The sequence below is a fragment of the Periplaneta americana genome, chromosome 6, assembly GCF_040183065.1.
Source record: "Periplaneta americana isolate PAMFEO1 chromosome 6, P.americana_PAMFEO1_priV1, whole genome shotgun sequence".
In the NCBI taxonomy this organism is placed as follows: domain Eukaryota; kingdom Metazoa; phylum Arthropoda; class Insecta; order Blattodea; family Blattidae; genus Periplaneta; species Periplaneta americana.
Window position 1 is genome coordinate 7,619,859 of NC_091122.1, and position 60,948 is coordinate 7,680,806.

Below are 60,948 nucleotides of genomic sequence, written 5' to 3' on the forward strand. Positions count from 1 at the left end.
TCAAAAAATAATCTCGAATTTATCCCAAAAAAAGTGTCGCAGGCATTTGCCTAACCACATACAGACATAAACAAATATTTTAGGGGGAACCAGATTCTGAGTTTTGATCAATTCTGGCGATTTTCTTCATTTTTTAAATACGGTGCCAAAAATTTACGGTTTCTTCAGGAATAGTGAAGTGGAGATTTCATCTCGATATCTTTAGGCTAGTTCTAAGTTAGGAATTCAGTTTGTCCGACACAGGAGGTTACTATATTCAGAATGCATATTACTTATTTACAAATGACTTTTAACGAACTCGGAGGTTCACTGCCGCTCTCACATAAGCACGCCATAGGTCCCTATCCTGTGAAAGATTAATCCAGCCCCTACCATCATATCCCACCTCCTTCACATCCACTTTAATATTATCCTCCCATCTACGTCTCGGCATCCCAAAAAGTAGTTTTCCCTCGTCTCCCAACTAACACTCTGGATTCACCCATACATGCTACATGCCCTGCCCATCTCAAACGTCTGGATTTAATGTTCCTAATTATGTCAGGTGAAGAATACAATGCGTGCAGTTCTGTGTTGTGTAACTTTCTCCATTCTCCTGTAACTTCATCCCTCTTAGCCCCAAATATTTTTCTAAGCAACTTATTCTTGAACACTCTTAACCATCCAGAATGCATATTATTATTTAGTGAACTGTCCGAACACAGGTCTGAACCTCACTAGTGATACCAACAAGGCACCACTCATGGGGAAACTAAGTCAGGAAATAATGGGGTAGGATGTCCAGTTTCTCTCTCTCTCTCTCTCTCCATTGCATACTTCGCCGTCTAGCTAGCCTACATATTACACTAACCAGACTTCAGATGAAAGCATGTTGCTTATAAACTTACAAATGGCTTTTAAGGAACCTGAGGTTCATCGCCGCCCTCACATAAGCCCGTCATCGATCCCTATCCTGAGCAAGATTAATACAGTCCCTACCATCATATCCCACCTCAATCAAATCTATTTTTCTATATTATTATTATTATTGGCCTCCCCAAAGGTCTTTTTCCTTCAGGTCTCCCAACTAACCCTCTATACGCATTTCTGGATTCACCCATACGTGCTACATGCCCTACCCACCTCAAATATCTAGATTTAATGTTCCTAAATATGTCAGGTGAAGAATAAATGAGTGCAATTCTGCCTTATGTAACTTTCCTCATTCTCCTGTAACTTCATCCCTCTTAGCCCCAAATATTTTCCTAAGGACCTTGTTCTCGAATGCCCTTAACCTATGTTCCTTTCTCAAAGTGAGAGCAGTTCAAGTTTCACAGCCATACAGAACAACCGGTAATATAACTGTTTTATAAATTCTAACTTTCAGATTTTTTTTAAAGCAGACTGGGTGACAAAAAGTTCTCAACCGAATAATAACAGGCATTTTCATATTTATTCTATATTTAATTTCCTCCCAAGTATCGTTTATATTAGTTATTGTTGCTCCAAGATATTTGAATTTTTCATCCTTTTCGAAGAATAAATATCTGGTCACGAGACATAATTATATACTTGTAAGAATGTGTCCATCATTAAAATTAACAAATATTAGCTTAAGCAAGTCATTAATTTGTTGTATATTATGAATTATATGAACAGTTATACCATGTACTAGTAATGGCGCGTATTTTAAATTATATGTTTAATTTCGAATATTTTATAAATTCCACAACTGGTGTTCCACAACGCCGATATGACTCAGTGCACAGCACGTCTACTTCCCAACAAAGCAATCCGTGGTTCGAGTCCACGCGACTACGCATGTGTCCCTTATCTTCTACTTGCCCTGTGATGTCTCTGCGGTTGTCCTACGTCGTGCTGATGACACGATCAGGGATGCCAAGTGCTCTGATGTAGTGCAAAGAAAGCATTCAACAATATTCAGGTTGTGCAATGCGCGGCATACTTTAATTCCTCATGTTTAGCTATGAAATTACCTCAGTGTTGCGTAAAATTACGCAATAGCCCGTCAAAATATAATCTTGACAAGAAAGGCAATATCTTATCGCGGATCTTACAGCAAAGTCATTCCTTTTCTCTACTATCTTTTGCTAGAGAAAAATCAGTCGATTTCCTTGATATTCATATCAACAGTGTGACCAACTAAGAAAAATATATACTGATGGTTTACACTAATTTGAAAAACGATATTTTAATACCATTAAGATACTCATGACTCTTCTGAATAAAAACCTTCAAACATTGAGCAATCTTTTTCAAACTTTCACTGATTCATTGGTGGACCAATACTAAGTGTTCTGTGGGGGAAAATTAAAAAAAATAACTATTTGGGGAGTAACACAAAATAGTACATTATGCAAAGAGCCTATAATGATAGTAATTAAGAAGCGAGTAAGGATGTTTATGAAACGAGCGCAAGCGAGTTTCATAATTTTCATACGAGCTTCTTAATTACCATTATAGGCAAGTTTCATACGACTTTTTATGCTCGACCATATTTCTAACTTGAAATTACAGTATTCAGATGTATACATTTTATTTGTATCTGACAAGATCGGAAGTGATCTTGTTCTAGGTCGTGAATTGTGAGATGTGCGCAGACGCGAAAGTATTGATTTTTTCCGAGGAACAATAATGTCATTGACCTTGTGTAATCCCGTTAAACTTCGTATAACCTTGATTATTGAATTCGACATTGAAAAACGAGATCACAAATTGAATTTATTTGAATATTATTTACAATTAACGCTAATTATTATAGTAACAGAACATAACTTTCTGCGACAGTATTGGATTTCCAGCCTCCGTGACTTTTCGCTAACTCTCTTTCGATTGCATATCCGAGAATAATCGATACTTGCGGTTTTATAACGGTACACCTGTAAGTTGAGTTGTCATTGGCTGAAAACACCTGAACTTTAATGAGTAGGTGTACTTTAATGACATGCATTAAGGGTTGCTACCAGGTGTATAATTACTACATTTCGGCATGGTCGAGCATAAATTATTTTATAAAATAAACTTACAGTTTTTTACTCTAACTTCTTAATGAATTATTTTATACTGATTTTCTTTGATCCAGAATATTCCTAAATATATGCTGAATATTTGAATGTCAGAAAGTTATGTAAAATTAAAGGTTTCTGTTAAGACTCTTCAGACAATTGCATCAACCATTTTAAAATCTTCATTGAACATCATCAATCACTATCTCTATTCATTCATATTTATAATATTCAATATATATTATTTATTTTCAATACATTTTTATCGTTTTGATAGCAACCAAATCTTGTCGCAGAATATTCTTTTTTAAAATTTCATTATGTATTTTTTAACATTAATTTTCATTTTCTTTTTTGTTCATTTGAATTGATTAGGATGCCGATATTTAAAATCCAAGATCTGGACGGCTATCATTTCGATGATATTCTCTCACATTTTGAAATTTGAATTTCATTTTTCTTTTAGCGAGGGTGAATTTTTTTAATACTTATTTATTTCACAATATTTTTTGTTATGCAGTTTTCTAAATTTTCTTGATCCAGAACACAGAGTACCTATGTCATGTCCTTTAATTTGATATATGACACAGTCATTTAAGATGTTGTTTGATGGGTATTATAATTTTTGGAAAATAAATAAATACATAAAAATCAATAAATGAGAAACGAGAAATAAACTTTGAATAGATAAAGAACAATGACTGCTTCCGGTTAGAAAAAAGCTAATAAATAATGGACAATTGAAGCACGATATCATAAAACTATATACATTTGTAAAGTAGAAATAACAAGGAATCAGAAAATACCAACACTGAAAAACCCAAAATTTTGACCAAAACAATCATGAATACCTTAAGGTGAGTGATTTATGGCGAATTTTTTTTATATTTGAGCCGTTGAGAGCAGAAGTGGTGTAAGTCAAGAATGGTTAATGAAGGTTAAAGTAAACATTCTGTAAAATACAGCGCAAAGTAGCAATTAATATTTAATTTATTTAAACTATTAGTAGTCAGTGGATAGCAAGAAAGACATACTAATTGCTACTTTGCGCTGTATTTTACAGAATTTTTACTTTAAACCTCATTTTCCAATTTTGACTTACACCACTTTTGCTCTGAACGGCTCATTCAAAACCGTGTTGTGTAGAAAATATTCTAAGAAGTTCTGTATATAATTATACACAGACAATTGCTTGCCTTATGTCCACATCACTCAGCAGAAGTGAACGATCATCCAAGCTGTAAGAGAGTATCGTATTTATAGCACTAGCCAATTATTGATAATTCTGGATTATTGTTTTCAATTGCTTTTCTCTGTTTCAAAGGCTCCGAAAGTCAAAACGTGTTACACAAAATAATGCAAGAGTCGCTATCTCAGAATTCTGATATAACGCATTATCGCTACTGTCACATTCCTTCTTCATCGCACTATCACGCATACCGCATCTGATCTCTGGGAAGTGTACACTTGACAAGGAACTATATATACCGAAACAAAACTACTTTACCTTCAGAACACAAGGCGAGATTCTGCTGAAATATAGGTAAGTACTGTGTAAGTTACTCATTTAATATCTCACACTGCTTATACAGAGTGGTTCAGGAACTCTGCAACAAACTGAGGAATGATAGCCCATTTTTTGTCAGACAACCAATGTTTGTCCGAGGCACCATTTGGGAGCTATACCATCTCACCACTTAGATGACAAACTACAAAATCAATTTGTTTCAAGTACAATTCTTTCGTGAAGTTCCCATTTATCCACCCACGTAATTTTTTTATATTACCTATACAGTGAAACTTACCTTAACAGACACTTCCCAATAGCGGACGTTTTAAAATTCCCCTGCAAAATAACATTGGCCCTTATGATAAAATTCTTCCAAATAGCGGACACTCTCAATAACGGACGCGGACACTGAAATGTATCTCCCAACAACAATTAAAACTTCCAAATAACGGACAGAGTGAAAGAAAAAAAGAAAAAGACGGTTGTAAATTAAACGGAATTCTTTGCAACAATCATTATCGTGCATTTGAACGTTCTTGTACTTTATTGAAGGTAAGCAGCACAGTTGTTATAGTCGCGACGCTGTTATTTCCGGCGTGACTCCGCCTCTTTGCTTATGTCTTAGGAAGTGAACGCTCTATAAAGTCTAGGTAGGAAGTATCGTTCGCCATTTTTGTTCTTTCGTTCCCGAGCTACCATACGAGGAATCTATTTTCCACACCGTTAAACATTATCATGTCGTAGCTCCTATGATAATAAATCAAACGCACTGTAATTCAGCAAATAATTGAGCGGCAAATAACGTCCTCGTGTGCTTTCTGCGAACCCAACGAAAGAGCCAAAATGGCGGGCGATTATATTAAGTATTTATCGAGCCTTAAGAAATGAATAACGTCTTCATAAGCGAATCACAAGACGCACACGTTTAAATGTAGCCGACCTGCAACGCGATTGGCTGCCAGAAATTAGAGTGATGGGACTATAGTTGTGATACTGTACGTGAGCAGTCCCACTTTCTTAGTTTGTCAAGTTGAGTGTTCGGAAGTATAATCACATTAAAAATGTCACAAAAACGTAAACATATGTCACTAAAAGAGAGAAACTGTATATTGTAAAGCATAGTGAGAAGGAGAAATTAAGTGTTCGTGAGCTGGCCATAAAGTTTAATGTGGGAAAAACTCAGGTTAGTGAAATTTTGAAAAACAAGGATGTTATACTAAATTCATACAATGAGAATGCAATTCTAGATTTCTTTGTGTAAGTTGAAGTGGTACAGTGTAATTTCATTTACAAAACATTTACTGGTACGATTTCTCTCTGGATGAATACTGTAAACAATCTCACTGTCTACTGTACTGTACTGTAAAATATAGTGTTGAATATGTATGAGAAATTTTAATGTACTGTATACATAGTAACGAATTTCTAAATAGCGGACACTTCTCAATAACGGACATTTAATTTTTCCCCGGCGGTGTCCGCTATTGAGAAGTTTCACTGTATATAGTTTTACCCAGCACTAGAGTAAATTGTCGCGGTGTTTTCCTTGATTATGAAATAACCCTGTAGATTTTTAGAGCGAACAACTAATGTTGTATGTAACAAAAAAACTGTAATATCATATTGGTGGAAAAGTCAGTTTTTTTTTTTTAAATTATTTCCTAAATGTTTAACACCCTCTTATTCCGTAACTCTTGCAAATAGGATCGACTTTTTTGTCCATATCGGTAAAAAATCTAATAAAGAATAATTTCTCTCTCTGGCGTATTTCAATAGCGTGGACTGTTTTCGTGTAAATTTAATTTAGAAACCACTAATTTCAAGTCACTGAACGATGCGAGCAGATTTCAACTTCATAGCCAGAGAGTAGCTCACATAACGAGACATACCGAGTTCGTTGACCTCTTACATCTGTATTACGAGAACAGTGTGTTAGCGGCGATGTTAGTAGTAGTATTTATTTATTTAACCTGGTAGAGATAAGGCCGTCAGGCCTTCTCTGCCCCTCTACCAGGAGATTCCAACTATAATATGAAGAATAAAATTACAATTAGTATTAAATTTACAATTACGATTACAAATAAAATTACAAAATTACGATGTTGCCAGACTGCTGAAATTTCAAACTTAATTTTCTAATTAGGCCCTAACCGTGAATTTTATCACAAAACATATTATAAGTTTTATCTTCATTTAAGTGTACCCTATCGTTCCTTTCAATCTGCAAGACTATTTTCCCACGTCAAGGTTCCGTTATAAATCGAACCTGGAGTTTTATATTGCAATCGATAATAGTATTAATCAAATACTAGTTTCTTGTATGTAATATTCTGTGACAGTTATCTGTTCTTTTCGTGCGGGCTGCTTGATGTATTTATGCCTCTATTGATTTATTCAGTTTTTCCCTCGGGGAGATTTTTCCGGGGAGGATTATCTTACTTTTAGGACGATTTAGTCAGCGGCATGGTGGACGTTTACGTGGAGAATAAGAGTCTGTGCCTCCCCTAACGGAGTCTCCATTTCAATCTAAGAATTAATATTATATTTTCTGATTATTTATAATAATTTTGGCGCAAATGTAATACACATATTTTTTATATTTTTTGTCTTATTGTTACTAACATTTTATTCATTGCTCTTCGGCCAAATGTAAGTTTAACAGTTAAAATTTAAAGTGAAGGCCATTTTATTATGTTAAACGCTTAAAAGAGTTAAATTTGTATAAGTATTGGTTTACTTACTTACTTACTTACTTACTTACTTACTTACTTACTTACTTACTTACTTACTTACTGGCTTTTAAGGAACCCGGAGGTTCATTGCCGCCCTCACATAAGCCCGTCATCGGTCCCTATCCTGAGCAAGATTAATCCAGTCTCTATTATCATATCCCACCTCCCCCAAATCCATTTTAATATTATCTTCCCATCTACGTCTCGGCCTCCCCAAAGGTACTCATTTTAAATAGATTTCTTTGTTCGTTAAATACATTTATACACGTTTATGCCCTGCCTGAGTTCGTGCATGCACCATCAATGTCCAAAGAGGTATAAAGGAGCCCTTCAATAATACTTTGGTTTGTGTATTAGGTGAGCTGAAGAAACTTTTGACAGACTACAATGCAGCGTTGGGCAGGACGAGTTGCCGTGGTGACGGGAGCCAGTGCTGGGATAGGAGCAGCTACAGCTGAAGAACTCGTCAAGAATGGAGTGAAAGTTGTCGGACTAGCGCGAAGAGTGGACAAAATTGAGGTAAAAAATTGGGTAGTTTATGTACGAAAATTTTACAAACAAACACTATTGAAATCTCATTCATTATAAAGAATTAAGCAGGTGAATATACAAACATTAGTCAAACTTGTTACACGCACTATATTTACGAAATAATTCACCGAAACAGATTGATTTCTCTAACTAATCATACCACACAGTATCTAAAAATCAAATTTTCTTCGGCTCTACTATATCAGGTACTAGCGAATAACCTGAAGTCTCAACCTGGAAAGCTGTACCCATTGAAATGTGACATCACCAAGGAGACAGAAGTCCAGGAGGCGTTCAAATGGATCAAGTCTAATCTGGGGGGAGTGGACATCCTCATCAACAATGCAGGAGTGGCGAAAAACAGCAAACTCTCAAGTGTGTATGAGTTGAACATGCCTGACACAATGAGATGACATTAAATTTTAATAGAAAAGAATAACGTTCAATCAAGGGATCAATCCCATTGAATTTCTCAAATGCAAAACATCTCTAGGTCAGGTATTCCATATCTAATGCATGGGTGAAGTTTCAATGCACAATACAGATAATTTGACCAACAACATTTCGATATTCCAGCTGGACCAGTCGACAGCTGGAGAACTATCCTAGACCTGAACATTTTGGCCCTCAGTGTCTGCACCAAGGAAGCACTTCAGAGCATGAAGGAGCGGGGGGTGGATGATGGACACATCATACACATCAACAGGTGGGTTGTAAGAGATCATCGGTTGTGTGGCAATTCATCCGGGTAAACTGGTAACTTGTTTTGTCCCTGTACAAGCGTTACACGTACTTATCAGTTCGTACAACAAAGTTTTCATCTGCCAACTTTTTCATAACTGAAATTCGTCTCACCTAACCAGCACCAGTTATGTTTGCGATAGTTCTTTGTTGAAATATCGTCTTGCAGACCTGAATTTTATATTACATAACTCGGTGGCCTAATGGATGCTATTGAATCTGAGACTCATGAGTTCTAACCAAGGCGAGGAAAATTAATTCTGTGGCCGGCAGGAAAATGGTCTTAAGTAAAAATTTTATTCTTTTCAGGAGAGCAGTAGAAAGATTGAAATTGGTGTCAATTATAGAGTTTTTTTAATTAAGAGTTTTTTTCCTGGATATTATTTGTTTATATTTCTTCTAAAACAGGTAATGTTGCTCATTTAACAATTTTCTTGATTATTTCCAAAAATAGCCGCACTTACGCCCTTTTAAGACTAGACGCCAAACTGAGTAGAAGGGACTATTGAACATAAGACTTTTACATGTCAAAATAAATAATAAATGTAAATTATTAGGAATGCAAAATGGGTTTTAAACAATTATAGGACTGTTTACCCTGGTGCTTAAAGTTTTAAAAGGAAAGGGCATCAGTATGTGATAAGATAGCTGAAATACAAGTTATACCTTTTTAATAGGGAAGCATGGAAAGTAAACATCTGATGTTTGTAAGGAATAAAGTATTAAATATTCTTAAGTCCTTTATTCTGTGTGTGCTCGATTCAAAAAGTACTTAGGACATTTGGTAACGCTCTACAAATCCAGTCAGGAGTCTTATTTGACTTTAGCCGTTTTACCAGATTGTAGAGAATTGTTTCCGCTTTCAGAATATATAAAAATCTCATTTTCACAAAATATTGACTAAAGACCTTTTTCCTTCCTGCCACAGAATTATGAAGGATCATTCAAGTATATGCATGGCTTCCTCTGCAAAATAAGTAATTCTGAAATACCCTTGCCATTGATTTACGGCAAGTGAAAGAAAGCTTTCTATAAGACACTTTTCCAGGAATAAAACTGTTACCAGGTATCCTACCAATTTCGCTCTTGTTGAATTTCGTCTCTGCAGTTGTATATATGAAGTGTAAGAGTTAGAATCAAAAAATACTTTACTACGGCATAAATATTCTAACTTCAATTGAAATGGATGTTACCCATTATCTCCCATACACAAAAATTAGCTTTTCATAACCTCAGAGCACTTCCACAAATTTTCTATTCTATAATTTTGGTTACAGTCCAGCTATAGAGTAGGTATTCTGGAAGGATTTCGGCTTCCCTTGTAAGTAGAATTCGATCAGAACGGTATAGATTCCCGATTAATTCTGTGAGATTTGAGCTTGACCAAGCGGTTTCGATAGAATTATTTGTAGCTCGAGTAGCCTATTCATTCTCAAAAGTTATTTGTATCAATTTAGAGTTACAGACCAAAGTTTTCCGAAATTGTACCAAGCTTAAGGTTCGGAAATCTTTACACTTGCGTAAGATTCAGCAAGACTAGTGCGTAAACTGCACTCACAATTAAGTTTTGTGTGTTCAGCACTGCTGGCCATGGGATTCCTAACAGCGAGTTTGCAAACCTGATGTACTGCGCGTCCAAATACGCTGTCACGGCTCTGACAGAGGGACTCCGACGAGAACTGGTGCAGCAGAAGACGAAGATAAAAGTCACGGTGAGTTTATCATATTTATTACTCAATAATTACTGTAATTGCCCACATCTAACACCTTCCACACAAGCCAAATATTTAGGAATTATTATAGATCAGCATTTACTTTGGAATAAACAAATTGATTTTATGTGTACAAGTATAACAAACACAAATCATAAATTCACAATACTTCGAAATTTTATCACTAAGGAGGCAATGAGAATATTATTTCTAGCTTTTAGTACAATCATTAATACTATATGATATAATAAATTGGGATGGAGTAGTATCATCTGACTTAATCCATTAATTTTATTACACAGAAGGTTAATAAAAATTTGTCTAACCAAAAAAAAAAGATTACTTACATACTTACTTACTTACTGGCTTTTAAGGGACTCGGAGGTTCATTCCCGCCCTCACATAAGCCCGCCATAGGTCCCTATCCTGAGCAACATTAATCCATTCTCTATCACCATATTCCACCTAACTCAAATACATTTTAATATTATCTTCCCATCTACGTCTCGGCCTCCCTAAAGGTCTTTTTCCTCCGGCCTCCCAACTAACACTCTATATGCATTTCTGGATTCGCCCATACGTACTACATGCCCTGTCCATCACAAACGTCTCCATTTAATGTTCCTACTTATGTCAGGTGAAGAATACAATGCGTGCAGTTCTGTGTTGTGTAACTTTCTCCATTCTCCTGTAACTTCATCCCTCTCAGCACCAAATATTTTCCTAAGCACCTTATTCTCAAACACCCTTAACCTATGTTTCTCTCTCAAATTGAGAGTCCAAGTTTCACAACCATAAAGAACAACCGGTAATATAACTGTTTTATAAATTCTAACTTTCAGATTTTTTGACAACAGACTGGATGATAAAAGTTTCTCAACCAAATAATAACAGGCATTTCCCGTATTTATTCTGTGTTTAATTTCCTCCCGAGTGCATTTATATTTGTTACTGTTGCTCCCAAATATTTGAATTTTTCCACCTCTTCAAAGGAAAAATTTCCAATTTTTATAAAAAAAAATGATTACCCAACAAATTTAATTTATACAGATTTTAAAATATCAACTATTGAAGAAATTTAAAAATATAGTTTACTAACTTACTACCACAGAAATCAAATAAAACATAAATCTAATGGACATGAATATCGTACTCGAAGACAAAAGTCTACTTTCCCATTAATTGAGCCTAAATGTCATACAAGTGCAGCTCTTAAACATGGTGCTAGTTACGGCCCAAGACTTTATAATAAAATTAAAAACCATTTTCCAAATTTGAAATACTTTAAAATTGAAGCTTTTAAAAAAAGAAATGTCCACACCTGTGGAGTAACGGTCAGCGCGTCTGGCCGCGAAACCAGGTGGCCCGGGTTCTAATCCCGGTCGGGGCAAGTTACCTGGTTGAGGTTTTTTCCGGGGTTTTCCTTCAACCCAGTACGAGCAAATGTTGGGTAACTTTCGGTGCTGGACCCCGGACTCATTTCACCGGCATTATCACCTTCATATCATTCAGACGCTAAATGACCTAGATGTTGATACAGCGTCGTAAAATAACCAATAAAATAAATAAATAAATAAATAAAAAAGAAATTTATAAAATTATTCATGATATATAATATTAACAAATGGGCGTATTTTTTACCTTTTTATTTCTGTCGACTATATTCATATGTTTATTGAATATCACTGGCTCCTGTCTGATTATCAATGTTGAGTCCTTTTCTGTGCATCTGTGTATGTTTATTCATGTAATGGAAGAGAATAGGACTATCAAAGCCTGAAACATGTGATTAATTTGCAGAGTGTGAGTCCTGGAATAGTGAAAACAGAGTTCGCAGCGGCGACTGGAAGTGGAGTGGACCCTGAAGAATTCTACGGTGGATTACCACACCTCGTGGGTAAGGACGTGGCTGACGTCATCTTGTACGTCCTTGCAACTCCTCCACATGTACAGGTATGCAATTTCTACCAATTTATACGTAGCACAATACATTATGTCTCTGAAGTCTTGTTACACATTTAATTACGTTATATACCTACCTTACAAATATTCTGAAATCAAAATATTTATGCCTCACAATAGTAATATACGTTACAAGAGCGGTATGTTGACGTTTTCATGGTCGAGGAAAAGATTTAAAAAGCGAAACGTAGTTGAGCTTTTTTAATTTCCGAGAACATGAAAACAAACATACCGCTCGTGTATCGTACATTATTTTATGCGAAGATCGTTTATTACATACCTGAAAGACGAATTTCTAATTAGTTGCAATGAAACCTCCATGTTGGTTTCTGTTTAATGACGGCAACTTCGGAAAACCAAAATATCTTTCTTCAACATTGTTGCTATAAAATGTTTTCTCCAGCAGGCCGTGATATAATTACGTCTGTCTTATTTTTCCCTCAGACTATAAATGCGAACTTAAAACAAACGGTAAGGTTATGTAATTATTTATTTTTCATTTTAATAGTTTAACAATATTATTTATATAACATATTGCAGTAATAACATCGGCATCTGGAATCTCGTTGGTTTTTTCACGGCTTCCTTAATGTTACTTGCAATGCAATAAGTTTCGTGGAGTAGTAGACTTTACTTAATTTTTGCAAATATTTAAAAACAATAATTAACATTGCAATTTAGGTGAAATTGCAGTGGTAAGTTTCCAATTTATAATTATTACTATGTTAAACGTCTCTAAAAATAATACGTGTATGTTAAAAGCCTAAAGCAGAAAAATGAATGTCGCGCTTAAGCGGTAAGAAGAGGGAAATTGTTATGTGTGTTACGTTGGGAATACTGAATGTGGTATTTCACACTTACCGCGTATTGGTTCTGTGCGGAAAATAAGCAAATACGCACGATCTCGCACAAAAAAAATTACGAATCCCACGAAAATGTGACACAAAATTAATTAAAAAAACATGTACTTTATCAAATTCTATTTAGTTACTAACTCTGAGATAGCCCCTATAAAGAAGAGGACGGAATACAGAAACCAGTTGTATCACTCTCTCACTATTAATCCACAATGGTATTTACACTACAGGCTATGTGTCGTCAATTCATAAAACAAAGGTTTCGGAAACATCAACGTAAAATATTACACATATCATCATTTACATATTCAATGATGTGGCTCAGAATTTAGCGAGTTTCACTCGAATCCCAAAGATTATGAATTTGCTAACTTAATATCTTTTATTATTTCAGATTCACGAGCTCACAGTTCGACCTACGAGCCAGGAATTCTAACGTCATCAACCAGAAGAATCTTTCTTATCTCTCATCAAAATGTATTACCAAATATAAATGATATATTGCAATCTGAACTGAAATGTATAACTTATTTGGTTGCTCCTAACTCCTGGAATCGTCCTACACTGTTGTTTTGAATCCATTTGTTCTAAGTCGTCCTACATCCTTATACTGAATTGTCCTGCATCCCTGTTCTGAGTAGTTTTAAATCCTTGTTATGAATTACTGAACAAAATCCGTCCTATAGTTTAGTAGAAATCGCTGTACACAGACACACTAGTACTAAAATTATTATATTTCATGTACATCATTCCCTGATAAATTGACTCGTAGATACTGAATATGAACAAAATCCGTCCTATAGTTTAGTAGAAATCGCTGTACACAGACACACTAGTACTGAAATTATTATATTTCATGTACATCATTCCCTGATAAATTGACTCGTAGATACTGAATATGAACAAAATCCGTCCAATAGTTTAGTAGAAATCGCTGTACATAGACAGACTAGTACTAAAATTATTATATTTCATGTACATCATTCCCTGATAAATTGACTCGTAGATACTGAATATGAACAAAATCCGTCCAATAGTTTAGTAGAAATCGCTGTACACAGACACACTAGTACTAAAATTATTATATTTCATGTACATCATTCCCTGATAAATTGACTCGTAGATACTGAATATGAACAAAATCCGTCCTATAGTTTAGTAGAAATCGCTGTACACAGACAGACTAGTACTAAAATTATTATATTTCATGTACATCATTCCCTGATAAATTGACTCGTAGATACTGAATATGAACAAAATCCGTCCTATAGTTTAGTAGAAATCGCTGTACACAGACACACTAGTACTGAAATTATTATATTTCATGTACATCATTCCCTGATAAATTGACTCGTAGATACTGAATATGAACAAAATCCGTCCAATAATTTAGTAGAAATCGCTGTACATAGACAGACTAGTACTAAAATTATTATATTTCATGTACATCATTCCCTGATAAATTGACTCGTAGATACTGAATATGAACAAAATCCGTCCAATAGTTTAGTAGAAATCGCTGTACACAGACAGACTAGTACTAAAATTATTATATTTCATGTACATCATTCCCTGATAAATTGACTCGTAGATACTGAATATGAACAAAATCCGTCCAATAATTTAGTAGAAATCGCTGTACATAGACAGACTAGTACTAAAATTATTATATTTCATGTACATGATTCCCTGATAAATTGACTCGTAGATACTGAATATGAACAAAATCCGTCCAATAGTTTAGTAGAAATCGCTGTACACAGACAGACTAGTACTAAAATTATTATATTTCACATGCATCATTCCCTAATATATTGACTCATTTTGTATTTCCAAAAGAATTGGAGAAAGCTGTATTTGCAATGAAAGACTTGCCCTTTGGTAGAACACTATAAATGAATAAATGAATATTGTATCAAACATTATCTTAGAAATGTGCACCTAAACGAGCGCAAACAACAACAAAAAATCAAGTTGCAGTCTCTGTAAATGTATTTTGACACAAATATCTGCGAAAGAAATGATTGCTTTTTATTTTCATTAAATTATTTTAAAATGTATTTATACTGTGACAAAGTTCCATTTAATTATCTTTAATATATGTAGCATTTAAATATAAATGTTTGAAATATTTTCCAATTTAAAAGAACTCGAAACTACCTCTTAACTGTCCAGTGTTCTTCAAATATTACAATACCAAATCTCGTCATCTTCTCTTGACAACAAAGATCTTTTGAGCAACACGCATTGGAAGAAGAAGAATACTAACATGGATATTTAAGTCTAGCATTAATCGTCATTCGCGTGTTTTGATATCAACTTATCAGGTAATTTTGATGCAATTCCACATATATTAAGAGTCAGCGGTGAAGAATAGTTGCGGGGGGAACAGTGTCCACTTCCACACCTCGTTGGATTAATCTGTGTTCAAGATATATGGTGCCAAACGCTACAAATAAAGTGTTATTAATGTTCGATAACACGTCAAGTTGCGATAAATCCCTTTTTTATATCAAATCTCGACACAATGCTATCAATTACTCAACACTTACATAATGCAGATAAGGATTGTATCAATGTAAATATAAATACATCATTAAACCTAGCTCTGGCTTAATACAGTGATTTTATTTGGTTCAATTTTCCTTATCTTATGTACGCTACATCGCCAATCATTTGTTAAGTTCTCACTCGGTCAGTGGCGTAGACGGCGGAAAAGGTCTCACAAAGCTCACAGGGCTGAAGCCCCGCCCTCATTTTCAAGAAACATTTAAAACCTGCATTAGGTGTAAGCCATGAATAAAAAATCCGAAACTAGAGCTGAGTTAGTTCCGGTGATTTTGTAACTTCAAATGGATGAGTTTGTAAGGGAATTTTTTATGGATATGGATTTGAAAACTAAAGTATTTTATACGGATATATTCGAAGAAAAGGAAATTGTTGGAAAATGTGGTTAATTACTTGTGAAATGAGAGGTGCGTGGTAATATAAGTGCAAACGTTCTGGTTTCTAGTGAAGAAAAGGTACATAGGGACATAGGGACGTAGGGAAACGTGTTCCTGTCATTGAAGCTTTATAGTTTATAGTGGCAGTGCAAAGTATTTGAACAGTGAAATGTTTTTGAAGTGTTAATGAAATCAGGATAGAATCAGTGAAATGTGTCGTAGTTCCAGTGCAGTGAGTTGACAGCGAAATGAGTGTAATGTTGAAAGGTACTTGTGCAGATATGAACATATCATACTCGTGGGTTTTAGTTCGAAATTAGGTTTAAGATACAAATTAGATTTATTTTAAATGTTATTTTAAGTGATCGCGCTTAATTTAATTTAGGATGTTCCCTGTTATTATTAATATTATTAATATTATTATTATTATTATTATTATTATTATTATTATTATTATGGGTTTTTATTTTGTTATTAATGACATAATTTATTTTATTGAATGGGATATTATCTGCTTTAACTCTGGATCTGTTGTCATGACTTTTTTGTTTGACTGGATAACTTTACTATTTATAGGTTTTTTTTTATTTCTTCTTTAGTTATTTTATATAGAGATGATTACATAGATGGTGATATAAATATTAATCGATTTATTTTATTAGTTCTTATTATTATTATTATTATTATTATTATTATTATAAATTATTGTTAATATTAATTATTAGTATTATTATTAATTGTATTTTAATTTATAAGTTTATTATTGTCATTATTGAGTGTAATTAGTTACCACTGTCACCGGGTATATACCCATTGCAGTGTGAATAAATAAATACATACATACATAAAACACGCGATACGATGTAATGTGAAGAATGCAAAACTTGTATTAACCCCTTACTGCATAGACAGTTTTGCACACACTGGTTTAATATTCAAATAACTTAAGTAGTTCTCTCTTTCTCAAATGATGTCATATATGATCAAATCCAGTTATTGACAGTGTGTCATATTTGTCTCAGTATGCAGTTTGAAATATTAAATGCTTGTAAGTTATATGAATATAAAACTGGTATGTGCCATATCTGTCCCAGTATGCGGAAAGAGGTTAATTCAATAACCACTGAAAAATAATGAAGCACAAAAAATAACAATACGAAAAACGTATTATTTGACTTTCTTGTGTTAAATATTACATTAGGTACCTCGTTACATGTTTTAGCCTGCTATTGGCCATCTTCAGAACTGGTTCCTGCTTGTCTTTGCGCCTTTTGTTTGTGTTTCCTGTGAGGGTGTGTTTGTGTAGTGTGATGTGGAGTCAAAGAGTGTGTGTTCTGAAATTCAGTTGTAAGTTGAGAATTTCAGAACACACACAATCTTTGACTCCACCTTACATTACACAAACACACCTTCACAGGAAAAACAAACAAAAAGCGCCAAGATCAACAACAACCAGTTCTGAAGATGGCCAATAGCAGGGTAAAACATGTTAACGAGATAATGTGACATTTAACACAAGAAAGTAAAATAATATGTTTTCCGAAGTGATATACGTAATGTTAAAAGTAGTGTAATCAAAATGTAAAATAATAATATTTACAATTTTCATAATGTAACTTCGTTTGTACGTCCGCCATTACGCTAGCCACTGACAGACCAGTAGCCTACTAACAACATCACTGAATAAGGCTTTGCACAGATTCGTATATGCAAGGCATAACAAAATCCCGAAGTGATCTATATTATACTGACAACACAGTCAGGGATGCCTGACATGTGCTGGTCCAAAGACAGTCCAAAACATCACAATGAAGACGTTCAACAATCATTTAAAATTCTCAGGCGCTCTACTGTGCACTTTTAATTCGCAATCAAATTACCGCAGCCTTGCATAACCTTATGCAAGAGCCCAGAGAGACGCTATCTTCTTAAGATATAGCATATCTTATCTGGATTCTTATTGTAAACTCATTACTGCTCTGAATTTACTGTAGTTTGTTAAAAAAAATAAAACAGCCACTTCTGTTGAGCCTTCTGCCAACAGTGTTGCCAACGGAAGCATAATTACTTGAGGCCTCCGCTAATTTGGAATCGATTTTAAGGCCACTAATGTGATTAATTTGCGGCGAACTTCCTGCATATTTAAAGCGTATGCTAAAATGTAACACACGGACCTATATGCCCTTCCCCATATATACTCCACCTTTATTATAAATTATGTATGCCCTAGTTCAGATAATATTAATAGTCTATTAAACATACGAGGTCACTCAATAAGTCGCAAATTGAAAGGACAGGGACCTCTCAAATTGCAGCTTAGATTTCACGGCGCTTCTTCCGACGGCCTTCACCTGCTTTGTCATCGAACAACAGATGACGGCGTCTTGCCATCCTAACGGTAAACACCAGCCAACTCCACCTCGCCCCGTTCAGTGATCAATTGATCAATCTCAGCCCCCCCTCGCGTATGTGGTACCTAAGAGGTTACGTCCAATTTCGGCTTCCCCTTCAAAATTTTCTAGAGCTCCTTCAGGGGAGCAGCGTAACCCGGAGTGAGACTAGTGGCCAACAGGCTTGGAGCTCACATATTTAGTTTTGTACAGCCCCCAACCCCTTGCAAGGACGCGTTTTGCGTACCTTTTAAATTCTCCTCCCAATTCTCCTTCGATTTTTCGATTCGCCGTCGAGATCACTTTGTAACACAATGTTATAAAACTGCATTTACAACATTTCTTGAGGTAATAGATGTGACCAAAAGAGACACTAAGATTGATAACCATGTGTTCCAAATATGAAATTAGTAATTACTGCGCCTTGCGACTAACTTCTGCAACATTGATCGTCATAGAAACTACGTTAAATGTAAACTATACAAACCTACACGCAGGTATTTGAGAAATTCGTGGACGAAAATCGAAAAAGAGAGGAGAATATGGAGGAAAAAATTTAAAAGGTACGCAAAATGCGTCCTTGCAAGGGGTTGGGGGCTGTAAGAAACTAAATATGTGAGCTCCAAGCCTGTTGGCCACTAGTCTCACCCCGGGTTCGCTGCTCCACTGAAGGAGCTCTAGAAAATTTTGAAGGGGAAAACCGAAAATGGACGTAACCTCTTAGGTACCACATATGCGAGAGGGATGGAAATGTGATCAAATGATCACGGGACGGGACGAGGAGATAGCTGGTTTAGATCTGCATATTGAAATGAACTGTCATTTCGCAGTGCAGAAGGAGTCGAGAAGACTCTGTCATCTGTTGTTCGATGACTAGGCAGGTGAAGACCGCCAGGAGAGACGCCGTGAATTCTGAATCTGCAAATTGAAAGGTTCCCTGTCCTTTCGCATTGCAACATGCGTGACGTTGCACATGTATTTCATAATTTATCTACTCTGAACTAGGGCTTTAAGTTGTTTGTTAGTAAAAGGGGATATCTATGAATCTGCGCTGAATGAATGAGTGGGGGGAAGTGGGAGGAGAAACTTTGAAGGTACGTGAAAACACGTCCTTTTTGCAAGGGGGGAGTTGGGGCTGTGAAAAACTGAATATGTGAGCTCCAAGCCTCTTGGCCACTTGTCTCACTTCGGGTTTCGCCGCCCCACTGAAGGAGCGCTAGAAATTTCCAGTGGGTAAGCCGAAAATGGACGTAATTGATTAGCTACAACATACGGGGGGGGGAGGAGGGGCAGAAGTACAGCGACCTGATCCGGAGGAGAGACGCGATGGAGGAGAAGTCTAGGCACGAAACGGTGATAGCCAGTTTGGCTGTTTGAAGATTCGAACGCGTAGGGATTAATCTTACAATAGCCAATTGGCTCTTTGATGATTTTTCTCAGATCAGGAGACCAGCCAATTGGCTCCTTGATGACTCCAGTGATCTGTACAAGGGGACGATTGAACCCTGCCAGGGCCCGAGTTCGATGTGAACAATCATTAATCTTGAGCCGTCACCAATGTCTGGGGAAGTGAATGCAGGTCCGTGGCCCATTTCTTTTAGGGCTCATCCCGACATTTGTCTTAACGCCTTAGGAAAACCACGGAAAAACCTTAGGCAGGATGATGTTCGTGGACTACTAGCGCAACGGTGTTAGATAATCAGGACGGACCGCGGAGAAAATACACTGAAAAATCTATATGCTGTAAAGTTCTATTCACTCACTGTAAAGTTCCATCCACTAAGAGTTCTAACCACTAGGCGGTTAATAAAATTACAACCAAAATTCGATCTTTCTCTGCTAACTGGCTCCGTGGAACTATGACCATTTGTATCCTATGGAGTTGGTCTCGTGGGGAAGGCGGTACCAAAGTATGCGTACTGTTCTCCAACCAGGAGATAAACCGTGAAAGGAATGTGCTTAATATTGCGTCATCTATTGGAGCGAAGTAGATAGATAATATTAGAGTTATAACGTCAGTTTAAAAATCATGCGCTCTCCTGCATATGTTATTTCCTGTATGGAGGGATTAAAAGACCAGGAGATTAACAGTGATCTAATTTTATAACTAGGGTAGTATAAAAATGTGTATATCAGTGTTATGCTTTGTGCTTTGAGAGATAGCCAATAGAGATAGTACGAGTACCCACGTGCGTGACCTTACGACATCTTATGACATCAACATTCATTCACAGCAACACCCCGCTTCGTTTCATTCCCTGGAGGCTTTCTCGTGGTTGGAGTACAGTACTTAATATTACACTCGATAGTAAGAATTATGGAGAAATAATGACATAACGACGGATGAAAAAAAACATCTCGAGAAAATCTAAAATACTGCCTTCATCCTTTTCGACCAGACAGGATTCGAACGCGGGTTTACAGCTTGGAAAACCATCACTGCAACTCTCGTGTTATCTTTGACCCTCTCACAAGATCAACTCAATTATTAAGATAACAAAACAAACACTGTAAACAACTCCTGTGAATTAGTGTGAGAAGAACATACTGTGCTATGCATGTTTATGTAATAAGACATCTCCGTATTACTGAAGTTACTGATGACAAGTTAGTGTATTTAGTTTCTCAAGGCTGGCAATGCTGCAAAGTGCAAACTTGGCGCGAGCGAGCACGACTGCCCGCATTATCGTCAGGGATTATATAACTCGTAATAAAGACACACTTGACACTTCTGTATTCGATTGTACTGGAAGGAGCTAGCAACGCATCTAGCAGGTGAGTGCAACACTTGAAACTCTGTATTATGAAAAATCTCTGAGTGAAAACTAAATGAAGCATCCCAAGACAGATGCCAATATCAAGACACAGCTCTTAGACTAAACGAAAACACTTGCCGGAGGGAGAAACAAGATCTTCACTTAACGAAGAAGCCATTCACAGGATATTTCCGTGACGATAATGTAGTAAGTGCTAACTTTTTACTTGACAATAAAGCTAAGTTTCTACTTAACTAAAAAACTGTTCACAAGATATTTCCGTGGCTATAATGTGCTAAGATTTTACGTAACAATACAGTATTCACAAGCTATTTCCGTGGCAATGATGTACTAAGTTTATTCACAAGATATTTCAGTGGCGATGTGGTAAGTTTTTTATTTCACAATGAAGCTATTCACAAGATATTTCTGCGGCTATAATATGCTAAGATTTTACTTAACAATACAGTATTCACAAGATATTTTCGTGGCTATAATGTACTAAGTTTATTCGCAAGATATTTCAGTGGCGATGTGGTAAGTTTTTTATTTCACAATGAAGCTATTCACAAGATATTTCTGCGGCTATAATATGCTAAGATTTTACTTAACAATACAGTATTCACAAGATATTTTCGTGGCTATAATGTACTAAGTTTATTCGCAAGATATTTCAGTGGCGATGTGGTAAGTTTTTTATTTCACAATGAAGCTATTCACAAGATATTTCTGCGGCTATAATATGCTAAGATTTTACTTAACAATACAGTATTCACAAGATATTTTCGTGGCTATAATGTACTAAGTTTATTCGCAAGATATTTCAGTGGCGATGTGGTAAGTTTTTTATTTCACAATGAAGCTATTCACAAGATATTTCTGCGGCTATAATATGCTAAGATTTTACTTAACAATACAGTATTCACAAGATATTTTCGTGGCTATAATGTACTAAGTTTATTCGCAAGATATTTCAGTGGCGATGTGGTAAGTTTTTTATTTCACAATGAAGCTATTCACAAGATATTTCTGCGGCTATAATATGCTAAGATTTTACTTAACAATACACTGTTCACAAGATATTTCCGTGGCTATAATATGCTAAGATTTTACTTAACAATACACTGTTCACAAGATATTTCCGTGGCTATAATATGCTAAGATTTTACTTAACAATACACTGTTCACAAGATATTTCCGTGGCTATAATATGCTAAGATTTTACTTAACAATACACTGTTCACAAGATATTTCCGTGGCTATAATATGCTAAGATTTTACTTAACAATACACTGTTTACAAGATATTTCCGTGGCTATAATATGCTAAGATTTTACGTAACAATACATTATTCACAAGCTATTTCCGTGGCAATGATGTACTAAGTTTATTCACAAGATATTTCAGTGGCGATGTGGTAAGTTTTTTATTTCACAATGAAGCTATTCACAAGATATTTCTGCGGCTATAATATGCTAAGATTTTACTTAACAATACACTGTTCACAACATATTTCCATGGCTATAAAGTGCTAAGATTTTACGTAACAATACAGTATTCACAAGCTATTTCCGTGGCAATGATGTACTAAGTTTATTCACAAGATATTTCAGTGGCGATGTGGTAAGTTTTTTATTTCACAATGAAGCTATTCACAAGATATTTCCGTGGCTATAATATGCTAAGATTTTACTTAACAATACAGTATTCACAAGATATTTTCGTGGCTATAATGTACTAAGTTTATTCGCAAGATATTTCAGTGGCGATGTGGTAAGTTTTTTACTTCACAATGAAGCTATTCACAAGATATTTCTGCGGCTGTAATATGCTAAGATTTTACTTAACAATACACTGTTCACAAGATATTTCCGTGGCTATAATATGCTAAGATTTTACTTAACAATACACTGTTCACAAGATATTTCCGTGGCTATAATATGCTAAGATTTTACGTAACAATACAGTATTCACAAGCTATTTCCGTGGCAATGATGTACTAAGTTTATTCACAAGATATTTCAGTGGCGATGTGGTAAGTTTTTTATTTCACAATGAAGCTATTCACAAGATATTTCTGCGGCTATAATATGCTAAGATTTTACTTAACAGTACAGTATTCACAAGATATTTTCGTGGCTATAATGTACTAAGTTTATTCGCAAGATATTTCAGTGGCGATGTGGTAAGTTTTTTACGTCACAGTGAATGGCCATAATGTGCTAAGATTTTACTTAACAATACAGTATTCACAAGATATTTCCGTGGCAATAATGTACTAAGTTTATTCGCAAGATATTTCAGTGGCGACGTGGTAAGTTTTTTATTTCACAATGAAGCTATTCACAAGATAATTCAATGGCCATAATGTGCTAAGATTTTACTTAACAATACATTATTCACAAGATATTTCCGTGGCAATAATGTACTAAGTTTATTCGCAAGATATTTCAGTGGCGATGTGGTAAGTTTTTTATTTCACAATGAAGCTATTCACAAGATAATTCAATGGCCATAATGTGCTAGATTTTACTTAACAATACAATATTCACAAGATATTTCCGTGGCAATGATGTACCAAGTTCATTTACAAGATATTTCAGTGGCGATGTGGTAAGTTTTTTACGTCACAATAAAGCTATTCACAAGATAATTCCGTGGCAATGATGTGCCAAGATTTTACTTAAAAATGATATTAACAAGATATTTCATTGGCGATAATGTGATAAGGTTTTACTTAACACTAAAGCTATTCACAAGATATTTCCGTGGCTATAATGTACTATGTTTATTCACAAGGTATTTCAGTGGCGATGTGGTAACTTTTTACGTCACAATGAAGCTATTCACAAGATAATTCCGTGGCAATAATGTGCCAAGATTTTACTTAAAAAATGATATTAACAAGATATTTCATTGGCGATAATGTGATAAGGTTTTACTTAACACTAAAGCTATTCACAAGATATTTCCGTGGCTATAATGTACTACGTTTATTCACAAGGTATTTCAGTGGCGATGTGGTAAGTTTTTTACGCCATAATAAGTTATTCACAAGATAATTCCGTGGCAATAATGTGCCAAGATTTTACTTAAAAAATTATATTAACAAGATATTTCATTGGCGATAATGTGATAAGGTTTTACTTAACACTAAAGCTATTCACAAGATATTTCCGTGGCTATAATGTGCCAAGGTTTTACTTAAAAAATGATATTAACAAGATATTTCATTGGCGACAATGTGATAAGGTTTTACTTAACACTAAAGCTATTCACAAGATAATTCCGTGGCAATAATGTACCAAGATTTTACTTAAAAATGATATTAACAAGATATTTCATTGGCGATAATGTGATAAGGTTTTACTTAACACTAAAGCTATTCACAAGATATTTCCGTGGCTATAATGTACTACGTTTATTCACAAGGTATTTCAGTGGCGATGTGGTAAGTTTTTTACGTCACAATGAAGCTATTCACAAGATAATTCCGTGGCAATATTGTGCCAAGATTTTACTTAAAAAATGATATTAACAAGATATTTCATTGGCGATAATGTGATAAGGTTTTACTTAACACTAAAGCTATTCACAAGATATTTCCGTGGCTATAATGTACTACGTTTATTCACAAGGTATTTAAGTGGCGATGTGGTAAGTTTTTTTACGTCACAATGAAGCTATTCACAAGATAATTCAATGGGCATAATGTCCTAAGATTTTACTTAACAATACAGTATTCACAAGATATTTCCGTGGCGATAATGTATTAAGGTTTTACTTAACACTAAAGCTATTCACAAGATATTTCCGTGGCGATAATGTATTAAGGTTTTACTTAAAACTAAAGCTATTCACAAGATATTTCCTTGGCGATAATGTGCTAAGTTCACTTAATAATGAAGGTATCTGGAAGATATTTCTGTAGCGATGTGTTAAGTTCTTCACTTAATAGTGAAGCTGTTGACAAGATATTATTTTCTTGAGGATAATGTGGTAACTTCTTCAATCAAAAATAAATATTTTCGCGGAATTTCCCCGTGGCTATAACGTAGTAAGCTCTTCACGTAAGAATACAGCCATTCACAGGATTTTTACGTAGCGGTAATGTGATAAGTTCATCACTTAATGATGAAGCTATTCACAGGATCTTTCCGTGATGATGTGGCAAGTTCCTCATGTAACAATAAAGCTAGTCACAGAATCTTTACGTGACGATAGCGTGGTTAGTTCTTCACTTAACAATGAAGTTATTCATTTAATAATAGAGCAAATCACAAGATAAATCCGTGCCGATAATGTGGTAAATTATTCACTTAACAAGAATCTATACAATGCGGTAAGTCCTTCACTTTACAATGAAGTTATCCTCACAATTTTTCTGTGGCAATAGGCCTAATGTGGTAAATTCTGTTAACAATAAAACTATTTACAAAATCTTTCCTTTGTAAATAACATGTTAAAGTTCTTAACATAAAAATAATTAAGCTATTCGTAAACAATAAAAATCTTCCCGTGGCGATTATGTAGCAAGTTCTTCGCTTAATCAGACCAAATATGAGATGACGTGGTGATAATGGGTTAAGTACTTTGTACACACTGACGGAATTCTCAAGATCATTCTTAAGAGGTGCTGAAAATTACACATTACTGCGAAAATATCGAAGTCTATTTTTTTATTAACACAAAACTTTCTCCTTATTCTTCGTCTCATGAAGAAGCAAGGATGGACTAAATGGATCTTGACGTGAAATAAGAACGTTTGAAGTTCATCCGCTTCCTACTTCCGGCGAAGTTCATTGACAAACAGAGGCAAAATTACACTTTGAACGTGTATCACATTTTGTGGAGTAAGTGTAATAACTATACTATCCAACAGGACAGAAGACAATGGATCGTTGGTCAGGACGCGTTGCCGTGGTGACGGGCGCCAGTGCCGGGATAGGAGCTTCTATATCCGAAGAACTGGTCAAGAAGGGGCTCAAAGTCGTCGGACTGGCGCGTAGGGTGGAGAGAATCCAGGTAAGATGATCCCACAGTTCGTTGTCCGACAGCTCATGGGGACCAAAGCCGACCACCTGACTGGTGGTCTCACGTCCAAATGCCTCAAAAGAAGTGAACGATCATCCACCTAGTATGGGGATAACGTGCAGTCAGCATGATGATTTTCTCCCCAAGATATTGCAATTGTACGAAAGAGAATTACGCTGTACAATGTACGTAGCTCTTGAAATGCCTTGTAGCACTAGGTGGAACTGTTTCTGTGCGCTAGCCGTAGTTCCACAAGGAAGTTTCTTCGTCAATGAAGAGCGAGATAGAGTTCATTTCATATCGCTAGGCTAAGACATGACACAACACAGGACTATCGGCAGTGCGTTATGAGAATAATGGAACAAACGATGCAGATGCAGTGTACCAATACAAACGGAGTAATTTGGGTGACAAGGGGAGAGGCAGGGGTTTTTTTTTTTTCCAAAAAAAATTCAGTGCACGTTAGATATTTATTTAATACCCGGTTTGAAAATACAACTAAAACTAACATAATCGTAAGAAAAGCGCAACGTTGAGATGAGAATCACCTGCTAGCCATTTAAGAGGAGATTAACTGCCCTATCATCATCATCCGTGGCGCTACAGCCCATGAAGGGCCTAGACCAGCCGGCTGCAGAAGCAGAGATGGACGATCATCCAACCAGAATGGAGGTATCGTGTGGTTAGCACGATGATCCTCCCAGCCGTTATAGCTGGTATTCGCAACCGGATTTAGCTACCTATCGTAGCTCCCCAAGTGCATCACGATGCTGGGTGGGCACCGATCCCATACACTGGTCGAAATTTCATGAGAAAATTTCTTCCCCCATGAGGACTCGAACCAGCGCGCATTCCGTAACGCGAGTCCTAGGCGGGATGCCTTAGACCGCGACGCCACGGCGAGGGCTAACTGACCTACATTGCCAATATTAAATTTGCTTATTTCATTACTCATTATCTCGGGAACTACTGAAGATATCAAACTGAAATTTTACAGGATAAAGATGCAAGGTTTCTAAGCAAACGGGCGCAGATATATCGAAAAGTACAAGTTATATTAATGTATTATTGTCAACATGTGTTTTTATTTCATCCTTCTATAACTTACAGTTCCTGAGAAAATGTGGAATTTGCATAAAAATAATAGAATATCAACATTAACTTTAAGATTCAAATACTTTTTAGAACCTATATTTATTAATAAATACTGCATCAGTTGCTTAGATACCTTGTATTTTGATCCTAGAAGAAAATTCAGTATAGTATCATCAGTAGTTCCTCATATAATGGATCATTAAATAAGCAAATTTAAAACTTATGCATTACTGGATAAGACAGTTAAACTCCCCTTAAATAATTACTTAATCTTTCATAATTTCATAACTAAGCTGAGGGTATTGCCTAAAATGCCTCTCTTTTTTATCGTAAATATGAGAACTCAAGTTCAAAATTCATTTCAGATTAACATTTGCCAATGGAAAGTTGTACATTAATATCTATAAATCTCTACTTTAAACTCTATTGACTTTTTTCTTTTTCTGTGTTAAGTTTATTCACACACGCTTTAACATCTGTGGTAATATCGCGTATTTAGGATCTGTGGATATACTAGTAGGCCGTTTTTACTATTATTGAGTTCCTGTTTCTATTGTGTGTTGTAGATGTGTTCATGTAAATGATTTAGATTTTTTAATTAATGTTTATGATATTAGTGATCGATGCAGTGATGAATCATGATAAGTAAATTTCCAATCCGACATTTGCCTTTGTGACCGGGGGAAAATCCAGATTGGTAGGCCACGACGATTTTCCTTGTATTCCTTATTTAAGTGTATAAAAGAGCAAAATTACGCAAATAACAATCACCTTAAAGTTTAAAATGTCGTAAATTATAGGTGGAGTTGTACTAGTATTTTATTAAAGTTAGTTGGAGCAATACGAACGGCAATAGGGTAAATTAGGGTCTGTTGGACAGTCGGGCATGTTGGACACTTTGTAGCCCCACTCGTGGCTACTTCCGTCATTGACTTCTAGCAGAATGTGGTGCCCACAAGTGGCGAGGTAACACGTTAAAGTACAAAGTGTTCAACATGCCCGACTGTCCAACAGACCCTAATTTACCCTAATTCAATTTAGCCTAACTAAAATCAGTTTACAGTAATTCAATTCTGTTTAGCTTAATTATATTCAGTTTAGCGTAATTTCAAACAGTAGTTTAACGTAATTCAATTCAATTTAGAATAATTCAATTAAGTTTAGCTTAATTCATTTTAGCTTAGTGTAATTCAATTCAAGTTTACCGTAATTATATTCAGTTTAACGTAATTCAATTCAGTTTAGCATTATTCCATTCAATTTACCGTAATTGAATTCAACTTAGTGAAATTCAGTTTATCGTAATTCCATTCAATATATGTCGTAATTCACTACCATCTAGAGTAATTCAGTTTAGTGTAATTCAATTCAACGTAATTCAGTTTAGAGTAATTCAGTTATCTTAATTCAACTTAGTGTAATTCAGTTCAATTTGGGGTAAGTTATTTTAGCACAATTCAATTTAAATAAAATATTTAGATACATATTAATCTAATTTCTTACGGTTAAAGTTTCTTGCATGAATCACAGAAATTAATGGATGATCTAATTAACTGATTAGATTGACTGGATTGATTTCTGATTGAATTACTGCCTAATTTGTCTGGCAGTCTAACTGAAGTGACTCACTATCTGAGTGAATTCGCTGTCTAAATGAATGACTATTATCATTTCAGGAACTTGCTGAAGGCTTGAAATCTCAACCCGGAAAGCTGTATGCACTAAAATGTGACATCACCAAAGAGACGGAAGTCCAGGAGGCGTTCAAGTGGATTAAGTCCAACGTGGGAGGGGTGGACATCCTCATCAACAATGCAGGAGTGGCCAGCAATGGCAAACTGATTAGTATGTAAATTTAGCTTGAGCATAACTAATATATGAAAATGGAGTTTATGTATGACACACGTTGTACATTATTTTCACAAGCGCTATAATGTTTGGTGCGAATCACCAAATTATTCATATCTCCAGTTATATTTTACTTTTGTATGTATGTATGTATGTATGTATGTATGTATTCACACTGCAAATGGGTATATACCCGGTGGCAGTGGTAACTAATTACACTCAATAATGACAATAATAAACACAACTAATAAAAACAATAATTAATAATAATAATAATAATAATAATAATAATATAATAATACTAATACTAATAATAATAATGATAATAATAATAATAATAATAATAATAATAATAATAATAATAATAATAATGAGCATTCTAAATTAAATGAAGCATGGTCACTTAAAATAACATTTAAAATAAATCTAATTTGTATCTTAACCCCAAGTTCGAACTAAGACCCACGAGTGTGACAGGTTCATACCTGCACAGGTACCTTTCGGCACTACACTTATTTCTCTGTCAACTCACTCACTGCACTGATTCTACCTGAGTTCACTAACACTTCTAACCATTTCACTGTTCAAATACTTTGCACAGCCACTTCACTGACACAAACACACTTCACTTACACAATAGACTTCACTGACACAACACACTTCCTCACTGATAGAACGCTTCAAATAACAAGATATCAATTACACCCTTTAAGTAGTGTGCATAATATACTACCGTCTATTAGTAAAGTGTGTAAGCCTATTTTTAAATACATTTTTGGTTATTGGTAAAATCTTTAGTAAGTCTGCAGGTAAAGCATTCCAGTCCCTGATAGTACGATTGAGAAAAGAAAACTTTCCAGTGTCCGTCCTCTGTCTTCTTTCCCTCAATTTATATGAGTGGTCGTTCCTTCAAGAGTAATTTGGCGGCTGCAACCTTTTTTTTTTAATTTCTCTATTTTGTTTTGATCCTAAACATAAAAATTTATGTGGCTCTTCAAGAAAACATTTTGAAACTGTTGACGTATGTAGGCCTATATAAACAAACTACAGGATTTCAACAAATGGACTCCAACGTGTCCAACGCTCCGTGGAAGGAATGTAACTGAATTTTTCGGACTTCCAGGCGGACCAGTTGAGAGCTGGAAATCCATTCTCGACCTCAACGTACTGGCCCTCAGTGTCTGCACCAAGGAAGCCCTGCAGAGCATGAAGGAGCGCGGGGTGGACGATGGACACATCATTCACATCAACAGGTGGGTGGTGGAAAGGTAAAAATTTTATCGATGCGTGATCATGAATTGAAGCTTCTTGTGTCAAATATCTCATTTTCATTTTCAGTGTCGTCGGTCACACAATTCCGAATCTCCCGCTGGTCGTACACATGTACTGCGCGTCCAAACACGCAGTGACTGCGCTGACCGAGGGCTTACGTCGAGAACTGGTGCAGCAGAAGTCCAAGATAAGAGTCACGGTGAGTTTGCAACGTATGGAAAAACAAACTGCGGTTAGTCCTTTCCGGAGTTCTGAAAATTTAATTGATTCTCCTGCTGTGACGTGATGTAATATTTTAGTCAAGTAAAATAGCCTCTACATATTTCACTATTCGCTTTCTTATCAATTTCTTCGGATCACAACATATGAAAATTATTTCATTTGCTACGTATTGGGTTTTCATTTTTCAGGGTAGAAAAGATTTCTTCATTATCGGGGATAAAATAAATAGGTCTATACATATTTCTGAATAGAACCCATCTTTATTAGCGAGGTGAAACGTAATTATCTACATGCGGGTAGAACCTTTTTCTTTATTACCTGGATGAAAATGTATCTTCTTACCGGGGTGAAGTCTCTCTTCCGTTACTATCGAAGTGAAATCTCTTCCCTTAATATAGGGGTGGAATGTATTTCCTTGTTACTGGGATGGATTCTGTTGTCTCACTATCGACATGGAACCTATTTTCTCCTATTTTCTTAGTGTCTGGCTGGAAATAATTTGCTTAGTGTTTGGTTTGAAACAATTTCCTAAGTTTTTGATTGGAAACTGTTTGCTTAGTCTTTGGTTGGACACTATTTCCTTAGTGTTTGGCTGGAAACAATTTCCTTGATTTTTAGTAGGTTATTTTACGACGCTTTATCAACATCTTAGGTTATTTAGCGTCTGAATGAGATAAAGGTGATAATGCCGGTGAAATGAGTCCAGGACCCAGCACCGAAAGTTACCCAGCATTTGCTCATATTGGGTTGAGGGAAAATCCCGGAAAAAAATCTCAACCAGACAACTTGCACCGACCGGGAATCGCACCCGGGCCACTTGGTTTCGCGGCCAGACGCGCTAGCCGTTACTCCACAGATGTGGACAATTTCCTTGATGTAGGACTATTTCTAGCAATACATTATTGTCCAAACATTGAAATAGCATTCTCAAGAATAGCACACATTTGCCGAAACCTAAGTTATGGTTGATTGTTTCGAACACTACTTCCTTGATGTAGGCCTATTATTGGAAACTATTTGCTTAGTCTTTGGTTGGACACTATTTCCTTAGTGTTTGGTTGGAAACTCTTTCCTTATCGTTTTTTTTTTTTAATTTTAATTAAATTTTGCTGGCACTGTTCGGGCGGAATCCATTTCCTTGCTGCTTGGTTGTTTCTTTACTGTTCCGATAGAATCTGTTTCCTTATTGCTTGCTTGAAACTCATTTCCTTACTGTTTCGGCAGAATCTATTTCGTTACTGTTTGATAGGAATCTATTTCTTTATTGTCTGGTTAGAATAATTTTCCTTATTGCTCGGTTGGAAACTAGTTCCTTATTGTTTCGTTATCATCGGGATAAAATCTATTTCCTTACCATAGCGATATCTATTTTCTCATTTTCAGGATGAAACCTATTTCCTTATTAACAAAATGCAACCTTTTATAACCAGGGTTGAACCTAATTCTTTATTATGGGAGTGGACTCTTATTTCTTTATTATCGAGGGTGGAATGTCACTTCTTTACTATCGGAGGTGACACTGGAATTCCAACAGTTCCCAAAATTGTTAGGCATATTCCTTCTCTATAGAAAACAACCGCTTCTCGCCTATCTTATGCCAGATATTCCTCATCCCATGCCATTATGGGAAGGTATTGTGACAGTATCTGATGCTTTAATGCCTTTCAAATTGAACTACGTACTCTTTCATATTTTTACATTCTCAAATTATGTCACACTTCGTGACAAGTAACAATTAAAAGTGAATTACTATCCTTCCAAATACGGAAATATTGATTATAGAACTAACGATTAATATTTATCAGAAAACATTCACGAACACATTTTACAGATTTTACATAAATAAATGGATGCTACAGACTTCTTCTCAAAGCTTTTTTAATGAAAACTACACAAAATAAACAAATTATTGTGTTATGTTTCTACTAATTCAGAGTGTCAGTCCGGGAATGGTGGAGACCGAGTTCATGGCTGCTTCCGGTCGACCGTTCGATCCAAAGAAAGTTTATGGTGAGAATCCCCATCTAGAAGCCAAAGACGTCAGCGATGCAATCATGTATGCGCTTGGAGTGCCTCCACACGTGCAGGTACGTAACAAAGTCCATGTTCATCTACATATTAAATTTCTATGGTAACGCCTGTTCTTTTCTAACATGAATTGTTTCTGATACTAAATTCTCATGGCAACGCCTGTTCGTTTCTGATACTAAATATCACGGTAATGCCTGTTCGTTTGATATTAAATTTTCATGGTAACGCCTGTTCGTTTCTGATATTAAATTGTTATGGCAACGTCTGTTCGTTTCTGATACTAAATATCAAGGTAATGCCTGTTCGTTTGATATTAAATTTTCATGGTAACGCCTGTTCGTTTCTGATATTAAATTGTTATGGTAACGTCTGTTCGTTTCTGATACTAAATATCACGGCAATGCCTGTTCGTTTGATATTAAATTTTCATGGTAACGCCTGTTCGTTTCTGATATTAAATTGTTATGGTAACGTCTGTTCGTTTCTGATACTAAATATCACGGCAATGCCTGTTCGTTTGATATTAAATTTTCATGGTAACGCCTGTTCGTTTCTGATACTAAATATCACGGCAATCCCTGTTCGTTTGATATTAAGTTTTCATGGTAACGCCTGTTCGTTTCTGATACTAAATATCACGGCAATGCCTGTTCGTTTGATATTAAATTTTCATGGTAACGCCTGTTCGTTTCTGATACTAAATATCACGGCAATGCCTGTTCGTTTGATATTAAATTTTCATGGTAACGCCTGTTCGTTTCTGATATTAAATTGTTATGGTAACGTCTGTTCGTTTCTGATACTAAATATCACGGTAATGCCTGTTCGTTTGATATTAATTTTCATGGTAACGCCTGTTCGTTTCTGATATTAAATTGTTATGGTAACGTCTGTTCGTTTCTGATACTAAATTATCATGGTAACCCCAGTCCGTTTCTAACACTGAATTGTCTCTGATACTAAATTGTCATTGTAACGTCTGTTCGTTTCTAACACTGAATTGTCTCTGATACTAAAATATCATGGTAACGCCTGTCCGTTTCTAACAATGAATTGCCTCTGATACTAAATTGTCATGGTAAAGTCTGTTTGTTTCTAATACTGAATTGTTTCTGATACTAAATTATCTTGGTAGGCCTAAAGTCTGTCCGTTTCTAATACTGAATTGTTTCTGATACTAAATTATAATGGTAGGCCTAAAGTCTGTCCGTTTCTAATACTGAATTGTTTCTGATACTAAATTATCATGGTAGGCCTAAAGTCTGTCCGTTTCTAATACTGAATTGTTTCTGATACTAAATTGTCATGGTAGGCCTAAAGTCTGTCCGTTTCTAATACTGAATTGTTTCTGATACTAAATTGTCATGGTAGGCCTAAAGTCTGTCCGTTTCTAATACTGAATTGTTTCTGATACTAAATTGTCATGGTAGGCCTAAAGTCTGTCCGTTTCTAATACTGAATTGCTTCTGATACTAAATTATCACGGTAACGCCTGTCCGTTTCTAATATTGAATTGTTTCTGATACTAAATTGTCATGGTAGGCCTAAAGTCTGTCCGTTTCTAATACTGAATTGTTTCTGATACTAAATTATCATGGTAGGCCTAAAGTCTGTCCGTTACTAATACTGAATTGTTTCTGATACTAAATTGTTATGGTAGGCCTAAAGTCTGTTCGTTTCTAATACTGAATTGTTTCTGATTACTAAATTATCACGGTAACGCCTGTCCGTTTCTAATACTGAATTGTTTCTGATACTAAATTGTCATGGTAGGCCTAAAGTCTGCCCGTTTCTAATACTGAATTGTTTCTGATACTAAATTATCACGGTAACGCCTGTCCGTTTCTAATACTGAATTGTTTCTGATTACTAAATTGTCTTGGTAATGCCGTTCGTTTTTGATACTAAATTGTCTTGGTAATGCCGCTCGTTTCTGATACTAAATTGTCTTGGTAATGCCGTTCGTTTCTGATACTAAATTGTCTTGGTAATGCCGTTCGTTTCTGATACTAAATTGTCTTGGTAATGCCGTTCGTGTCTGATACTAAATTGTCTTGGTAATGCCGTTCGTTTCTGATACTAAATTGTCTTGGTAATGCCGTTCGTGTCTGATACTAAATTGTCTTGGTAATGCCGTTCGTTTCTGATACTAAATTGTCTTGGTAATGCCGTTCGTTTCTGATACTAAATTGCCTTGGTAATGCCGTTCGTTTCTGATACTAAATTGTCTTGGTAATGCCGTTCGTTTCTGATACTAAATTGTCTTGGTAATGCCGTTCGTTTCTGATACTAAATTGTCTTGGTAATGCCGTTCGTTTCTGATACTAAATTGTCTTGGTAATGCCGTTCGTTTCTGATACTAAATTGTCTTGGTAATGCCGTTCGTTTCTGATACTAAATTGTCTTGGTAATGCCGTTCGTTTCTGATACTAAATTGTCTTGGTAATGCCGTTCGTTTCTGATACTAAATTTTCACGATAATGCACGTTCGTTTCTGATACTAAATTTTCATGGTAACGTCTGTTCGTTTCTGATACTAAATTGCCATGGTAATGCCTGTTCGTTTCCGATACTAAACTGTCATGCTATTCATTTGTTACTAGATTACCATGGTAACGCCTGTTTGTGACTTGTGTCTCTGCGAATCAGAATCTATTGAGACTGTATTTTCTGCACTCTGTCGTCTAGCGAGGACGGAGTGCCCTTCAGCACACAAAGAAACTAGTTGCAGAACTGGGATACAAAACGGCAGTAGGCCATGAAATCCCGCGGCATTCAATGGTCCACGAATAGAGATAAACGCTTACGGATGGATTATATTTTAGAAAGCTTTTTTTAGTTCTAGGTTTTACGCTATTCATGTAAATGTTACAGATTCACGAGATCACAATCAAACCTGTAGGATGGATGGATGGATTATATTTTAGAAAGCTTTTTTTAGTTCTAGGTTTTACGCTATTCATGTAAATGTTACAGATTCACGAGATCACAATCAAACCTGTAGGAGAGGTGGCGTAGCTGCATCAGACTGTAACGGCCTTCATCACGGAGAACTATTAAACTACAAGCAAGATGACCGACCCCGGAGCATAATGTGTGTTGGAAGAGCATGGGAGTTTACTTAAAATAAATGCTAAATCTTTGCTATGAATTTACATCACACCATTAAGTTAACACGTAGCTGGTACTTACCAAATATCAGTTGCAAGGTTAACAAGGTCGTAGCTCAGTATTTCTGCAGCTGGAACAGAGAGAAACAGATCATTGAGGTTAGTATCGGATTGGACAGCACAATATTATTAAACACTGCCATCTCTAAACAAGAGAACATCAACATAATCCAAACTGCTGTTATGAGATCTACAGACACGCTAATAATGCTGTTGCCTTGGTAACCATCCGTCATTATGAACATCAAACCAAAATAATATTAATAACGATATGAGATTTTATGCTTTCAAGGTTATTGTTTTCAAAAGTAGACTTTTGGGTTGTTTCACAATGCTTCCAATGAAATTTAATAATTTGTAATTGCTGTTACATTTAACTTCTGTCATCGCTGTGTGTAAACCAACAATGTGCATGTTTAAATTTGTTAAATGTATGTTCAAATTTTATGGTTTTGTTTTGCATCAATGAGATACATAAAAGGACAATTTAGACGTTCTCTGGAACAAATACTTATCTCGTATAACAGTACTGTGTAAAGCAACATTCAAATGTTTCTATAGGATGTTGTGTTTGTTGGAGAGAAATAATATTTTGTAAGGTGGGAGATGTGTTATTAAGGATTCAATATATAAGCTTCAAACTGAAAAAAAGACGTAACGTATGTTAAGTTGTTATTCCAGGAGACGTCTCAATTTATAGTGCATATTGTAAGGTTCCACTACAAGCATTTTTTTACGTAGATGTGTAATAAAATGTTATAAATCTTGTTGGAGTGTTACGAAGAATCAGAGATAAGTTTCAAGAAGCCTACCCGGGGAGGAAAAATATTGCTAACACAGTTCTATAAGACTGCAGATGGGAATAAGCTGAAACTGTGGTAACAATGATGTTAGCTAGAGAAGGTACAAAAGCAAAAAAAGAATCGTATCAATTTTTAAGAGACTTATTATGTGTGGATCTAAGAGCGTTAAATTTTGGATGCATAATAGTCAAATTTGAATGCTTACTTAGCAATTGAGGTGTTTGGTGCAAAAACCAGATAAGTCCACTTTTGGTCGAAAACGAGTTAGAGTATGCATGATATATAATACGACAGTGAGCATCTTTTGGTGCAAGAACCAGGGTTGTGTGGACTTATCTGAATGAGATATGCTTAGTTGCCAATAGAGACCGTGGGTGTGTTTGGAGCAAGAATCAGACTAGTCCTGGACTTGTCTGGTTCTTGCACCAAAAGATGATAGCACAAGTGTAGCAATTGTTTCCTTTTAGTAAAATGGGTGCATGAACGAGATATAGTGTAGCTTTGTCAGTTTATTGTGTGTTTCAAACATATCAACTGATAATTCAAGCAGTGATAGTGATAATGGTGAACATTCAAGGATAAGAAAACGTGACCCCAGTAAATGGAAAATAAACAGAGACAAAGTGAAAAGATTAAAGGGTGAATTATTATGTCTCATGCAGCTCGTGAAATAGGCCCTGCATATAACTGTCGGCGAAAATGTGTTGATATATTGGACGGAGAAGAAAAAAAGGAAATAATAACCAAGTTCAACTGTCTTTTAAGTAAGAAAGCACAAGATGACTTTTGTGTGCATCCATTACACCAAGATCTATTCAACGACGAAGGCCTAGAAAAGGTGAAGATTCAGGGGTTCGTAACTTCTCATATGCATACAAGTTATGTGACAGACACTTTGGCATTATTGAAAAGTATAAAAGGCATATAACTGGATTGATTAGTCCTGAAGAATGTCAATCGTTTCTCAGGAAATCATCTACGTTATTTACAGTTGTTCCTGTCACACAAACCATGTTCAAATCTTCAGATACCATTTCAAACCTGAAAACAAGAATTTCAATATAAAATCTCAATATAAAGTATTTAAATACAGTTCCCAGCACAAGTCAGCCAACATCAATAGGCAACTGTTTTTCAGGGTTCAGTTTTCTGAAGAAAACAACCAACGGAGAGCTTGGTTTCCAGAGATATTATTGTACAATGGACCATTGCCTGTTTAAAGGGCTAAAAATATGAAGATGTGATGAAACTGGCAATGATATACTGTACATTGCTTCAGCAGACATGGGGTTCTACGAGAAAATGTATCGTTCTCAAGGTAGTGCCAATGAAGCTAGTGAACATAGCTCAGATGATTCTGAATAAGAAGTTAAAGACTTAGAGTGGTTGCTGTATTTCAATTAATTTTATTTCCTGTTTTCTCTATTTGATTACCGGTATCAAGTTAACACACAATATTTTCATTAACTTGTTACTAACATTGAATAACCTACTAAATGCAATAGGCCTACTGGTATTATCTTTATATAATGCATCTTTCTTTCTACTAAATTCTGTTTCCTTTTATATTTTAATGTACTATATTTATTTCTGTACAGTATTACCAGTTTTATACTTTCTGGTATTCTGATAAATTTACAATGATTATTATTTTTTAATTTTAGTAGGTTATTTTACAACGCTTTATTAACATCTTAGGTTATTTAGCGTCTGAATGAGATGAAGGTGATAATGCCAGTGAAATGAGTCCGGGGTCCAACACCGAAAGTTACCCAGCATTTGCTCATATTGGATTGAGGGAAAACCCCAGAAAAAACCTCAACCAGGTAACTTGTCCCGACCGGGAATCGAACCCGGACCACCTGGTTTCGCGGCTAGACACGCTAACTGTTACTCCAAAGGTGTGGACGACGATGATGATGATGATGATGATTATTATTATTATTATTATTATTATTATTATTATTATTATTATTATTATTATTATTATTATTATTATTATTGTAAGTATTTAAATATAGCATGAAACCATACATAATAATTTAATCATTCAGTTCAACAGAATTTATTGAGAATGTAAACAGTGTAGTTTGATAACTATTCTCTTGGCATTTGTACACTTAAATATTTCAAAATTGAACAGAACTTTTTATAAATGCAAAAATTTGCACTTCTGCAGTATAATATGATTCACATGTAAAAGATATTGTAAGATTATTAATAGTTAATAACAAAATAATGATCTTGCATTGTTCATATATTGTTTTTCTTGATATTTACTTAGATAATAATGGTCTTTCCCAAATCATATGTCAGATTTTAAATGTTTGGTGCAAAACCCAGATAAGTCCAAATAAATATATAATTAATTTTAAAATGCACATCTATAATTTTATAATTGATATTCATATATAACAAACAAAAAACATACAGAAATCGTTCAGTACCATTACATTTGTACAATTCCTAAAAATACATGCCTTCAATGGATGCCAAACTTTGTTTTTGCATTTACTCAAATGTGTTTTTCTGGACTTATCAGGTTCTTGCACCAAACCCCTCAATTATGAACAAGTATTAGAGGTGATTAAATTAGCTGAGGCCTATTACGAGTACAGTAGTTTTGCAAATACGCCCCAGTATTTTTATAGTTGTTGGTTTAAGAAATATTGTACAACTGAGTGTAGCCTATTTGAAATAAACTTTGTAAAATAACTATTTCTAGCTGTTTCTTGAAACGGCAGTGTGGTATTAACTTGTTAGACAATATCGGATAGATCTGCGGAAAAATGTTAAGAATACGCCACTGACAACTCCGACACAATCCCCTATGCTCTCTGAACAGATGATATCTTTATAAAACTGAAAATAAATAAAAACAACAATCTGTTGATTGATCATCACGATCATTACGTACGTAACTCTCGAGCTGCGTGACAAGTTTACAGAAACAAGCGTTGCGTGTGTAAAGTCGTGGATATTAAGGACCCGAGTAATAACAAGCGTGTTGTGTCAGCCATGAACTGTAGGTACCATTCCAAGCTATTAAATACAGTAGTTGGACTTGAAGTTAGTAATGATAAATAATTAATCTAGGTCTGAACAGACTACAACGCACGTCATCACACAGTAGCGTGATATTTTGAACGAAGCTGGAAGAATATAGTTGACATATAATACTTCTAAAGCAAGGAGATGCACTATCGCCTTTACTTTTTAACTTTGCTCTAGAGTATGACATTAGGAAAGTCCAGGATAACACAGAGGGTTTGGAATTGAACGGGTTACATCAGCTGCTTGTCTATGCGGATGACATGATTATGTTAGGAGGAAATCCACAAACGATTAAGGAAAACACGGGAATTTTACTGGAAGCAAGTAAAGAGATAGGTTTGGAAGTAAATCCCGAAAAGACAAAGTATATGATTATGTCTCGTGACCAGAATATTGTACGAAATGGAAATATAAACATTGGAAATTTATCCTTTGAAGAGGTGGAAAAATTCAAATATCTTGGAGCAACAGTAACAAATATAAATGATACTCTGGAGGAAATTAAACACAGAATAAATATGGGAAATGCCTGTTATTATTCGGTTGAGAAGCTTTTGTCATCCAGTCTCCTGTCAAAAAATCTGAAAGTTAGAATTTATAAAACAGTTATATTACCGGTTGTTCTTTATGGTTGTGAAACTTGGACTCTCACTTTGAGAGAGGAATAGAGGTTAAGGGTGTTTGAGAATAAGGTCCTTAGGAAAATATTTGGGGCTAAGAAGGATGAAGTTACAGGAGAATGGAGGAAGTTACACAACGCAGAACTGCACGCATTGTATTCTTCATCTGACATATTTAGGAACATTAAATCCAGACGTTTGAGATGGGCAGGGCATGTAGCACGTATGGGTGAATCCAGAAATGCATATAGAGTGTTAGTTGGGAGGCCGGAGGGAAAAAGACCTTTGGGGAGGCCGAGACGTAGATGGGAAGATAATATTTTAATGGATTTGAGGGAGGTGGGATATGATGATAGAGAGTGGATTAATCTTGCTCAGGAATGGGACCAATGGCGGGCTTATGTGAGGGCGGCAATGAACCTCCGAGTTCCTTAAAAGCCAGTAAGTAGTAGTATAGTATAGCCGTACAATACTTCTAGGATACTGTGCTTCATCCTTCCCCTTCCTTCCACCTCTCCTTTGTTCCCCCTCTACTATTTTTCGTTCGCTTCCACATCCTCGACTTTTTACTCCTCCTTCCATTATAATTTCACCTCCCCTGTCTTCCACACTAGACTTCCTCTCAATTTTTCCTCTCTATAGACATTTAGATACATGGATCACATGCGGAGACTAAAAGGAAAGCGGGAAATATTAAAGATTGGACAACTTTGGGTTTGCAGTGAATATCTGCTCCTGGACAGAACATAATTAATTAATAGTATAACTTATTTCTCTTTCCTCCACTTCTTTTGCATGATGTACATCAGTGGTGGCGAAAATGTAATCGTGCGCCGAGCCACTGTGTAACCTGCAACGTGCATAGCACCTTTGGAGGGAGGCGGACACCCGAAGGGGAAGTGAAGCAACGTCTGACTTATTAACGGATTTTCATTTTCCTTACGTCAAGCACTTAAGTATAATTTTATACAGTACAAGGCTACAAACTAATGTTTAGTACGTGTAACGAAGAGAGAAATGAACAATATCACAACCTGAAATTAGCTGTCTTCAGAATGTCTCTGCGACAGAGGTTCAAAATCAGGAATTATGTCACTTACTGCCAGTCGTAGTTGATAACGAAGGTATTTGTCTGTCAGTCGTGATCTAAATTTGGTTTTTACTATTTTCATTGTTGAAAATAATTTTTCACAAACGTAAGTTGTAGCGAACATGGCTTCAACAGAGCAAGCGAAAGAACGAAGCTTCGGATATTTATTTTTTGGCAAAGATTTGAGAAGTTCAACATTTGTCAAGTCCTTACATCTAGCTTTCATTTAACATCACATTGTAAATCAGTGAGTTCAAATTGAAGAGCTAACCGCATTATTCGTACATCTGCTGAAAAAGGATCGACGTACAGAGATGATGATGATGATGATGATAACAACAATAACACTTAACCTTTTTATGTTTCATCAGTAACATGTAGTATAATGCCATTTTATGTTATACAACCGTTTTCCTCGTAATACTTGTGAACAAATCATACATTTAATATTCTCATCATATCGACAGCAAAAAAATGCGTCCTCCCATCTTACTTGGAACTTTCGTACATGGTTTCGAGAGAGACATATGCCACTCACAGGTCAGAGACAAATACAAATGGAAAGGAGTTTAACTCCAGTGAGTGAGAGGGGGGGGGGGGGGTTTGACGGAGGTTAGAAGCAAACGAAATGCACAGCTATCACTGCGAGCCACAATGTCTCGCGAGTCACGTTCTCGCCGCGGCTGATCTACATTCACTTATTTATTGTTCTTTTCCCTTTAATTACTTCCCTTCCATCGTCTTAAATCAATTTTCCTTGCAGAAGTTGCACTCCAGATTTTAAGAATAATCTAAGGACACGTGTCCGTGAAATCCAAGGAATTACGTTGATCACAAAGCAATGTGTTACACAAGTCATTTCCCCCATCTCCCACCTTCGTTAACCACCACGGACTTCCCAACGAGAAAGATTGCTACTTTATTCTAAGAATAATTTATGAATGACTTGGATAATTTAGTTTTCATATGGTGGCAACACATCAACACCCACTTAAGTACGTGCAATACAGCAGGAGTATAATCACGAATGATAATACTATAGAAGAACTCGTCGGACAAGCAGGTTGCAGGCGAGTGACGAGATAGTGTGACTTACTTACAACTCTTCAATATTACTTTGCAGAAAACATAACAGGTAAGTTTCTACAGACTTTGCGAGTGCATATGGGTAAATATTAAAAGCACAACTCTCTTTGAATGGGCAGCAAATACAGGATTTATTTCATCCCTCACTTTATAAAGAATCTCTGCCTCCAGTCCTTGGCAGTATTTCAATCAGCTGTAATCTCTTTCTAGAACATTCGATATCTAAAATATGACTTCAAATCGTTACTGGTACAGATACAGTGTGAAATTAATAAGAGTAAATTGCACTCACTTCTTTAGCTAGAGTTCACAAAATTAGTTATATTAATCTTCCTTTTTATTAGACGAAAAAGTAGAACCGACGGCTTCGGCATATTATAATCACGTAATTACGTTTTTGTTTTTAAGAGGCTATGCACACCTTTCGCTAGTATAAATTTAGTGAAATTAAAAAAAATAACTTCTACATATCCTGAATTAATTTTGCACTTGATGATTGTATGAGAAGATTCGAAGAGAACGGCAGTTACTTAGACTTTCAGCTCCCCACTACTACCATTAATGCACAACACAATGTCAATACGGCGGTTGCTGTCGTCTGCGATACAACGAACTTTTCTGTTGATTTTCGAGTTCGTCATTCTTTGCTGGCTATTATATGCTTATTTAAATTGTGTTAACTCTCGCTAAGTGGTTTTATATTTTATTTTATCTGTCTTAGTATTTATTTTATTATTGTAAATATTTTGTTTTATTACAATTATTATTACTATTATTATTAAAAAAGGTAAAGGTAAAAGGTATCCCCGTAACATGCCATGAAGGCACTTGGGGGGCATGGAGGTAGAGCCCCATGCTTTCCATGACCTCGGCACTAGAATGAGGTGGTGTGGTCGGCACCACGCTCTGACCGCCTTTTACCCCCGGGAAAGACCCGGTACTCAATTTTATAGGAGGCTGAGTGAACCTCGGGGCCGTTCTGAAAGTTTTCTAACGAGAAAAAATTCCTGTCACCACCTGGGATCGAAGCCATTAATATTATTATTATTATTATTATTATTATTATTATTATTAATGAATTAATTTATATTACTATCTTTGTATCATCTCCATCACGGTATTCTATTATTATTATTATTATTATTATTATTATTATTATTATTATTATTGTAGTTGTTGTTGTTACTATTATTTCTATTATCAACATTATTATTGATCTCTGTAAAATTTATGTACACTACTGGACTGTACCCGAGCACGAACATATGCTCATTTCGGGTATCAATTCATATGTATCATTTGGAATGTAAATTGTGAATAAATTAGAAAAAAATAAATTAGAAATTAATAACGCAAACTTGAATTTAGTATATTAATTAGAGAATACTTCAGGATTAATGAACAATTTTTATAATTCAAAAGATTTTTATTATTAAAGATGATTATATTTATAAATTATGGGCGCTAATTCTGGAGGGAAAATCGTTTTCGCTGATATGTGGCACAATTTTGAATATTTTAAATAATTTCTCCTCTAGTTTATTCATTATGAGTGTGTTAATAAATTCTGACATTACCAGCTGTATCCTACAAGTAAATATTTTTGCTATTGTTTTGCTATGAATTGTAAAATTTAATTATTTTTACACAAATAATGATTCATCACTATTACACTTTCACTACGTCACTCTACTTTTGAAAAATAAAACAGTACGAAAGGACGTCTTTCAACCAATCATGGCTGCTTATCGCACAATTTTATCGCGTCCCTAGCATTTGTTTAATTTTATCGTTTCACTAGCATTTGTTTGTTTTTATCACTGCCCTAGCATTTGTTTCTTCGTTTGCCAACATTTCAAACTGCACTGGTCTGGACGTCAAAAAACAGAAAATTACAAACCACTCCAGTCGATTCACAGCAGTTTCAAATATGATTCGCATTGGCATTCAAGAACAAGAATTAATAAATATCACTGGTCATAGCTGTGAATCTTCCCTGAAACCCTATTTACAAATAAATGAAGAGCACCATTCGGAAATCCTGAATAATTTGAGGGATACACCATGTACATCAACGAGTTCCACTTCTTTCACGCACACGTCCAATATAACATCAACTGAACCACCAACCACTAAAACATTCTAATTTGAAAATTGTACTTTCAATAATTGTTTCTTTTAAAATTATTCATGTTTATTTTTTATTTCATCATCGTTAATTAAAACGTTTCTTGTTTATTTCATCATCCCTAATTAAAACTTTTCTAACACTTGTTTATATTATTTAGGTTATGTTATAGCTTCTGCTATATGATATTATGGATAGTCACGTATCAGAGATTGTTTAATACTAAGATTTATTGAAAATCATCTGTCAAGTGACGTTGATTACTGGGATTCGGATAATTGAAGTGGAATGCAAATGTTTTAATAAAAATGAAACTGAATCAACAAAGCATTCTTGACTAGTAACCGTCCACAGAGTTCAATGAAGATTCCATAGTTGGCACAACTGATAACAAGAAACCAGCTAATCTTAACACACTACTGCCATCTAGCGTAATATTTGTAATGTTGAGATGGTACAATAATACATTTGAAGACAGTTGTATTTTCGTAAGTCAATTAATATTTTATTGTATTGGAGTACTTTGTTACTTCTAATCTTTATATACTTTCTTCTAATTGTAATATTCAACTAAATCCCACTCGAGTTTTGATTTTGAACCCAGGACCGTCTGAATACAAGTCACAAAACGCTACCATCTACGCCAACTCGCTCGATACAACAACACTATAAAACAAAGTAATAAAGAAATAACATGTCAAATAATTTGTAATGATGAGTTTCGCGGTCTATGAACAATGAGTTGCTATGACAAATATCATTACACGGAAAATAATTATTTTTATCCATGACCATAACGAAAAACATACCTTTACTAAATACTTTTGCGTTTGTAAAGTAGGCTTTTATTCAACGTTACTTTATTTCACTAGTGAGATAAAGACTTTACCTCACAGTTTGAACTTTATCTCACAGTTCATTAGTATTTTCCTAGTACCCGGGTACACACGAATACTTTTCCATTCAACTATTACTCAAGAAGTTAATATATTAGTTACTAGATGTCACTACCTCTACTTCTTTATTACCATTTCTTAAATATACATACACTCAATCTCCTTCTCTTTTCTCTATCTGCTACGTCGTAATTTGTACATTACATCCATATGTAATGTGCATCTTTTTAAAATGTTGTAATAATTTACCTTTTGGGATGCGAGGAGACTTGAACCTGCGAAGTTGGGTTTATAGGATTTTAAAACAAGATGCGTTAGCCAACTGAGCTAAACAGACACGATGAGTAATTAAGTTTTAATATTCCTTTTAAGTTTACTGAAGTAAAATGTGAAACTATTTTAATCACAATAGTCCCGTGAAGACAGTACATCAGTTATTCATAGATTTCAAAAAGGCTTATGACTCGGTTAAGAGGGAAGTATTATATGATATTCTTATTGAATTTGGTATTCCCAAGAAACTAGTTCGGTTAATTAAAATGTGTCTCAGTGAAACATACAGCAGAGTCCGTATAGGTCAGTTTCTATCTGATGCTTTTCCAATTCACTGCGGGCTAAAGCAGGGAGATGCACTATCACCTTTACTTTTTAACTTCGCTTTAGAATATGCCATTAGGAAAGTTCAGGATAACAGGCAGGGTTTGGAATTGAACGGGCTACATCAGCTTCTTGTCTATGCAGATGACGTGAATATGTTAGGAGAAAATACACAAACGGTTAGGGAAAACACGGAAATTTTACTTGAAGCAAGTAAAGCGATCGGTTTGGAAGTAAATCCCGAAAAGACAAAGTATATGATTATGTCTCGTGACGGGAATATTGTACGAAATGGAAATATAAATATTGGAGATTTATCCTTCGAAGAGGTGGAAAAATTCAAATATCTTGGAGCAACAGTAACAAATATAAATGACACTCGGGAGGAAATTAAACGCAGAATAAATATGGGAAATGCGTGTTATTATTCGGTTGAGAAGCTCTTATCATCCAGTCTGCTGTCCAAAAATCTGAAAGTTAGAATTTATAAAACAGTTATATTACCGGTTCTTCTATATAGCTGTGAAACTTGGACTCTCACTCTGAGAGAGGAACATAGGTTAAGGGTTTTTGAGAATAAGGTGCTTAGGAAAATATTTGGGGCTAAGCGGGATGAAGTTACAGGAGAATGGAGAAAGTTACACAACACAGAACTGCACGCATTGTATTCTTCACCTGACATAATTAGGAACTTGAAATCCAGACGTTTGAGATGGGCAGGGCATGTAGCACGTATGGGCGAATCCAGAAATGCATATAGAGTGTTAGTTGGGAGACCGGAGGGAAAAAGACCTTTAGGGAGGCCGAGACGTAGATGGGAGGATAATATTAAAATGGATTTGAGGGAGGTGGGGTATGATGATAGGGACTGGCTTAATCTTGCACAGGATAGGGACCGATGGCGGGCTTATGTGAGGGCGGCAATGAACCTTCGGGTTCCTTAAAAGCCATTTGTAAGTAAGTAAGTAAGTAAGTATAGTCCCGTGAAGACTTCTAAATAATCCCTGAAACTTCAAAAAGACGAAAATACACGTTTAAAGTGAAAAATATATATATTAAAATTATATAATTAATTATAATTTGTTATTTATCCAACGCCTTAGATACTATTCTTTACTAATCATGGCCTCCTACATCATGACCTACCTAGTACACGTATTGATTCTAAAAATCCATGCCATGGTATGTGATTACATGAGGACTTATTTTCAACATATTTTCTTTTATAAAACAGAATTTTTCGTTATGGTCATGGATAAAATTACGTATGGTACTTGTGAGCGTGATCTTTATTGCACTCGTGTAATTTAAGCACTCGGCTGACGCCTCGTGCTTAAATCTTTCCACTCGTGCGATAAAGATGCACTTACCTCACAAGTACCATAAATAACTATAATATTAATTATATGGTATAATAAAATTTAGGGCAATGGTGCTATAATGTGGCATATTGTACATGATATGATATTAAACTGTATCATGCAATCGGGGCGAAATGGAACTGAATGAGGTCACAAGACTTTTTTGCATGAAGTTGCAGAATTTGGTAACATTGAAAAAAGTAATACAGCACGTAAAATATTCCTAACATAATGTTACATTCAATATGAAAATTAAGTGACATTGCATCTTGTCTGTCAGGTTAACTAAGACAGACTACATACAAGACAATGGAGCGCTGGTCAGGACGAGTTGCCATGGTGACGGGAGCCAGTGCTGGTATAGGAGCTTCTGTGGCTCAAGAATTAGTCAAGAAAGGACTCAAAGTCGTCGGCCTAGCACGCAGGTTAGAGAAAATACAGGTGAGATCTGGAGATGTTGCGGGCCATAAGATATCGCTATATCTGCAGACAGGTGTGGAAACAAAGTTTAACCGTACTGTATAGTTGTGTGGCTGGTCGCTCTATTCTGTTGAAACCAAGTGTGTGGTTTGACTTCAGGTTCCTCCACAATTTGAGTACACAAAATTTTTCAATCATTTGGACATATCGCTCTGATGTGACCATAACAATTCTCGTTTACAGTTCTCAAAGAAATAGGGGCCGATGACAGCAAACCATATTGTGACTTTGGCACTATGCAATGGTTCCTGGTGCATTTCATGAGGGTTGGTTGCTGTCCAGCACTGGAAGTTTTGTTTCTTAACATATTATCCAAACAGAAGTGTGCTTTGTTGCTCCTTAAAGGCTGGTTCACAAAAAACCGGGAACGAGAATCAGAATGAAAACGAGAAGCAGAAGACGTGAATGAGAAAATTTTTGATTCACAATAAAACGGGTACGTTGACGACTATGCATATCGATATGCATGTCAATAACGATATGTAAAGTCGATATTACGCATTCTGACGTTATTTGTGTATAATTGACCAATGGCGTTCTCTCATGAGTACAAGGCAGCCAACATAAACACAGGTTAACCAACTTAGAAATTTCAACTGAAACATTTCATTAGGCACGGTACTATAAATATGCCCATACATCTTTATTATCACAATTTATTTTAAGTCTACCATAACGTAAAATAATTAGAGAAGAAACATTTGTAATAGAACAAAAATGAACACAACAGTAGTTATTGAATTGAAGCATGAATATGTAGTGTGTAATACAACCAATACAGTAATAAAATATGATTCACTTACGATCGGTGTTCAAAGACGCAGCTATTGAAAGCCATGTATTCTCCTTCATTTTCTCATCTTTGTACGAGGCGCGCCGCTTATCGTAAACGTGAAGATTTTCCTCAACACTCAATATTAGAATCTCATCAAATAAAACTTGCTCCATGATGCACAGCACAAAACAAAATAATGCATAGGTTATGTCACGGTCTTCTTGCTACAAAATATACGACGACAAAATAGCTTTTAGATGGCAATAGAATGAATCTAGTGGGCTGTGATCGGAAACGTGAACGCCGAAGTTGAAACTTGGCCAACTCTCCGTTCCCGATCCCGGGCTCCGGCAAGCTTTTCGTTAATTGTGAATGCTCACATTTAAATGTACACTTTTAAACAATTTTACCGTTTTCGTTTTCGTTCCGATTCTCGTTTCCGGTTTATTGTGAACCAGCTTTAACACATTCTTCGTTAACGCTAATGAGATCCAAGGGTTGACGGCAAAAAGACATACGACTGACTTAATCAGCTACTTTTAATGCTGCTATTACTTCCATGTGTAAACACTTATGAAGAATCCTTCGGACACTGGAAGGAAACTGCTTGGCAAGTGGTGGAACACTTAGTGTTACGCTGCTCTTATGGAGTTCATGTTCTCGGACGACTGTACAGTTCTTTATGCACTTTGATTATGTAATGTGGACTTTACATCACTAATAAAATGTTGTAAACTAATTCATTACGCAACTAGTTAAGTAATGACACTTCTATTACGGAACTTGTTAGGTAATGATACTTCTATTACGCAACTAGATAGGTAATGATACTACTATTACTTAACTGGTTGCTTAATGTGAACAACACATTAAATTAAACAAAATGGAATTGATTTTATTTATTATAACATTAACAAAAATTTGTTCACAATTCATATCTAACGCTGGATTTCGACATTGAACATTCGTTGCAGAATTTGCAGCATTTTCAATATCTAAATACTCGTTTGAACTCATTTTAACATTTGCTTATTTCTCCTTGTACTGCTGGTCTGTCTGTTGTGTTCAAAACTAATAAATCAAACACAAACGAATCGCCTCTCGCAGAAATAAACTAATAATAATAATAATAATAATAATAATAATAATAATAATAATAATAATAATAATAATAATAATAATTACAATCGCCTCTCCATAGAAGATATTTTCAAAAATAATAACAATTTACTTTTATTTAAAAAATTATTTATTTTATCAAAGTGGATAAAACATTGTACGACATTTTTATTTTATTTTTATTGGGTTTTTTACGACGCTGTATCAACATCTAGGTTACTTAGCGTCTGAATGATATGAAGGTGATAATGCCGGTGAAATGAGTCTGGGGTCCAGCACCGAAAGTTACCCAGCATTTGCTCGTATTGGGTTGAGGGAAAACTCCGGAAAAAACCTCAACCAGATAACTTGCGACTACCAGGATTCGAACCCGGGCCACCTGGTTTCGCGGCCAGACACGCTGACCGTTACCCCATAGGTGTGGACTTGTACGATATACTTAACGTAAATTCATATTACAATACTCGACTGTTTTCAAACTCGTACTGTAATATGAAACGTTACGATACTCGTATTATAAATAACTATTATCTTCTTCAACGCAGAACCAGTTCCGTCATAATCATGAGTGTTGCACTGTACAGCCATGAAACTGTCTCAATTTGTGTAATATGCGTTAACAGTAAAACGCACGTTGTTCGCTCGTCCAACGCTCCATCATAACTAAATTGTCATCATCTGCTGCAAAGTAGAACTATCTCACTTGTTTCGACTTAGAAGTCATCCTGACACCGATGTCGAAATCTTTCAACGTATTTTTTCCTTGTGATGAATAGTTCTAAATGTGTTCTCTCCAACTATTTTCATAACCTGTTATAACATCATTTGTTTTATCACGTCTTATTATAACCGCTGACAGCATATCCAGCAACTTATGTTACAAACATTATCTGGATTGTTTCTTATCTTTCTCCTGTCAGATCGACTCAGCAACCAGTTTTCAGAACCATACGTTGCTTATGTAATGAAGACGGCTGTCGTCACTTCGAACATTTGTTGTTAAAGTGAAACGTAATAAGTAGACTTCGTTGAATTGCCACACGCAGCATGCAATCAGGTTGCCGATATACGGTAGTATAGAAAAGGTGAGCGACCTGCCGGTCTCGTAGTATAAGCAGTTCATGTTAAGAGATGTGACCGGTCCAAATAGATAGAGCAGCTGCAGCTAATGTATTCCTCTGTAAGCACTTGTTTTTGCATTACTGTGGTTGGAATAGTCAAAGCTTAACATTTCTTCAGTGAAGACAAGAATTCAATCAAACATACTACAATGAGAGTGTTGCTGTTACAAACAATTGTCCCTGGAATACCCTTACCCCCGCAGCCAATCTTGACCCGTTGGAAAACGTGGTTGGATGCTGTTAATTATTATGCAGAATATTACGGCAAAATAATGGAGGTAATTGATGAATTGGATAGCATAGACAGTTCCGCTGTTGCAGCTGCAAAATCATTGCCTTCTCAACAGCTATTGGAAGATATTCTGTTCAGTGATTCTAATTTTAAAATCGTGTACAAAAGCATCACCCTGTTAGAATCGTCTAAACTACAACTCTCAGAAGCCCTTAATATAGTGGATAAAGTATCACAAACCGTTATCCAAAATAACAATTCACTAATTTCAGAAAAAGTTAATGTAAGTTGAGAAACATTATTGCTAAAAATTCTGCGTATTCACAACTTCTTATTATAAATTATGTACTATCAGGTCACGACAAGACGGCTGAAGTTGGTGTACTAAAAAGTAGTGGCTTTCCTTTCTTCAAATATCCACCTATTACATCGTGTGTTGTTGAACGTACATTTTCCCAATATAAAAACTGTTTAAGTGACCATCGGAGGAGGTTCACTTTGCAGTCGCTCAAAATGTACGTAACTCTTCACTGTAATGCACATATTCAAGGATGATGCGAGTATATTACATTAAACTTTAAGAGTTAATACATCTCACTGTAAAATAATTGTATATTTACATGTTTAGACATTTGCTACTTCAATGATCATTCATTATATTTCTTGAATGCAGGATACAAGTTTTATTGTGACCGCAGTATACTGCTCAGTGTTTACATCAGAGGCATACTCCATCCGTTGCACGTCCCCTTCTCATACAGTCTATACCGCGTACGTAGTAAACCTTACGATTCTCGTGGCAATTCCACGAAGTCTAGTAATAAGGTTCCTCATACATGAGTTCACTCTCTCATTTTTAAATTTTTATAGTCATTGGCAATAACATAACCTCATACTTCTAGTCTTGCACAGCCGCCATTTTTAATTTCCGACCATGGGTTCCCTAACAAAAAATATTGCCAATAGCATCCTCTATTACTTCTTAAATTTATGAGAAGGCGTTCTGAAACACTCTGTATGTTAGTCATACAATTTACTGAGACGGATTTGTTTGTCAAGATAATCTTACGAACTAGTGTTGAACCATAATAATATTTCCTATTACCACTCCAGGAACTAGCTGATAGCCTCAAGTCTCAACCCGGAAAGCTATATCCACTGAAATGCGACATCACCAAGGAGACAGAAGTGCAGGAGGCCTTCAAGTGGGTCAAGTCCAACCTGGGAGGAGTGGACATCCTGATCAACAATGCAGGAGTAGCAAGCAGTAGTAATCTTATCGGTAAGTGAAAACAGATCATCATTACTTAAGTTGTTAATAAGCAAACAAGGCGCTGTTATTCTTAACGATGCTGACACTACAGTAGTCGTAACTTACTTCCTTTCTTTGTTTATTTTACCTTCTGCGTTAATACTGACTTACAAGTCAATGAAACTGAGGTGAGAAAAGGTTTATTTATTTATTTATTTATTTATTTATTTACTTACTTATTTATACATTTATGTATCTACCTATCTATCTATCTATCTATCTATCTATCTATCTATCTATCTATCTATCTATCTATCTATCTATCTATCTATCTATCTATCTATCTATCTATCTATCTATCTATCTATCTATCTATCTATCTATCTATCTATCTATCTATCTATCTATCTATCTATCTATCTATCTATCTATCTATCTATCTATCTATCTATCTATCTATCTATCTACCTACCTACCTACCTACCTACCTATCTATTTATCTATCTATCTATCTATCTATCTATCTATCTATCTATCTATCTATCTATCTATATATCTATCTATCTATTTATCTATCTATTTATTTATTTATTCTGATGTAGTTAAGGCTATCAGGCCTTCTTGTCCACACCACCAGATATACAAATACAATTTCAAAAAAAAAAAAAAAAAAACTAGAACACTGCTTGTATTTGCCTTCGAATTTTCTCATTTCTCACTTTGTCTATTATTGTCAATCCACAACATATTATTCTCGAATAATCCATTTCTATCGAATTTATTCTTGTCGCATACGCCTATTATGTTTAAATGTATGGGAACAGAAATAATAACCAACAGAAAAATTCACTTCAAAGCAACAAGGTTTAGTGGCTTCTATACTAAGAAGATAGAATCTCTCGTGTAAGACGAAAGCCATTATATTGGTGGTGGTGGTGGTGGTGGTGGTGGTGGTGCAGAAGAAGAAGAAGAAGAAGAAGAAGAAGAAGAAGAAGAAGAAAATGATCTGTGTAATCTTGAACTGATCAATTCCTTGCTGAAGTTTGTTTTCAGTTTTTGCATTTACAATTTTCAATCTATGGCCACCCTTTTTAAAGAAATTGAATATTTTAAAGAAATTGAATATTTTACTAGATCCAGGAGTTAAATTATCAGCGGATATTTATATAAATGCTCTTCTGTTTGCGGATGATCAAATAATAATCCAAGAAAATGAGAATAATTTTATAAGTCCACGTACCTTTTAAATAATTCATGCAAATCCTATAATTTTTAAATTTAAATTAAGGAAACGAACATAATGAATGACATTTAAAGGAAAAGACCCGGTTGTAATAGGAAATTAAATTTTGTAACAAGTGTCTGATTTTAGATACCTTGGCTGTGAAATAAGTTTTAAATGTGACAGAGACATTGAATATAAAGTTGGTAAATTTCAAGCAATATGTGGGACCATACAACGAAATTTTAGAAATAAAATTAGGAAGGAGACTAAAATGAAATTTTATAAGGTGATGGCATTACCAAAATTGCTTTATGACACCTAAACCTGGGTACCACCTGAAAGACACGTAAGTAAAAATCAATCGACAGAAATGATATTCCTCAGAATTATTAAAGGCTGTACAAGATTGAAGAGAATAAGAAATGATGACATAAGAGAAGGACTGAACATTGAATCAGTAGGTAATAAAATAATAGACAATAGACGAAACTGGACTGAACATTTATTAAGAATGGAAGACGATAGACTTCCCAAAGTTAAACTATAGCCTATGCCAGGGGAAGAAGAGATCGAGGACGATTCAGGAAACGCTGAAGACAACGGGCAAATTGTTTAATCCTTGAAGAGGAGGAGGAGGAGGAGGAGGAGGAGAAGAAGAAGAAGAAGAAGAAGAAGAAGAAGAAGAAGAAGAAAAAGAGTCAATATTCAGCTGCTTCGCCTTTTGCCACTTTTCAATAATTTAGCGAGAGGCAACACATAGCTATAGCTATAGCTATAGCCCTAATACCGGAACACAAATATTTGTATTCGTCTATATTTGCTACAGTCCTTAGCCATTCAAAAACTAGGCATGTCATCTAGTGAGTTTCTAACAACTATTGGCAAGTGTTCGAGACAGGAATCTGCATTCGCTATGTCCAACCGTCTATGAAAGGACAATGACCCAATTATTCGGATTTCAGACGGACCTGTGGACAGCTGGAAATCCATCCTGGACTTGAACGTGCTGGCCCTCAGTGTCTGCACCAAGGAGGCCCTCCAGAGCATGAAGGAGCGTGGGGTAGACGACGGACACATCGTACACATTAACAGGTGGGTTTTACAGGGATTACATATCTTCGAGTAGAGCAAGATATATTTTGTGAAACCAGGAAACCTTCCTGGTTTAATGGTTACCGTGTTTTCCATTGGCTCCATTGGATTCAAACCCCGCCACAGAATGTGGATTTTAAAGGTGACTATTACACTTTTACTACGTCACACTACTTTTGACCAATAAAACGGTACGAAAGGACGTCTTTCAGCCAATCATGGCTGCTTATCGCACATTTTATCGCGTCCCTAGCATTTTTTTATTTTTATCACTACCCAAGCATTTGTTTCTTTGTTTGCCAACATTTCAAACTGCACTGGTCTGGACGTCAAAAAAAAAAAAAAAAAAAAAAAAAAAAAACAGAAAATTACAAACCACTCCAGTCGATGCACAGCACTTTCAAATATGACTCGCATTGGCATTCAAGAACAAGAATTAATAAAGATCACTGTTCATATATGAAGAGCACCATTCGGAAATCCTGAATAAGTTGAGGAATACACCATGTACATCAACGTGTTCACTTCTTTTACGCACACGTCCAATATAACATCAACTGAACCACCAACCACTAAAACATTCAAATTTCAAAATTGTGCTTTCAATAATTGTTTCTTTTAAAATTATTCATGTTTATTTTTTATTTCATCATCGTTAATTAAAACTTTTCTAACACTTGTTTATATTATTTAGGTTATGTTTGTTATAGCTTCTGCTATATGATATTATGGATAGTCACGTATCAGAGATTGTTTAATAGCAAGATTTATTGAAAATCATCTGTCAAGTGACGTTGATTACTGGGATCCGGATGATTGAAGTGGAATGCAAATGTTTTAATAAAAATGAAACTGAATCAACAAAGCCTTCTTGACTAGTAACCGTCCACAGAGTTCAATGAAGATTCCATAGTTGGCACAACTGATAACAAGAAAACATAATCATAATACACTACTGCCATCTAGCGTAATGTTAAGATGGTACAATAATACATTTGAAGACAGTTGTATTTTTGAAAGCCAATTAATATTTTATTGTATTGGAGTACTTTGCTACTTCTAATCTTTATATACTTTCTTCTAATCGTGTAATAGTCAATTAAATCCCACTCGAGTTTTGATTTTCTCTAGATAAATCAAAACCTCTAGCGAGATTATTGTTGATAAAATCCTTACCGTAACTTCTTCATTATGCCTGAAGAACTTTGTTTTGTTTGTTTTTTTTTTTTCTGTTTAGTTTCCGTCAAATTTACTGCAAGGCCAAACAGCCTCCTTTATTCTGACTATGTTAAATATAAAAATATTGCACGTTCTGAAGATAATAATAAAACAATTGAATAAAGTGTTTTAGTGTTATTGACCAGCTGATATTTTCTTTCAGTGTCCTTGGTCACGTATTTCCGAACAGCCCGTTGATCGCACATATGTACTGTGCATCGAAATCAGCCGTCCTGGCTCTCACCGAGGGGCTGCGAAGGGAACTGGTCCAGCAGAAATCCAAAATCAAAATATCCGTAAGTTTACACTGTAGGCCTACATGACAAAAACGAATGTCACGAAGGTGACCCACTACTCAAAATCGTAGCTTTACACGTTTAGTAACAATTTATTTAGTCTAGTCAACAAAGGCATTGTAGGTAGGCCAACTTACTTACTTACTGGCTTTTAAGGAACCCGGAGGTTCATTGCCGCCCTCACATAAGCCCGCCATTGATCCCTATCCTGAGCAAGATTAATCCATTCTCTACCATCATATCCCACCTTCCTCAAATCTATTTTAATATTATCTTCCCATCTACGTCTCAGCCTCCAGAATGGTCTTTTTCCCTCCGGCCTCCCAACTAACACTCTATATGCATTTCTGGATTCGCTCATACGTGCTACATGCCCTACCCATCTCAAACGTCTGGAATTAATGTTCCTAATTATGTCAGGTGAAGAATACAATGCGTGCAGTTCTGCGTTGTGTAACTTTCTCCATTCTCCTGTAACTTCATCCCTCTTAGCCCCAAATATTTTCCTAAGCACCTTATTCTCAAACACCCTTAACCTAGGTTCCTCTCTCAAAGTGAGAGTCCAAGTTTCACAACCATAAAGAACAACCGGTAATATAACTGTTTTATAAACTCTAAGTTTCAGATTTTTCGACAGCAGACTGGATGATAAAAGTTTCTCAACCGAATAATAACAGGCATTTCCCATATTTATTCTGTGTTTAATTTCCTCCCGAGTATCATTTATATTTGTTACTGTTGCTCCCAGATATTTTAACTGCTCCACCTATTGAAAAGATAAATTTCCAATTTTTATATTTCCATTTCGTACAATATTCTCGTCACGAGACATAATCATTTACTTCCAAACCTATCTCTTTACTTGATTCCAGTAAAATTCCCGTGTTTTCCCTAATAGTTTGTGTATTTTCTCCTAACATATTCACGTCATCTGCATAGACAAGCAGCTGATGTAACCCGTTCAATTCCAAACCCCCTCTATTATCCTGGCCTACTATTGGTATAAATTACTTCTTGTTCATTTTCAGAGTGTGACTCCGGGACTGGTCGAAACAGAGTTCATGGCTGCTTCCGGAAGAGTGGCCGACCCTGCGAAGGTGTACGCTTCTGTACCCCATCTACAGGCAGAAGACGTAAGCGATGCGGTCTTGTACGTGCTTGCAACGCCCCCACACGTGCAGGTACGAAACCAAACAGCAGGGTGTTACAGGTATATGTGCAAATATTTTAATATTTGTTTAATAAAAATGGTGTCAAACAATACCCTATTTACTTTTTCCCTTGCAGTAATAGTTTCCCATAAATGTGCCACGTACAGTCAAACTTCAGGATTGAATTTGGTAAGAATGCACCACATAGAAACTGCATTGCGCTCTGGGTGAGGTAATTCGAAACTAGTGGCTGTTCATGTCCTAGGAAATGTCAGGTCCGTCCACAGACTTCGGAAGAGACAGTAAACAGGGTACGAACACGGGCATAGTCCTAGCAAGTAGCTAAACAAGGCGGGCTAGTAGGTAACTACAGTTGCCATAATCCACGGTATGACGTATCTTATACTGGATGTATCACGAGGTATTCCCCAGGTTTATTGAGGTGATTCCTGGTGTTATTTGGAACAAAAAATGTAAATACAGTAATGTGGTGACATTCATAATTAAGGAGTAACGGCAATTTGAAAAAAGCAGAAAAACTTTTTATGCTCGACCATGCCGAAATGTAGTAATTATACACCTGGTAGCAGACCTTTAATGCATGTCATTAAAGTACACCTACTCATTAAAGGTCAGGTCTTTCAGCCAATGACGACTCAGGTTACAACTGTTCAGCCAATGACAGGTCAGCTTTCTACCGTTATAAAACCGCAAGTATCGATTATTCTCGGATATGCAATCGAAAGACAATTAGCGAAAAGTCACGGACGCTGGAAATCCAATACTGTCGCAGAAGATTATGTTCTGTTACTATAATAATTAGCGTTAATTGTAAATAATATTCAAATAAATTCAATTTGTCATCTCGTTTTTCAATGTCTAATTTAATTTCAATGCTATCTCTGTAGGTTCTTATGGCCTAGCAAGTTCAATGTGGACATCTGTTCCTCGAAAAAAATCAATACTTTCGCGTCTGCGCACATCTCACAACATACGGAACATTGCTCCAGGTCAGATACAATAAAATTAATAATATCAAGTTAGAAATATGGTCGAGCATAAAAAGTCGTATGAAACTAGCCTATAATGGTAATTAGGAAGCTCGTATGAAAATTATGAAACTCGCTTGCGCTCGTTTCATAAATATCCATACTCACTTCTTAATTACCTTCATTATAGGCTCGTTGCATAATGTACTATTACTTGAGGATATCACTGACAAAAATGGAAACCACAGTTAGAATACAAGCAAGTGTTTCATTTTGTACCAGTCTCTTGCATGTAGAGTGGATTTAAAGCAAATGTTGAAAATTTCCTCCCTGCATCTGAAGGCAAAGATTCGCACGGGTGTGAACCGCGCGTGTATCATTTCGTAACTTCACACGTTCGTTCCTTATTGTCGCTGCGGCGTCGAGAATGCGTTGAATCAACTCTTCTCGTGTTTGCGCCCTAATCTGGTACACGATGTCTTTCATCTACCCCCAGATGCAGTAATCTAGGGTGTTAAATCTGGGGATCTGGCAGGCAAACGGTTGGCATGATCATGCGGTTCTAAATGCTGCACCTTTTGCACATGAAAAGGATACAGTCCGTTCTCATGAAGAATTATCTATACCTTGGAATGTGAAAAGTTAAATTCTCCCCCACATATCGTCAGTCCTGCGCAAACTTGTCTAGCGCTGCATACACCACGGCGTGTTTTGAAAATCTGTTGTAACTCCTTAATTATGAATGTCACCACATTACTGTATTTACATTTTTTCTTCCAATTAACACCAGGAATCACCTCCATAAACCGGGGAAAACCTCGTGATACACCCTGTAAAAGTGTAATAATACCCTCCAGAACGCTGGATAGGCCGTGCAGGATACGACGATTCACCAATGTCACTATAGCCTCCGCGATCGCCAGACTTAACCCGTGACTTCTTTCTGTGGGAGTATACCAAGAACTTCGTGTCTGTCACTCCCATGCCACAGAATCTGAACATGAGACGACGCGTCACAAAAGCAGTGAAGTCTATATCCGAGAACATGTTGGCATGAGTCTGCACAGAACTGGACTACCGTCTCGACATCCTGTCCTAGGGAAAACGAATCGTCTGGAAGTATTAACGAGCCTAAAAACATGACTTTTTCATGTCTAAAAAATAACTTCAAAGACTGAGAAATTGTTTTAATATGGTTCATTATACTATAACCAATTACGTCTAAAATATTTGCATATACCTATATCTCTAATACCCATGTCTGTATAATATATCCACAAAAAAATATACTTTGAATTTTTAATATTTGGATTGTATATTTAGCGAAGTGAAAAAATGTGCCTCTAGCACCGAAAAGAAGATCTTTTACTTCGCACACAATTAACATAGTTACATCTCTCATTTATTGTTAACGCCTGTTACTTTATGGTACTTAAACTGCCCGTTTAGAAAGTATGTGTTATTCAATTCACACTGTACAATTTCTGTATTCTAATTTTGCAGGTTCACGAGATCATTGTCAAGCCTGTTGGTTCATCAGTCTAACTGCCAGATGTCTTCAAATGCATCCAATTCTGAAGCATCATTAAGTTCCTGAAGATGATACCAGTGAGATGTTTCGAAACGTTGAAAATATTTTATGAAAACTACTGAATTACCGCCAAATTCTCTAAGCCCTCTTTCCCTCACATGCATGAAATATTTGTTTATTCAATTCCACTCCTTCTTGAAGAGTAAGTTGCTTTCATTTTGTAATTTCACTGTACATTAATATACGAATATAAATGACTTTCAGAAATATTATGTTCGTCTACATTTCTTCCTCTGTGATCCTCTATCCATAAAAAACCTGTACTCTTAACGATCATTCATCAATGCATCACTTTTTATATTTCTTTTCTTTTTAAAACACATGTCATTCAATAAAAAGACAAAAACATATAAAATAATTCGGTTTCCTACGTACCAAATTTTGTACAGATATATACTACCGTCCACATCTGTAGAGTAACGATTAGCACGTCTAGCCGCGAAACCAGGTGGCCCGGGTTCGATTCCCGGTCGGGGCAAGCTATCTGGTTGTGGTTTTTTCCGGGGTTTTCCTTCAACCGAATATGAGCAAATGCTGGGTAACTTTCGGTATTGGACCCCGGACTCATTTCACCGGCATTATCACCTTCATCTCATTCAGACGCTAAATAACCTAAGCTGTATACAAAGCGTCGTAAAATAACCAACTAAAATATATATATATACTATCTTGGGTATTTTGCACAATACTGCACAATATCTACCAAGATAAATAATTTTATGCTCGGCCATGCCGAAATGTACTAATTATACACCTGGTAGCTGTCCTTTAATGCATGTCATTAAAGTACAGGTCTTCAGCCAATGATAACTCAGCTTACATGTGTTCAGCCAATGACAAGTCAGCTTTGTCCCGTTATAAAACCGCAAGTATCGATTATTCTCGGATATGCAATCGAAAGAGAATTCGCGAAAAGTCACGGAGGCTGGAAATCCAATACTGTCGCAGAAGGTTATGTT

At 35.7% G+C, this 60,948-nt stretch overlaps 2 protein-coding genes across 2 annotated transcripts; both read left to right on the plus strand.

The window, feature by feature from the left end:
- Positions 1-4,407: 4,407 nt before the first annotated feature.
- Positions 4,408-13,563, plus strand: LOC138700944 (dehydrogenase/reductase SDR family member 11-like). The gene is made up of 7 exons (XM_069827389.1): positions 4,408-4,548; positions 7,605-7,766; positions 7,985-8,153; positions 8,355-8,484; positions 10,099-10,231; positions 12,032-12,184; positions 13,445-13,563. Exons 2-7 carry the CDS (start codon positions 7,635-7,637, stop codon positions 13,484-13,486), a joined length of 759 nt encoding a protein of 252 aa, XP_069683490.1. The 5' UTR covers positions 4,408-4,548; positions 7,605-7,634; the 3' UTR covers positions 13,487-13,563.
- Positions 13,564-21,016: 7,453 nt separating this feature from the next.
- On the plus strand, positions 21,017-60,201 carry LOC138702152 (uncharacterized). The gene is made up of 13 exons (XM_069829758.1): positions 21,017-21,160; positions 26,024-26,166; positions 28,947-29,115; positions 30,242-30,371; positions 30,457-30,589; positions 32,547-32,699; positions 35,518-35,606; positions 47,733-47,889; positions 52,289-52,457; positions 54,615-54,744; positions 56,126-56,258; positions 57,287-57,439; positions 59,902-60,201. Exons 2-13 carry the CDS (start codon positions 26,035-26,037, stop codon positions 59,941-59,943), a joined length of 1,590 nt encoding a protein of 529 aa, XP_069685859.1. The 5' UTR covers positions 21,017-21,160; positions 26,024-26,034; the 3' UTR covers positions 59,944-60,201.
- Positions 60,202-60,948: the final 747 nt, after the last annotated feature.

Coding starts and splice junctions, on each gene's coding strand:
- LOC138700944 (XM_069827389.1), top strand. CDS start 7,635: ATGCAGCGTTGGGCAGGACGAGTTGCCGTGGTGACGGGAGCCAGTGCT. Junction 8,154..8,354: donor GAAAAACAGCAAACTCTCAA/GTGTGTATGAGT, acceptor TCGATATTCCAG/CTGGACCAGTCGACAGCTGG. Junction 8,485..10,098: donor CACATCATACACATCAACAG/GTGGGTTGTAAG, acceptor TTGTGTGTTCAG/CACTGCTGGCCATGGGATTC.
- LOC138702152 (XM_069829758.1), top strand. CDS start 26,035: ATGGATCGTTGGTCAGGACGCGTTGCCGTGGTGACGGGCGCCAGTGCC. Junction 52,458..54,614: donor AAGCAGTAGTAATCTTATCG/GTAAGTGAAAAC, acceptor TTCGGATTTCAG/ACGGACCTGTGGACAGCTGG. Junction 56,259..57,286: donor AATCCAAAATCAAAATATCC/GTAAGTTTACAC, acceptor GTTCATTTTCAG/AGTGTGACTCCGGGACTGGT.